This window comes from Pollicipes pollicipes, unplaced genomic scaffold (assembly GCF_011947565.3).
Source record: "Pollicipes pollicipes isolate AB1234 unplaced genomic scaffold, Ppol_2.1 Scaffold_4881;HRSCAF=5763_pilon_pilon_pilon, whole genome shotgun sequence".
NCBI classification, from domain to species: domain Eukaryota; kingdom Metazoa; phylum Arthropoda; class Thecostraca; order Pollicipedomorpha; family Pollicipedidae; genus Pollicipes; species Pollicipes pollicipes.
This window is the reverse complement of record NW_023596576.1, coordinates 9,892,353-9,953,300: the sequence shown is the minus strand read 5'-3', so window position 1 is coordinate 9,953,300 and position 60,948 is coordinate 9,892,353. Positions and strand designations below refer to the sequence as shown.

At 48.5% G+C, this 60,948-nt stretch overlaps 2 protein-coding genes across 2 annotated transcripts; both read right to left on the bottom strand.

Annotated features, from left to right (window-relative positions):
- Positions 1-4,385: 4,385 nt before the first annotated feature.
- Positions 4,386-16,464, bottom strand: LOC119101192 (uncharacterized). The gene is made up of 4 exons (XM_037224479.1): positions 16,431-16,464; positions 15,594-15,744; positions 9,115-9,197; positions 4,386-5,420 (listed from the first exon to the last, which is right to left on the bottom strand). Exons 2-4 carry the CDS (start codon positions 15,734-15,736, stop codon positions 5,227-5,229), a joined length of 420 nt encoding a protein of 139 aa, XP_037080374.1. The 5' UTR covers positions 15,737-15,744; positions 16,431-16,464; the 3' UTR covers positions 4,386-5,226.
- A 3,173-nt stretch (positions 16,465-19,637) lies between these two features.
- LOC119101369 (uncharacterized) lies at positions 19,638-22,603 on the bottom strand. The gene is made up of 4 exons (XM_037224699.1): positions 22,570-22,603; positions 21,439-21,589; positions 21,000-21,082; positions 19,638-20,404 (listed from the first exon to the last, which is right to left on the bottom strand). The coding sequence occupies exons 2-4, from the start codon at positions 21,579-21,581 to the stop codon at positions 20,220-20,222; spliced, it is 411 nt and encodes a 136-aa protein (XP_037080594.1). The 5' UTR covers positions 21,582-21,589; positions 22,570-22,603; the 3' UTR covers positions 19,638-20,219.
- Positions 22,604-60,948: the final 38,345 nt, after the last annotated feature.

Here is a 60,948-nt window from a genome sequence, read left to right as displayed (position 1 = left end):
TGGTAACTAAGAAGACAGGCACGGACCGAGCACGGCCGGCCTCGCGTGCAGATACAGGCCTTGAAGTCTCGGCACCGGTGACGTTACGCTGACGCCAAACGAAGATGAAGCGAGAATCACCGGAGGGTTTTACCTCTCTCATACGGCCTTGGCGATGAGACGTCTTACATTCATGCGATAACCTGTATTGTTTGGAGACAGCAGAGAACCAACGTGCAGGTTCACAAGCTGTTGTGGAGGTTCACGAACGCAACGACAACTGAGGCCATTTCGCTTGACTTGTGAGATGGTAGACGCAAATGGTAGCGCGTGTTCATCATGCCATATTACAGCATCGCCCTCCCCATTCACCAACTCCCCAGATCAGTGGGATGTATGGGATGTGTGCCACTCGTCGTCAAATGCAGCAAGACGAGAAGTGTTTTGCCAAAACTCTTTCAATTTTGACGAGACAGGGTGGGGTTAGGGATGCCGTGACGACCATGACGCCAACACCCAGTTTGCAGCCCGGGTGGCTTTTGGAGCCTGTGATTAAAGTCAACAGATGTTTTGATTTTGTTTCGCTGATTTGATGCTTCGAAATCTTTATGATGTTGCATGAATATAGCTCCAAGTGTGCTATTTGATCATCATGTAACACCAAAGCCTTTCAGCCTTTCACGTTTCGGGCCCGATGAGGTCAAATGATATCAATATTTTGCTTCACTCTTGACCTGACGTGGTCAAATGACACAAGCAGAGACGTGCAATTTTCCATGGTAAGCATATTTTTCCTTGCCGCACGCACGCCTTCAGACCTTTTGAACGTGGCTCATAATTCCCGATGATCAGGTTCAGGGTCAATATGACCAGCATGACCGGTTTGGTCACCATGACCCTGATATCAGTCTTGGTTAACATCCTGAATATCATCATTCAAGCAGTCCTGAAGTAGCTCTGTCTTGGATATGAATGTGTTGATTTAAACAACGCGAGACTGGTGAAGCTGAACACGGCTGTGTTTTATCCGATTTGACACGCCACTCCAACGACACTTACCTCGAGCAAGTTATGTACATGGTGTTGAGTACTGGCTCCGTTTTACAATCCTGATCCTACTACAACAATCTTATTCGCATCCAGGTTGCAAGGAATGGAATCAGCAGCTCTAAATCCGTAAATACCCGTTGGGCAAAACGCAAAGTTAAAAATGTGACCTGCGACACCTGTCATTTCAAAACGTGTGAATTTAGACAAAGTCCTTTGGCCCGGACGTTGCAAATAAAGTGATGCGTGTTACATGAAGGCTTTAAAAAACATACGAAAGCTTTCATGTTTGAAAGAGTATGGAAGTTGCCATTGGGTGATACTGGAGTTATGGAGTGAGGGCACTTCCATACGACGTAATAAACAATGCCTGAATAATCCGGAGTAACCTCGAAAGTCAGCTGGCATTAAAAATCTCTTGTACTAATTTTCCATAGGAAGCTCCACTTGAATCAAACTCGGAGACGTTGATGGCGGGACTTTATAGCTTTGACCTTAAATTGCCACTCTTATACAAGCTTGAGTCTGATGTGGAATGGCCATCAGGGACCTGCTCCGACCGACCCCAGCCAGTCGGACCGTCTAACGATTAGGCCCTCGTCTCGGTCGTACTACAGTAAGTACTACTTCAGTGACTTCTGAAACTCAGCCACCTTCCTTGTCAACTTACTGCCTCGTCTCTGCTGAAATAACCAGCGGTTACGAAAGCTGTAGTCGGACTTTGATAAGTGACATCTCTGAGGCGTACAGAACTAAGTGGGAGCAAGAAGCGTTGAAGGCGGGTACACAATGCACCAAGTTTGTCAAACAACTACTAGGCTTGCCTCTCTATACTTGTACAGTCTCCCCTCCCATCGACCGTACTCTAGTTTAAGAATAAGACCTGCCCCGAGGTTCCCGCATAAGTTTGGAATTGACGACATTGACAAAGTGACGACTTCTGTCATTTACAACATTGACGATACCTACCTTGTACTCACTATGTCGCATTCTCAAGAACGGAAGACCGTTTTGACACTGGGTGAGGCAAGTGAGCTATATTATCACCGGAAACATGCGCATTTTGTATTTGCTTCCACGGGTAGATTCGCAGTTTTCAACAGCGTATTTCAAATTTTTCCATGTGCACTTCATTGGTCTGGCCGTGCGTCTGTCAGGGTCGCATATGCTGTACGACATCGCACCAGGTGACCAACAGAAGGCATGTGATCCCAGTTCATAAGTGCCGAACGTATCGACTCATAACACGACCTGGTGAGTCGGCGAAGCGTCTCAGCATACTCAGCGGCATCTTCCGGCTTGGGCGTGGCAGGTAGCGCGCGAAACACCCATTACAGCCCGCTTCTCGCGCAGTGCAGCAAAACTGCCTCTAGAGGCGCCGCACCACAGGGAGTCCTTCTCGCCACCCAACGCCGTGATATACATCGAACGCCAACGCCCATCCACACCACGGCAGACGGGGCGTACCGGGCTGAGGCAGGAATAGTGGAGGTGGAAAAACGTCCAGAGCAATTCGAAGTGTGAGTCCCAGCTGCTCATCGCCGGATGCAGCGGTTGTCAGAACCGCGGGAGGAGCGTCGGATCAGAGACTCCATGACGCGCGGTGATCTAGGAACGAATATATTTCCGAGCATCACACGATGGCACACGAGCCCAGGGCTGTCACCTTATATATTTTCGCAGAGAGGGAACCCCCCCCCCCCAACTCTGTTGCTGCCTTGAGCCCCACCCCAATGCTTCTTTCAGCACTCTTTCCCGGTGAACCTGGACAAAACAGGAATATTGGATCAATGAAATGCAGAAACTTTCCTGAAATGCTGGTAAACTGGGTACCTCCCTGAAGGCATTACCGTCAGTTTCATGTTAATTTTGTACGATACAGTATCCAGTAGACACTACGTATGTTTTTGTCACTCTTACTCCCTTATATGCCAGGTCAGTCTGCCGTTCTTGGAAGGTTTTTCACTCAAAATCATATGGATTGCAACACAAAATCCACTGCCACATACGGCAGGTGTTAGGTAATAGGTGGCTGGCGGCGTTAAGCTCTCTCACAGCTTACCGTCGATAAACGGAGGTTTCACACGAAGACATTCTGTTTGTTTTACCTTCCAACTGCTGCTTTGTAAACCTGATATAGGTAATGTCAAACACGGATGCATGCAAGATTTTACAGTTACGATTTACACATGAAAACCCAGTGCAGCGTGCCGCGGGCCGGTGTTTCCCACAGTTTTGATCCTTGACATCGAGAACGCAAATATATGTGGCCGATATCCGAGGAGAAATCAGGTTTTTGAGGGCAGGTTAGGTCAGCCCTACCGGCTGAGCCCCCCAAACTGATTTGAAAAGGCGGCACCACCGTGAGGGCCCTGCGTTATAGCACGACATCCTTTCCCCCTCATGGCAGAAAGCTGGAGACGGCCGGGCTGAATCGTAGACGGGTGGCACGCCTCGGCTGCCCTGGTGGGGCCACGGCCAACGAAGCGAGCACCGCTACAGCTTTTCGCCCTGGTTCCTTGGCAGATTACCTGCGGGAGGTCTCTGCAGCGAACGTCAGGCCCGCGGCCAGAGCGTCGTGTCGGAGACTCCAAGTCGCGCGATGGTTTAACAGCGAATGTGTTCAGGCATCACAGTGTGTCACGCGAGCCCGCACCGGCACGTTCACCGATGCCGGCCGGCTGGCTCCTGACGACGTCACAGAGCCCCTGAGTCGCGACACAACAATCTGAGGTTGTCTGCATTAATGATAAATAATTCCGTGAAGAGAGCGCATTGCTTCAGGACAATACAAAATGTACGGTGCGCCATGATAAGCGCAAATGTAGAACGTTCCTGTTAAGTAGGCTGTCCCTCAGTCGGACTGACTTGACGTGGCTTGATCTTGACCCGTCTTGATTTTGACTTGATTTGACCCGAGTACTTTTTATATCAAAATATTTAACATTGACCTCGGCATGCATTATGGTAATGTTCTGACGCGCACCAACCGCTCTTTCGTCTCGCGTCTCTAAAAAATGTATTGTTGTTATGGGGGGAGGAGAAATACCTATGAAGGGACTTAGCATTGCTCAAAATAACTAATATCTTAAAAGCATTTTGCGTGACTTATGATACCTCAATCGTAGGATAGACGTCGGGCGCTGTTTGTGTGAGACTAGCCTGGACCATCCACAGCAGTTTGAATCATTCCGATCGGGTGATTACATCGCGGGATGGCAGCGAGATGCAGAGGAGCTCCGACAATAGCATTCGTCACAACACACGGGTGGAGCCAGTCTATTTGTCCTCTGACGTGTTATGGTTCTGGATGTTTAGCTTTGTGGAGCATGCCATTAATAAAGTCAAAGGCATTGCTATGGCCATACTGGGCGGCCACCTTTCTTATGTGGGACCTGCCGCTACAGCCGTACAAGAAGTCTTGCCAACCTTTATGGACGATGTCAAATTTTTCAACTACCACGAGCATCTGGCGAAGTCAACAAACGTTGGTTTTTTCCTTGGAAGCTTTGCGAAGTTTGGTTGTGATACAGCGCACTGTTCCGTCGCAGTCAACAAAAAATTAAGGATACTTAAGCCCATACAGGGGATGCGGTCGCCGATGAGTTCGGCCCTGAAGACGTCATGAAGCCAAATGTATACACACACACTCGAGTTGAACACCTACGAGTTTCAGAAAGTTTGGTCCGCGTTATCCGCTGTCTCTCTCAGATACAACGCACGACGGCACGAGGTCACTCGATGAATATCAACGAAACATGGCATCGGCGCATATATCAACAAAAATAAGGGCTGAGACCCGGTAGCAGCGTGTAAAGCACAGACTACCCATACTTAAAAATCAAATTTTCTATATGATGCAGTTCGAGCTGCGCACCAAAACGTAGGTATCGACAGACAAACGGCAACAAAATAGGACCTTTTTATCTACGCATGCATCATGACAACTCTGGTACATCGGAATCATGCACGCTAACATTCTAACGGAAGAAACACTAGCTCCCTGTTGTTTCTTTCCCCCATCGCAGTAGTGAACATTCATCTGAGCGCGTTGCGTATCGAAAGTTTTCACAACCAAAACCTCCGACAGTCTGTTCGGGAGCAAGAATATTACGGATAAGCGGGGTCAGGACACAGCCCTCAATCACGATGAACACACTGAACACGTATGACAAGATTCGCAAATGACGCATGCCCCAGTTACATGAGCTTATGCGTCTCCCACGAGTCTTCAAATTCCTGTTGCAGCTGGTCCATCCAGACGGAGTGGTTGATCTCCCAATCGTCAGTGCCCAGATCTCGGCCAGACGAGTTGATGTTGCTGATGACGGTGTTAAGCGCGGTCAGTCCCACTGCGACCACGATGACAACAGCGACCACGGCGATGATGGGACCTGTGGACAGCGACAGGAGCGTTGTCGACTGACTTGCACGCTCAGCCCCTGCTCTCCCTGTAATGCTGCCGGATGCGAAATACTGTCCCTGCACATCTGTGTATAGAGTAAGCTCCGCTGTGTGTACATATATATATATATACATATATATATATATATATATATATATATATATAATCTCCGCTACTATACTTTTACTATGTTCCGTCTCCTCACCTGAAGAGAATTCTGCGTGCGGCCATGTACTCAATAGCTGGCATCTACTCTCAAAATATGTAAAACGCTTTCGGTGTATTTCTGGGAGGACGCATGCTATCACATGCATCATAAATGGTTTATTTATAAGCGAACTGAATTGCAATGCTACACACTACACCTTTCTTTTATAGTATGTCAGCGACCAAAATATCTTAGTCTCATTTCAGTGCACTTGACTATCGTTTTGAGAAGGGGGAGGGGCTTAAAGCGACCCTCGCGTTAGGTTTACCGGGCGATATTTTCCTGATCCGTCGTGCAACCGTAACACTTTTTTTAACTAGCTTCTAGGGCATTAATAGCACATATTCCGATAGAAATGTGCCTGTAATGTCTTCAATCTGGGAAGCGACCTGGTTTAGGAACATCGCAGGAGATTCTACAGCCGGCACGGAAGGCGACGAGTCCGACGACTGTGCGCGGCGGAATGGCACTGCTACGATTTTACGTCAGAACTTCTGACGCGATTACTGCTAACGACCAAACTTCCACGGGATCGCTTCTGACGCAAATACCTCTCGGCCACGAAATTTAGAACAAAAAAACTTCTACGTGACGTCACTTTCAATGAAAAAACTGCTAACGCATAAACATCTACGCGGCAGAAGTTCTAATGCAAAGACTTCTACATGACGCCACTTCTAATGCAATGACTTTTAACATATAACCTGCCATGCGTAAAATTTTTGATGCAAGAGCTTCTAACCAGAATAACTTGAATGGACTCCTACTGAATTATGGTAGAGTTTTGCGAAGCCCAAACCTTTTGGCTTTCTTAGGGACAGATCTTCCTCACCGCCTCTACGAGGCTTGGGCTTCTATTTTCGTCCTGGGGCTCTGGGGACAGGATGATGTTCTCCGTTGTCTGCTCCACTACCAGGGGCCTGCGACTGGTAGCTCTACCAGTTGGTCAGAGCACCATGAACTGACCTTTAGGTCAGTCCTTCCACAGTCACAGAAGCCCCCTGAATAACACTCATATATATATATATATATATATATATATATATATATAACAATAACAGTTTGGGGACTGTAGCCTAAGTCGGGGAAGGGGGGGGGGATGGATTCCACACAACTAAATAGGAAACACCTGGCTGACACAAAAACGTCCTGGCTGGTACGGTACAACAGACCCTGTTCCGTTACCCTGGTAACCCGGGCCGAGTGGGAGGCTCCAATTTGTATCAGGCGCCCCGAGTGAAGAAAGTGCAAGACCCATCACTGTTACTCGAGGGCCATGGCTTTTTTGTTCCGTTATTGGAGCCCCTTTTCAGTATTGGTGATTCCCTGTTCGGACCCCTGATCAACAGCGGGACCCCTTCAATTCCTCGGGCCCGATTCCCAAGGGCCCATGTGCTATGCCGGTGAATGTCGTCTGACTGATAATATGGGGCCTTGACAATGTCCACGTTCGATAGATGAGGCCTCCAGTGTCGGTACCCCAACCGGAATGCGTCTCATTATCTCACGGGTTCTCCTAGTGATTCAAGAGGAGTCACTTGGACTGAAATCCGAGGGCCTTGGCTCTGCCCCTGTTCGGCTAATAAAGGTCCTGGTCGGAGCCCCTGTTCAATGTCTTGGATCTACGGAGGCACTGTTCCATGCGTGGATCCCTTGTTCATTATCGGGGATCAAGCGCAACTGCACAGATCCCGTGTTCAGTTTTCTGCTCAGTACCGGGGCTCCTTGGCCGATAGAGAGAGCCCTCAGTAAGTCAGAAGCCCCCTGAGCGACGCCGGGGAGGCTCTCTCATATAGTAGGGTCTTGATACTGGTCCTGATCGGCATATGGGTAGTTGCTCAGCACCGGACCGCTGCTAGGTATCGGGGTCATTGCCTCAGTTCTGGGACTTCTGGTCGACGGGCGGGCCCCCACAATGCTTCAGAGACCCCAGGACCCTGGTGGGCCCTTAGAACCCTGCGGGCCTGAAGGGTCGAATCCGGAGCTTCCGGGCCGCGAACGAAGCTTTAGCCCCAGAGCCATAGTCACTTTAACTGTTTCGGGCTGGGACGATGCATCCCGATTCAGCGGCTCATGTGGTCTTGTCATACGCCACCTACGCCGGTTGACTAGGCACGTGGCAATATTTTAAAACCATGGGTTTCAAATCGCGCACAGTAATTTAAGCAGAAGGCGGTTTGGGAATAGAAGCCAGTATGGAGCTGGGAGGGCAGTCCTTAGCGGCGACCACCACGGCTGACACACCCAGCCCAAGGCATACAATCAGCTGCACGCGGTAATCTGAGACAACAGGGGATCCAGTTCCAGTAATACCACGATCGACCTCCTGTGAGGGCCTGCAACAGTGGTGGCAGACTGCTTCGCTGTCAAAGCTACGTTGACGCCAAGATCGCGAAATGCAGTGGCTCTGAGCAGAGCACAGTGGCGCCCAAGCTCTTATGGACACAGGCGTTTTGACAAGACGGACACCGAACGTTTGGATGCAACTAACCTCTGTCACAATATTAAGAGAGGACACTGTCGGGCTATGGAAACACTTCTAGCTCGAAATCTACGGTGGTTCCGTAGATCCAACATTGCCACGTTCAAGCTCATGTTATGACCTAGACCTGCACTACACTCAGCTGCATCAGCACGTCAATTCCAATCCAAGGTCAAACCATCTAGGTGTAATTTCTTCCACTTATGCCGTGGTAACTCTCAAGCTCCCAACGGAGCATGGAGCCGTGATGACTGCGGTTACAGCAGTTCCGCCGCCTGTCAAGCTTCCGAAGAGGCACCAGCATGGATGCGGAGTGGACTGTGGGGGTGTCCAAACTACGGCAGGTGGGGTGATACAAAAACATGCAGTGGGGAGACACGCAATCACCAACAGGCAAGTAACCTACACTGCACTTATTGGTGTTGTATCATCATATGACCAGACCACACAATAGGTGAAATGCTTCGTAAAGTGGACTAGTCGAGACGGATTCGTGACGCGCTTCAGATAAAACGCTCCCACAATTTGAGGATGAAGCGGATGACTGCCAACATCCTAGTTACACAATAATGTGGTACAGTTTTGTAGAGTCGGTGTAGACCATAGCGTGTCGGTGCAACATAAAAATGTGGGGTATGTGCGTAAAATGTACGTATGTAAAAGCGACTTGGCCTTCTTATCTACGCTCCCATATATGTGACAGCGAAAGCCTGAGAAGTATTTATGGCATCTACGGCTTCAAGTCCTGCTAGCAGGTGGCACAAATAACATGGCAGGCCCAGCTTTGATATCTATCGGTTCCTTTTCACCGCAACATATAAAGAAATTGGAACGAACTATTAACATAATCGATGTGCATAAAATGCCTACAGGCCATTTCCTCAAAGTTTTCAGTCGTATCGAGCCGGTAAACCATCCTTACGAAGCTGATCCACGCCATGCAGTCTCCAAGAACACTAAGTTTCCATGTGAGAGAATGCAAAAGTCTCTCACCGGCGGCACCGATTCCACCCAGTCCTCCGAGAAGACCTGCCAGTCCCTGGCGCCGATTAGAGCCAAATAGACGATCCAGCCAGCTGAAACAAACCAGATAAGACATCGTGTTATCGTGTGGGAGATACCGACCTGTGCTAGGGCCGCTGCTCGTGGAGTGACTGTCCGTGATATATTTGGCTATGCGAGGCTGGGCAAACGTAGATTCCATTATATTGTTTTAGACGTGTGGAGGAAGGTTACTAAGGCGCACGTGCGTGTGATAGATGTACCTAAAATGACGCAAACGATCCTCAAGTTCAAGCTCACGGTGGCTCTCAGCACCTAAATTTTGTTGGCGTGACTCGCCATCGTGAAAACATTGGAGCTTCGCATTAGCCTGATTGTCTAACGGACAACTAGGATACCCTGGTTGTCTCACGGATATCCCGCTGAGGACCCACGCACCTGTTCCGCTTGGGCAGTTCTGGCTCGTAATTGTAGTATGTATAGGAGTCGGGAGCCGACTGGGCAGGCTGCGGGTAGAAGCCCTCATCAGCAGCCACGACCGCTGCCACAGCCAGCACAATACAGATGATGAGCTTCATGGCGAAATCTGAAACAGCAGCCAACCCAGTTACGGCAATGGCACCATCAGTCTAACGTGGAGAAATGTTGCGGTGGCTGCAGTTTTTGTTCGCCTTGGCCTATGCCCTAACGTTGCAAGTTGCCGCTGCCAAGCTATGCAAACGTCCGTAACTCGAGGCGGCATCGACCCCGTAGTGGGAACATTACCACGTTCAACCTCACGTGACCAATTACGACGTTTGACCCAGTTGTAACGGCACACCGATTTCGGACCAACGTCGCACCTTGGAGCTATAATGACCTCCCAGCTAAAGCACGATCACTGCGACACTTTGATGAAGACCCAAAATTGCTTGACTCTTTTTTGTCCTAAGATACTTCCCCTTCAACCCCAGGGCATTTAACTAATTGCACTGGCGCCCAAACTACTGAAGGTGCGATGGATAAAATGGCGCATTTTTTAGTGAAGACGCCAGGATGCCGCGGTCAAAAGCTACAGACACTGGTAGGTAGTTAACCTAAAATGCGTTCGTTACGTTATAAGACTGAGATGCAGAGGACACACTTAATCACGTATTTTGTTGACTGACTGCGATCAAAGGACATTAGTCATATACTGCAAGAAACAACTTGCCCCATTTTTAAAGAATTGTGCAGATAACTCTACTGTTTCGGTGACACACGGATGCGATGCGTCCTTCTACAGCCGTTTCAGATACCAGCGTGTCAGTACTCGTGACACTGACACGGCGCGTCGGCTCAGGAGTCTGCGGTCCAGGACGCCTCAGTATCAGAGCAGCGGTCAGCGTGCCGGGCGTTATGCTAGTCCAGGCCACACACAGCGACCGGCTCCAGCTCGGCGCCATCGGCCCGGCCACTCCCACCAGCCGGCAGTCCCAGCGGCGCACCGGGTCACTCGCACCACTGTCGACCGGTCCGTCCCTGCAGACCTGGGCCACCGCCCGGCAGGTCACCAGTCGCAGGGACGGCCTGCAACTAATGACGCCAAAAGACCTTATCGCCAGTAATGAGCGCACCACGACCGCACTGTCGGCGCCGTACACCACACTGTTGACGCCGTCTCCGAAATAGTGTCGAACGCTGCACTAGCGCCGCCCGCGGACGCCGCCCCACCTCCTCACCAGCGTCCTTCCCTGGCCAGAGCGTGGCACTGATCGATAACGGGTGTGCAAGGGACCGAGCACGTCTTCCTTTATGTGGCTGACTTTTGACGTGACACCGTTATGGATCGGCGGCCGTGGTTTCGGTTTCTGGCTTACAATTGGTGGATGGAATAGGCACATGAGGCCGAAAACAGTGACGGACATAACATAATCCAGTATGCATGTACGTATGAGGTGGATGCTGTTGGAAATTCTGAGAACATTGGTGGGAAAAACACGTCCGACAGTCCTTGAAAATCAGATGCGAAGCTTAAGTGATAACTTGATGTAGTAGTGGTGGACCTGGGATTTCGTCAAGGGCGTGACCGCGCAACATTGTGGCCCTTGGAGCTCGGTACCCCCTCCAAAAATGATCACATTTGGTCCATTAAATTCTCAAATTGTTGCGTATGCTATTTCCATGTTGCGTTTGCTAATACCTTGCTGTGCGCATGCTTAGAAAGCTGGACGTGGTACGCATCTGCATATATGAACGTCATTCATTTTGTTCAGATCATGGTGTATCCTGCTATTTTTCGGCTAAGTATCTCGGAGGAGATAGGACAAGGTGAGTTAAAGTTGGCTACTAAACGTCATTAAAAACAAGCGCGACACTTTATCCCAAGAGTAGTTGCGGCTAGTCGGTTTTCGGCTAGTTGTTCCAGCAAAAACCTGGCTAGTTGATGTGATTAGCGGATGGCTAGTGACAAGTACGGAATTTTTGTTTGGACTGTAGTGAGAAGTGTGAAACATGCCAGCATTGAAAAGGTCTTAGGAATGTGATCCACAAGCGTAATGAGCGTCACAAATTCAACAACTTAATCACAAATGGGAAATGACTTATGGGACGTTGGCAGCGCGTAAAGTTACCTTACGAAATTGCGCGTAAAAATCAATAAAAACCATCTCTGACTGCTGCTCCCTGCTGCCAAAACTGCTGCTCTCTGCTGCTGAGGCGCCAATGGGACTCGTCGTCTAGCAGATCTCGGACTTGTGTTCATGAGTTTATTTAGCCAGACCCGTACACACGAGAATGCGAAACATCATGAGCGACGGGGCTGCTTAAGCTCGGAAGCACGTGTGGGACGGTTCGTGGCAGAGAAAGATCCCTCTGACTTCATCGGAGGAGCCAAAGATTAATGTGGAGGGCCCGGAGCTATCAAGAGGGCCCCGAGCAATCAGGAATGGCCCGACCGATTAACACTGAGAGCCCCGTCCACGGTGAAGGCGCTCCGGTAAAATGGATAAACCGAAGGTCGATAGTGATGACACCTGAGCGTTCGAGCGACCGGGTGCCGCGGCAGCTCAACCGAAGGCCGATAGTGATGACACCTAAGCGTTCGAGCGGCCGGGTGCCGCGGCAGCTCAACCGAAGGCCGATAGTGATGACACCTAAGCGTTCGAGCGGCCGGGTGCCGCGGCAGGTCAACAAACAGGCTCCCGTCAATAGCGCAGGGTTCTCCGAGCAAACGAGAAGAACCCGAGGCCAACGCGTTTGGGTCATGAACGATCTGGAGTGTTCCGGAAGGTGAGCACACAGGGCCCCGGTCAGAGCGCAGTTCCCGCCAAGCAAACGGGAAGACCAAGGTGCACGTCCCTCAGCGATCGAAAGTGGCTTGACAGATGAACGTATATGGCCCCCGACGACAGGGTAGGATCGTCAGAACAAATGCAAAGAGATCACGTTCGACGTGAAATGCTCCTTAACGATCGGATTGACCTGGTTAGTGGATATTCAGGGCCCCCAGCAACAGGGTAGAGTACCTGAACAACGTAGTGAACCTTAAAGGCTTTCCAATTACCGCCCTCCCAATTGGCGAGAAATTGGCTTTGTCACCTCACGGGCCCTTCAGCTTTGCTTGCGACTGTTCTTGGTCGCCGTGAGGCACAAAGACGTCCAATGTTCAGCGTTTGTTGTTAAAAACCTGCGTCCGCTCGGATGCCCATCAAGCCGTTTGGAGCTTATGGCCGACTTCAGGGCCCAAAGAGGTGAAAAGAGGGGAATGGCGCCGCTCCCCCCCCCCCCTGTCCCTCTAGTTCCGCCACTGAATGACAATGGTATCAACCAAGTTGACTTTTTAGATAAGGCAAATTCTTTTGAAGTTAATGTTGTCCTATTCGATTTTGTGCGATCTTGAAAATTGTTAGACAAAGTATTACATATTTCTTTCGGAGCAAAACAAAACTTATCTTTTTTACAACGTGCAAAACTTTAATTATGCACCTAAGAGCGTATGATGCTGCCTATTTGAACAGTTTTCTTGATCGACATCGCTCATATAAACATTGCACCTTAAGCTCATTTCTGATTAGGAGACTATGGTGAACCAAACGGCAGACAGGCAAGCTATTCCTTTCTTAATCCGAGGGAAGATCCGAAAATTGACGTAAGAAAGAAAGGAAGTTGAGAGTGCTTATTCTGACATTTATCGACCATCGATATATAAGGCGTTGTTAATATGACACTCTCAATGAATATTTGGTAAGCAAGCTCTGAACTTACGCTTGCAGGTGCAGACCCCGGTATTCAGAGATTGAATGTATGAAATTTCCTAATGGGTAATCGCCTACATAAATCTCAATCTACTGCCACAACCGCGCAAGCAATCTTCCCGGCGTTTGTTGATGACGTCAATCCATCGTGTTATGGCCTATCATGAACACGTGTTGACGTCAACGCGAGGCGGTTTGCCAAGTGACGGGTTTACAAAATTTGGTGGCGATGACACATGCCACTCTGCAGCGATTTATACGAGTCGGAAAGTAAAGGAGCCAAGAACGGGCCGACCGTTCCTGATTTGTTCGTTCCTGTAGCCGCCATGAAGAAACATATACATATATACATTCCTATTTGTTCTCAAACCGTCCCTTTTCATAACAAGTGCATAACAAATACAAACGCACAATGTCGCACAACAAGTAACAATGACAATGGCGCACAATTCAGCAAAAACACGTATTCTTAGTGAAGTAACAGCGCTCGAAACATAATTGGCATGTTAACACAAATCAAAACATCATTCATGAGCATTTGCGAACATTACCTCGAAATAAAGGCATCAACCTGTCGAATATAATTGAACAGCATCATTTATCACAAGTTATTGAAGTGCCTGGAAAACGTATTGATAAATAGATGAACATGAATGACAACCATTATGTGTCATGATTTGGTTAAATTGATATCATAAGCACTCTGGCACCTTAGAAAGGCATATCGGGGCTGGTCGTTTACTCTAAATGAACACTACCCCAATCGTATGTCGCAGAAAAGTGATGAGACATCACCAGGACACGTTGGGAAAAGTGTTCGTATTTACGCACAGACTCTGACTGACCCGAGCGCGGGAATAGTGCGAATATGCGAGGCGAAGACGCACTGCAGAGTCCATAGATCACAGAGGATACCGCGTGCACGTATGGGAAAGGACGGGCGCGGCACAAATGGCGCACGGTCCGAGAAGACGACCTATTGCGTCGTCCACGAGTCCTCGAAGTCCTGTTGCAGCTGATTCATCCAGACCGAGTGGTTGACCTCCCATTCGTCCGTGTCCAGGCCTCGGCCGGATGAGTTGATGGTGCTGATGGCGAAGCTGAGTGCGGTCAGCCCCACGGCCACCAGGATGACGATAAAGATCCCAGCAATAAGGGGACCTGCGGGCAGCGACAGCAGCGTCACTGACATGGCCCACTGCCGTCGGAGCAGACGTGCGCCGCTGCTGCCCCTCAGTTCCGGGTCTCCGTAGTGCTGCCGTGCGCGAGAGACTGACATTTCACTTTCGTGTATGGTGCAAGTGCTGGGGAAGACTGCTCTTCTAGTTCTAACTCAGCCGGAGTTCGCATGTTCGCAAGAAGCCTGCCGTGCAAAGCTTCCAGCGTGGATATGCGTTGTTATCATACTGACACTTCAGCTGCACCCAGGGTCGGGGTTAAAGCGATCTGGCCTTCTTATCTACGTCTCCGTCCAGGGATGTGACCGCGGGGAGCTTGAGAGTTATCTATGGTACCTATGGCATTCAGTACCGGAGTCGAGCAGCATAGCCACTCGGCTATGACAGACACAGATTTGATATCCATCCATTCTTTTCTACTATAGCACGCTCCGCCCTCTGAATTAAGACACAGTTAACGTAACTAACGCGCATAAAACATTGGCAAGCCTTTCCGCGAAGTTTTGAGTCGTACTGTAATGGTAGCCCTTGCTCATGTAGTTTGTCCACGCCGTTCAAAGACTCTATGGTCATTGATTTTCCCTTTGGGGAATGCAAAAGTGTCTCACCGGCGCCACCGATTCCTCCTAGTCCTCCGAAAAGATCTGTAAGTCCCTGGCGCCGAGTAGATCCAAACAGACGATCCAGCCAACTGAAACAAGCCAATTAAGACATTGCCTTGCCGTGTAGGAGATAACCACTTATACTGGTGCCGCTGGTCAGGGAGTAACCGTTGGTAGTGTGCTTGGGTAGCGAGGCTGAACAAAGGTAGCTTTCACGCTATCGGCTTTGGTATGGAGGAAGGTTACTTAGGCATTCGTGGCAAGTTCACGTCAAAGAAAGTGTGGTAGACACCTCAGAGGACATGAAATATTACCAGCGATCCACACATTACGGGTCACGGAGTCTTCAGCACATCAATGTGATTGACGCGGCTTGCCGTCGTGAAAACATTGGAGCTTTGCATTGGCCTGGTTATCCAACGGATAACTAGAATACCCTGGTTATCCAACGGATATCCCGTTCAGACGCCACGTACCCGTTGCGTTTGGGCAATTCTGGCTCGTAATTGTTGTAGTATGCGTGGGAGTCGGGGGCCGACTGGGCAGACTGCGGGTAGAAGCCCTCATCGGCAGCCACGACCGCTGCCACAGCCAGCACAATACAGATGATGAGCTTCATGGCGAAATCTGAAACAGCAGCCAACCCAGTTACGGCAATGGCAGCACAAGTCTAATGCGGGGAAATGTGACGGTGGCAGCAGTTTTGGCTCGAATCGATCTATGCCATAACGCTGCAAGTTGGCACTGCCAAGCTATGCAAACATCTGTAACTCGAGGCGGTATCGGCCCCGAAGTGGGAACTTGTCACATTCAACCTCACGAGACCAAGTGCGACATTTGTCTCGGTTGTAACGGCACACCAATGTCCGACCAACATCACAGCTTGGAGCCATAATGACCCTCCAGCTATAGCACGATCACTGCGACGCTTTGATGAAGACCCAAAATTGCTTCAGTGACATCGGTAACATATGGATGTAGTGGATCTTTCGATAGTCATTTCAGACACCAGCGTGTCAGTATTGGTGACACTGACACCGGCGTGTCAGCCCAAGGGCCTGCGGTCCAGGACGCCTCTGTATCAGAGCAGCGGTCGGCGTGCCGGGCGGTGTGCAAGTCCAGGCCACACACAGCGACCGGCGCCAACTCGGCGCCCCATGGCCCGGCCATTCTCCCACCAGCCGGTGGTCCCAGCGGCGCACCGGATCACTTGCACAGCTGTCGACCGGTCCGTCCTGGCAGACCCGGGTCACCGGCCGGCAGGTCACCAGTCGCAGGGACGGCCTGCAGCCGGTGACGCCGATAGACCCCACCTCCAGTGACGAGCGCACCACGACCGCACAGACGGCGCCGTACACCACACTGTCGACGCCGTCTCCGAAATAGTGTCGAACGCTGCACTAGCGCCGCCCGCGGACGCCGCCGCATCTCCTCACCAGCGTGCTGATCTGGCCGGAGTTTGGCGCTGGTCGGTAACGAATGAAACAGGGGCTCCACATCTCCGCTTTTATAAGCCTCACTTTTCCACTGACATGGTTCAGTCTGGAGAGTTGCCCAGACGCCGGTTGTCCCCAGACGCCCATGGCCGAGATAAGGAAGCAAGATGGGCAAGAAAGCGACTGACGCACCGAATAGATTAAAAGCTCAGAGTGTTGAGATATATCATTTGATGCACTGATTATTGTGGCAGTTTGAAGTAACTCAGGGCTTGGATTTGTTTCGATAGCGACATTTTTGGCGGACGTCATAAAATTAGTCTTAAAGCCGAAGAGGGTACGTGTCAGTGCAAACAACTACGCTTTTTACCGTTTTTCTTTCGGTGAATTTCGTTTAAAATCTACGCAGTGCGGATTTCGAAGTTATAAGATTTTGTTGTGTTTGTGACGAGCTGTGACGGGCGCGCCTAAACCCTTTTCTCGTAAAACGTGCAAAGCAGACCAGCGGTGCAATCGGAAGTGAAGCATTGAATTGGAACACTGCGCTTCAGTTAAAGGTGCTCCAAATGTGTGGAGTTTTGAACTAAAGTATCCACGTCAAAAGATAGCCATATCCACGAATATATATCCACACCCACGTCGAATATTCACGAATATAACTTGGTGCATTTCACAGCCCTGCTTTTCTTGAGACCAAAAATCCTTTAGTTTTTGAGCTGCACACTTTGGAGATGTTCAGACTATTTCGTGCAGACTATGTCAAGGTTCATTTCAGGCTTGCGTGACGGCATAGCAACGTCATTCAAATCTTGCTATCCCCATCATGTGATGTTCAAGACCAAGAACAATATAATGGTGCGGCTGTTCATATCTTGCGTTCGTGGACACGATTTCCAGACATGACGGCCGTCAATTGACTCAAAGTCAATGCTGTGCAAGGTACGACGAGGTAATCAAGCAATGACGTATTAAAGAACATTTGTACTAAGCAGATAAATCGCGCTGTCTAGAACATTATTTTCCACTTAAAAATATACTTATAGTTATATGCAATGTTTTGCTTCAATGTCTTCAAATGTGGAAATCCCCTGTAAGTTACACCGGCTTTCGGTGCTAGTAAGCATCCAATAAAAATTTCATTAGCAGAACACCTTCTAAAAAACGTTGCGAAGCGGCCCGCAGTGATCGCCACAAACGGCCATCGCAGCTATAAAATGCCAAAGAATGGTCAGGGAAGAACAGAAGGTGATGATATTGATTGGCCGCTTCGGTGACAAACCCACTAAAACGATGAGTGGGATAAATCGTCCCGTATGAAATGGGGTAAAATTTCCGCACTACGACGCATCGCCCGCAAGCATTTGGTATCATGGCTTTGTTGATTAAACATCTCTAGCGAACGATAAACGATATTCATACAAGTCAGTACTTTCCTTCAACGCTACAACTTTTGCGAAAGGATTCAAACAAGGTACTGCTGTCACGGATGGGACGATTGTTCAGACTATCGTCCTGGTTTAGTGTGTTAGTATGTACACAACGTTTCGGCAATTTATTCTCGTTCGTCGTCAGGTGTTATTGAGCCCTATGTACGAGCCTTAACCCCAAAATTATCCGCTCGCAATTGTTGAGATTCGAACCGGAGTCCTCTGATACGGTCTACCGCTCTTCCACCTGATGCAACCGGGGAGGTCCGCCGTCTTCTCGGGTAGCTAATGCAGGCGTACAGTTAACACGGCTCCAAACCAACGATCGTTCCTCACTGCATTGCAACCCTTGCTCACCCTCTACATCTGCACATGGAAATACAACTATCACATTGACATGCCGGAACTAAGTTATTGTGAACATGGTATGTGACCTAATTTCAGTAAAACATCAGCGTTCAGTAGCAGCGAGCGGCCTCGAAATATTGGCGCGTGAAAGGATTGCGATTTCTCTTGACACAATTCCCACAAATCGATCTTGGGACCGACCCAGTGTCATGAAGCGAGACAACACCTAGAAAACACAGAAAATTAATGTTAAAGATATATCAGAAGAAGACGCTCTAGTCTGAATGTTTCGGCAACGAAACCGTAAGCACAATGGCGGGGTCTAGCATGAAAATGAGGCGAAGTTCATGCATGACCAGGTATCATGTCGCGAAATTTTCTTGCTGTGAATTCACTCATCAAACATCTTTATCGACAAAACGCTATCCACGTTAACCAATGAATTTGTTTTCGCTGCTCTTGTGGATTGGTAGGTGTCGCTGAACCAAAACAATCGGCGACGCGGATGTTTTGAGTGCTAATTCACAAAAATAGTGCAGCGTGCAAGTCCGAATAGATCAAAGAGATAAACCACATCACTAATGCCACCCGGGATATATCCTTCGTAAGGGTGGGTGTGTGAGTGCACAGCACCACTAATAATAAGTAAGTACGACCCTGCTACTAATTACTTTTCGGATTGTTCCGATTGGACGATTACGCTCCCAGATCACCAATGATTTGAGCGAACCTGAGGTGGTCGCCGAAGCGTGCGTCTGGTGGCGGGAAATGTACCCATGGAAACGTCGAAAATCTGAATGTTCAGCTCTTTTTAGCATCCTGTATATGAAGTCAAAGCCTTTATATCGGTATTCATATCAGGCAAACAGCCACCGAAATATAAAAATACTGCTACAAACGCGCGGGCTATCGTACCGACGGTTCCTGATGAACGTCAAGCCATCGTGTTCTGACATATTATGAACATCTACTGGCGTCAGCACGAGTTGGCCTGCCTAGTTATGGGTATGCGCAATTTAGTTGCGATGACGGAAGCCGCTCGGTAAAGATCAACACGAGTCGAAAAGTGATGGAGCCCATTGAGGCACCGGTGGTTCCTGAGTAGTTCGCCGCTGTGTGCAACTTTTCGTGTAGGCATTGCTCTTCCCTCCTGTTCCTTGGAGAAATAATGAATCCGCATGCCAGTTCTCTCTTTCTCTCTCTCTCTCTCTCTCTCTCTCTCTCTCTCTCTCTCTCTCTCTCTCTCTCTCTCTCTCTCTCTCTCTCTCTCTCTCTCTCTAATGCTGTCCCGAAAGATCCGAGTCGGTTGTCCAACGCTTCCTTTTATAACAAAAACATAACAAATACAAACGCACAATGCCACACAACAAACAACGATGACAATGGCGCACAACTCAGCAAAACGCGCATGCATTCTAAACCAAGTAACTTGTCAAAGATCACTCATAATCCTTCTTGAACACAACACTTGGAAGGCATCAACCTGTCGAAACACTGGAGCAGCATCATAGTAATTGTCAGAGTAAAATAAACATCACTAGTAATTGGAATGCATGCCAAGGAGTTGGTATTTCAATGTAGTATGAATAGGAACAACTACATGCCATGATTTGCTTGAAGTTGTATCATAAACACTCTGGCACCTTAGAAAAGCACATGATAACTTGCCATTTGCTCTGAATTAACACTTTGACTCAATTACGTGGTGCAGGAGAGTGATGGAAACTATATAAGCATGGTGGGAAGTCACTATTTTTTCCCTAAAAGCCCAGGCTGTCGCAAATTTACAGGTAGTCAAGGTGAAGACGCATTGCAGGGTCCATGGACTACAAGGGATGTCGTGCGCAAGTATGACGAAGAGCACAAATGACGCAAGCTCTAAGGAGACGACCTAATGCGTCGTCCACGAGTCCTCGAAATCCTGCTGCAGCTGGTTCATCCAGACGGAGTGGTTGACCTCCCATTCGTCCGTGTCCAGGCCTCGGCCGGATGAGTTGATGGTGCTGATGACGTAGTTGAGTGCGGTCAGCCCCACGGCCACCAGGAGGACGACGACGACTAGAGCGATAAGAGGACCTGCGGACAGCGACAGCAGCGTTACTGACTCGGCCCACTGTCGTCGGAGCAGACGTGCGCCGCTGCTGCCCCTCAGTTCCGGCTCTCCGCAGTGCTGCCGGGCGCGAGACTGTCACTGCACCTTTGTGCTTGGTGTAAGTGTTAGGGGTAAGCTGCCCTCACACAGCACCCGGAGCTGACACTCGGAGGCAAGAAGCCTCATCTGCCAAGCATCCAAGTGGCTCGCGCTAGAGTTCAACTAACACTTCATCTACATCCAGGGTCAACATAAATTAAAAGATGCAAGATATATACGTAACACGCATGTATGCACGAGCGACCTGGCCTTATCTACGTCTCCAATTCGAAATGTAGCCGAAAGAAATTTGAAATTATCTATGACATCTATAGCTATCAATGATATCTATCAACTGCTTTCCAACGGAGCATGCATAATAATTGGAACAGAGGTGTTATTAGCATAATCGACGCCATTTCTTCGAAGTTTTGAGCCGTATCGTAGCGGTAAATCATACTTATGTAGTTTTTCCACGTCATTTTTCCAAGTCTCCAAAATCACTAGGTTTCCTTCCGAGAGAACGCAAATGTCGCTCACCGGCGAAGCCGATTCCTCCCAGTCCTCCGAAAAGACCTGCCAGTCCCTGACGCCGAGTAGATCCAAATAGGCGATCCAGCCAGCTGAAACAAACCAGGTAAGACATCGTGTTATCTTGTGGGAGATACCGATCTACGCTGGGGCCGCTGCTCATGGAGTGATTGTCCGTGGTATGCCTGGCTATGCGAGGCCGGGAAAACGTAGGTTTCACTACATAAGTTTAAATATGGAGGTTACTTAGGCATGTGGGGCAAGTTTATGTCATAACACGTGTGGTAGACATCCTAGAGGACCTGAGATATCACCAGCGATCTACATGTTCTGTGACACGGGGGTTCTCAGCACATAAACTTCATTGACGCGGCCTGCCATCGTGAAAACCTTGGAGCTCCATATAACACTGGCTGTCTAACAGATATCCCGTTTAGGACCCACGCACCCGCTCTGTTTGGGCAGTTCTGGCTCGTAATTGTTGTAGTATGCGTAGGAGTCGGGAGCCGACTGGGCAGGCTGCGGGTATAGGCCTTCATCGGCAGCCACGACCGCTGCCACAGCCAGCACAATACAGATGATCAGCTTCATGGCAGTATCTGAAACCGCAGCGAACTCAGTTAAGGCAATGACAATCAGTCCAATGTGGGGAAATGTAGTGGCGGCAGCAGGTTTTGTTCGCTTTGGCCTATGCCATAACGTTGCAAGTTGCCATTGCCAAGCTATGCAAACATTTGTAATCCGAGACGGTTTAGACCCCGTAGTGGGGACATTATCACATTCAATCTCACGTGACCAAGTACGACATTTGACTCGGCTGCAACGACACACCAATTTCCGACCAACGCCACACATCGGAGTTTTAATGACCCTCCAGCTATAGCATGATCACGGCGATGCTCTCATGAAGACCTGAAATTGCTTCACTCAGTTGTGCTTCCTAAGCTGCCACCCCAGGACACTGAAGGAATTACACTGCCGCCAAAATGGCTGAAAGTGTGATGAATTAAATGACTCCTGTTTTGTTGTAAGGGTGCCATGATGCCGTGGGCGAAACCCGCAGTCACAGGCAGCTAGTTAGCCTTAAATGATTTTTATAATGCTATCTATTTATGCGCAAGTTGGTAGCATATTTTATAGACCGACCTCCGTGAGGACAGCCATGATACAGTGCACGAAACAAAGTGCACCATGTTTTCAGAATAATTCAGATGATCCCACTACACTTTAGTAACACATGGCTGCGGTGTATCTTTCAACAGCCATTTCAGGCACCAGCGTGTCAGCATTGGTGACATTGACACCGGCGTGTCAGTCCAGGGGCCTGCGGTCCAGGACGCCTCTGCACCAGACCAGCGATCAGCGTGCCGGGCGGTGTGCAAGTCCAGGCCACACCGCAACAACCGGCGCCAGCTCGGCGCCGTCGGCCCGGTCACTCTCCCACCAGCCGGCAGTCCCAGTGGCACACGAGGTCACTCGCATCGCTGTCGACCGGTCCGTTTCGGCAGACCTGGGTCACCGGCCGGCAGGTCACCAGTCGCGGGGACGGCCTGCAGCCGGTGACGCCAGTCGACCCCACCTCCAGCGACGAGCACACCAGGACCGCACAGACGGCGCCGTACACCACACTGTCGACGCCGTCTCTGAAATAGTGTCGAACGCTGCACTAGCGCCGCCCGCGGACGCCGCCCCACCTCCTCACCAGCGTGCCGATCTGGCCGTAGCTTGGCGCTGGTCGGTTACGAATGTGAGAGGGTCTCGGCATGTCTGCTTTTATATGCCTCGCTTTTCTACTGACTTGTTAAGCCTGGAGAGCTGCGGTCTGTCTCTTGACGCCCATGGCCGAAATGAGGTATGATGCGCAGGGAAAGGACTGGCGCACCGAACATACCGAACGTTCGGAGTCATGGTACGCATCCTGGATACATTATTTGAGCAATTGTAAGAATGATTGTGGTAGCAATTCTTCCGACGGTCGCCACGAAGCTAACTTTGAAAGCTGGAAAGTAAGTTGGCGTTAGAAAGACCTAATCACTGAACATCTTTACGCAGGGAATTCTGTTCGAAACTACGCGGATAAAAATCGGGACGATATGTTTGCCTGGGTATGTAAAACACTGCGATGCGATTCACCACGTGACATTTCCAGTTCGCGACTGCGATGAGCTAAGTTGGGCCTGCAAGTTTTCGGAATCCGTAGCGAGAGCGGCTTCCCGGATTCGTTGTTGTTATTATCATTGCGGCTCTACGACACAGCTACTGAGGCTATATGGCGCTTGCCTGCCTCTCACCCTGGCAAGAAAGGCGTGCACCGCGGAAAATCGAACTCTGCACATCTGCTTTCCCAGACGCCCAGTTCAACCATGCACTTAGGGTTCACCAGGTTCTCGAACTTTCGGGATAATTTTTTTTTACAAAGATTCGGTTTTCGCGAGAAATCAACTGTCGCCATAAGACATGGCCAGGCTGCTAAGTTATTTTGGTCATATCAAGTGTTTCCATAGATTTCATGTGATTCTAAAATGCTTGTAGTGGGTTCCTTCGATGATCCTAGCTGCTTGTAGCCAAGTTCCTGGGTGATACTGACGAGTACATCAAAAGCAAGCACAACCCAAGTAACGAGAAAAATGCCGATTTCTACATAAAGCTTACCTCGAAGAACAGCTTATGGTATGCACCTGAAGCATCGAAAGATCATACTCCTCATTCCAAGGGTGGAAAAGTGCCTTTTCTGTCACCCACGAGATTTGGAATCCTGTGAATTGTCACCCGGAGTTAGATCTTCCATAAATCGGTGCGATATATCTCTAGATGCAATAAACTGCAAAAACAAAGACAAATTAGATGCAGCTAAAGCACAACCATCACGCATTTTTTGTTTCGGGAGCTCATTTGCACTAAAGCTTGATTTGCTGACCATCAAACACTGAATGATAGCTTCTGGTGGAATCGTGCTTCCTAACCAGGGGAGCAGTTTCGTATTTTTAATTACCATTATTTCTGTCCATTATTTTCCCGTTATCATAGTTTGGGGGTTCAGCCCCCAAGAACGTATTTTGAGAACGTAACCTCTGCTGCCAGCTGCGACCAATTGCGTCAAATCTGGGGATAAAATGGTTTTAAATGTATTTGGGAGGAAGGCTCAGCCATTTGTTTTTGCCCCCCCCCCCTTCCATCGCTCAGCCCTACTCATTTTGCAAAACTGCATCCCTGTAGCCCTACACTAAACGATAACATGGTTCTACAAGCACCTGAAACCATATCACTTTTGTTTTGGTGACGTCATCGTATAATCAGCTGAAAGCGTTGGCGACTTTCGTTATCTTCACATAATCATTGCCGGTACACAACTCGAATTTCCTAACATGAGCCCGATGATTTACAGTAAAACCCATGCAGTATTGCTATGAACAGATGCAAACGATGTTTTTGAACACCTCTGACACCATCATTTAGCTCTATATGCTAATACGATGACAACTAAAAACGTTTTATTTTACGCCTGTCCACCGACCAGTGCGCTAAGTCTGAGGTACCACAGACAATGTGAGAAGCCTACACCAGTGACGCTCGGCCCCTCACTTCAAAGTCGTTGTTCCTCTCAGAAGCAAGAGGCCCCGGATGAATCCTTGATATGTGTTGCTCCAACGACCTCCGTCTACCTATGAAGCTACAGCTCAGGTATCCACAAACAACAATCCGCATAGGCAGGGCTTTTTAACGCTTTTACCTTAAAGAAAACTGACGATTAGCTAGGTCCTTTTAGTCAGTCAGCTTCTCACCACATGGACATAACTAACGGCAGCCCACAGCCTTGCACTGAATTCAACGTATTACCGCGTGGCAAGCAATCAGGCCCATCTGTCTCAAATGTCACGACGCTTTAAGACGCTGCGTAGCCAACTGATCACGTTCGCCGCAGGCTGCTGTGGCCAGCCACGATTCTTACAACTAGCAATAAGCCTGGTTACTTGGTATTTTATGCTGTTTAGTGTGTGAAGTGAATCTTGGCTGAACAATCTGTGAAAAGCACTGATCTGAGGGGCATTGGAAAAACACTATCTCACCAATGATCTCTGACGTCAGCACTGATATAGTATAGCTTGCAGTATGCTTCTGTCACCTGCTAAAAGCTCTCCTAATTAAAGCTACTATTTTTGGCAGTGTCTGATGGCTCAACTTGCTTGTACGGCGAAACGACAATGTTTCAACACGTACTCACACTGCAAGCGTTCGCGAGTACAGACCAATACTAAGCTTCGAGTTTCGTCGGGCTGGAATAACCTGTTGTAATACGGTCTTGTCCTTTTAATTTTTTTATTCATTTTCGCAATTTTGTCACCAATTAATTCCAAAAGTGTCGGTTTTTTGTCACTGATCATACCTGGTGAATCAGACGTTTTTCACCGCTGAAACATTCATTGAATATCACGGAAAAGAGTGGTCATACGCGCACGTCATCACTCCTGACCTAAGGCGATACCATCTTATTACTGACGAAAGACAGAGGCAAATGGCCGCGATTCTCATGAAGAACTCTGCTTCGTGACGTGGCCATGATCAGCCCCAGTGTAGTCCTGGATCAGAACGCCATACGTTTCCTCAGCATCAGCACTGGAAACCAGCGTCGCTTGTCACATATATTGCCATAGTCAGATTCGGCGGCAGATCGTTAATCTTCGCAGATCTTCGGCGGCAGATCGTAAATATTTCCCATCCGAGACCAGCCGCATGGTTTTAACGAGTTATTAACTTGTTTTCCGCCGTGTTGAGCGCCCAGGTGATGGAGGAATGACAACAAATGGCGGCCATCTATGATTGATGCAACCATAATGTCTCGATCAATCTGCTGCATTTTTGTTGGCCGTGTTCTTCCTGCAGATACATTTGCGTTACCTACTTGGCATGCATATTGCTTTTTGAAGATTTGTTCGCAAAGATGCCTATCAGTAAACCTCAAAACGGAACATGCATATTTTCATAACCTTTTTGTGCGAGAGGGGGGAATCTTTTACGCGTATGCTTCTTACAAACTCGTTCCTTTGTCGCCTGGTTTTTGGTCACCCACCCTTAATTGTCCTCCGAGCCATGACAATTCCTTTGTCTTCGCCTCCGTCAAAATAACGTTGGATGCAGGTACATATATCGCCGAAGAAAAACATGTTTTCTGCAACGTTGACACTTAACCAAAAGCTAAAAAAGGCTCGCAGCACAAGGCTTTCAGGCTTTGCCGTGCGTGATTTATTGTTGAATATCCGAATAACTAAAAAGCGTCATGAGGTGTACCAAATCCAAATATCAAGATTAGAAGCAGCTTTATTTAGTTGTGATCATTCACCGGTTATCTTCTCTTACAAGGCATTTTCTTGATGCGAGCAAAACAGCGGCATTTGAAAGGTCAACAGCGGTCTCGGTACCCTTAGAGGCAATGACACGGAAACCAGGGAACTGTAGTACAGCGGCCCTCTGGCTTTGACGAAGTCAAGGATGCACCCTCCACGTCTAAATGAAGTGCCCAAATGCGTAATGGTTCGCATCTTTTTGTAAGTTCTTGTCTCATTGCATAGAACAGGACATAGCATGCGTTATTATGCGACATCCCAGCATGTGATAAGTGCGGCAATTGTATACCCGTGTTAACTAGCTCGGAGATGTAATAATAGCACATCCGTCGTCAATAGTTGACGGCAGCGGATTTAGGAATGCTTCATTAGGGGCTCTTAGATTATGGGTACAATCTACTGACAGGTTTGACTAAGTTAATGGGCAGAAGATTTAGAGATGTGGACCTTAGATCACCCGAGGTCTCTGGTCACAACACATCTTACCGAAAAAGGTACCGCAGTTGCCGCATTAGAATATGACAATGCCTTTTATTTAACCTGGTTCCGTTCCGGCCACATTTTTGTCGACAGTGCGTCAGAAACGTCTAAATGGTTACCGACCACATTAAAATCGAAGCAATCTAGAGCCTTGGGATAAACAAATGTCCCCCACCCATATTCCCCGGTTCAGCGTTGCTAACGCTGCGGATGCATCTGGAATATTGCTATTGGCAATGTGCATATTGCGAGGAATCATAAATACGGAAATCTAGCCATACTGAGTTGAGATGCAATGCAAAGCAAGCCTCCCTTGCAATTCTCGTACTTTTCCTGCCTGCCGTCACATTTGTTCACATATCATGTGTATATTGTTTTTTACTGATAGCTCATAATCCAGGTGCCAATTGGCCTGCCATATGTGGCGGGCACGTACCCGTCATTCTCTCCTTACTCTTCTGCCCTTTCCTGCCCAGACACGCCCTTGGCGGTTGACATGCGCTCTGCATTATCTCAACCCACTGAAACACTGGCAGATTTTCGCACCAGGTAGCTTGCTCCGGCACCTTGATCTTAAGGAAACGAGGGACCTCGCAGCGACTTCGCTACGGTCTAGCCGCTGCCGTAAGGCGAAAGCACACGAAGCGGCGCAAGCAGCGCAGCGTTTCTGGTCGACGAGAATGGATGACAACTGTGAACTGTGAGATTGGAGATTGTTACGGGATAAAACCTATCTGTGCGCGTGACAGTAGCTTCATTTTACGCCAACTGGCAGTGTGCGTGATCTGAAGGATTGTGTGTGATCTGAGGACAGTGTGTGTGATCTGAGGACAGTGTGTGTGATCTGATGAGCACATTCCTCCCATGTTTCCCTGCGTCAGCCGCTACCTTCAGTAGCTGTTACGCGCTCGTCCGAGCGCATGCTGAATGCAACTCGTGCATTCCCGTGTGACGAAATTCTTTTTTAAGCTCTTTCTTTCCAAGGACGGCCTGATTTGCTGCTAGGCTGGCATAACATCTGACAGTTTTATGTACATTGATTCGACACAGCTTTGCCCAGCTGTTGACCGCTGGCTGTTTCGGGCGGCATTTCAGACAAATCCGTTCCTGGAGCAACTCCCAGAGTTTCTCTGTGTGCTTTGCAGCGCGTACGTCGTGTTGCAAAAGTGTCTACGTGGTTGCAGCAAAGCGAGAGTCTTAGGAAGAAAATAGAATCGATCTAAGCCAATCTTAGGAAGACGAGATGAAAGCCCCGACTGGACACAAATATTGCGAAACAAGCAATTCGATTCTCCTGATTGTCATTTGCCGCAAGTTGGCTTTTGTTAGTGAAGCTTCGGTCCGCTCAAACCATACATTAATGCTTTAAATCCTTCATCATCTCATCCGTGGCACCAGGTCCGCTTAACCTAGGCCATGAAGGCTGGTGAGTCAGAGCTGCAGAACCCTCACCCACTCATATCCTAAAGCTTTCTACCCAGCCCACGCAACATTCCCCTGTTCTGGATACCCACCTGTCGTATGAGGAAATTGTATCGGTGCATACCGCATCTTAGCTTTACAGATCCATCTTACCCTCCTACTCGTCCTCCCTACCCTATGGCTTCTGCTTTTCATCTATCATTATGACGCGCGCGGCGGCAGCTATCATAATGTGTGCCGTGCACACGTTAGCAGATCAGATAAACGGATAATTGATACGTAAACATGTGTTCACATGCGCTAAAAGCAGTTCGCCCCAAAAACCACTACTGGACATGACCTTTGGACGCTGGAGCAAGCTAAAATTCAGACATTTGCGTAAAAATTGAGTTAACAAATCAATTTCTGCGATGGCAGTTATCAGGCAACTATTTCTGTTTTACTTTTGCTGTGGCTGTCTTCAGTCGTCAGCGAAATGATTTGATATGGTCCTAACGATGGCCTAGTCTTCTTCACAAGCTTCTTTTAACTCTCGCCCTGATCGCCGTCTTTCACAACGCGGTCTGATAGCGGATCGATGTGAACCCTGCCATTTCCCTACTAAGAAAGATAGAGCTTAACAAATGACATCAGAATATTGGTATAAACTAGTGTTCGCGATTGGTAAAAAGTTGTGTATTGCTATGCCAATATTTGACCCCCTCATATCAGGTCAAAGGTCAAATTTTCAAGTAAAGCGAACTTTTCCATGTTCACATGTTCGTATCTACGAGACCATAGTTTGTAGCGACACGAAACCTAACCAGGCATGTTACTTGTTTAATTCAAGGTAGAATGGTGCACAGTTTTACGTGTTTTGTGCATGCATTTATGATGTGTAGCTTCGTTAATGTAACAATGTCGGTCCGCCGCGCGCGTTCTGCAGCACCGTCGGGTGCCGCCCGCCGCCCGCGCCGCCCGTAAGTCGCCGTGTAACGTTTCTCAAAAGCCGGCACTGCTCCGTAACCAGAAAAGTTAGGAGCACGTTTCTGGTGTCAAAACATGCGCAATGGATACCCCATGGACTACTGAGAAGGTGGATGCGATTGCACGGTATGCCGGAGAGAAGTTCTTAGAAAACCGAAAGGCGAGGCAAAAATATTTTAGGGCAAGGGTTAATATGGTTTTATGCGACGCTGGAAAAGGGGATTACCAGGGTGCCGACTCATGAGTGACGGCTAAAAAATAATGAAAATATATGACTGAGAAAAAACGCGGGATAAGTCAACTTTGGTGTCATAGTAACCCCGCTATCATAATATATAATAACTCCATATATTAGTTGAATCCGCGTTCCTACATTAATCCGCATTAAAACAACCCAGTGCATGGCTCAGCGCGGCAAAACATCTGCCAAACCTTCCGCATCTCCCCGTCACCGCAGTAGTGCGGCCGTGTGCGGCGAATGGCGACACGTGCCAGACAAATGACTTTGAAAGCGCCCCAATTTCTGTTCAGACTCTAACATTTCCACGGGACATACGCCAGTCGTGCGCCTATTGGACATCCTGATCGAAACGATGGCAGTGGCCTGCTTCCTCCCGTTAGAGGACGGTTTGGAGAGTGCCGCACCCGGCGTCACAGACGATTCACCCAGCCATTGCTGCCAGGTGGCCCAGCTGTCCGCAATACGCTGGCGGCTGCCGCTGGCTCACAGCGACACACGAGCGTCAGTACTGGGCGCGCCGGGCCGCGTTATAGCACCGCTCAGCGGCGCGCTGACAGGCGGATATCTGGCGCTGACCGTAACTGTCCGTGCAAAGCCGGGAGTCACCTGACCTTGTCGGCTGGGGCTCACGGCACGTCACGCGCCGGCGGAAGCTGACACAGTGAAATGACCACTGAAACACTCAGCTGCTGTTCGTAGATGCCGAACTGCTGGTCGCAGAAGACGCCACACAGACCGGCGCTCAGTGGCGTTTCGGCAGTTCAAACAGCAGTCTATTTTGTAGCTGATCCAGGGATGCTGAAACTGGTGCCGTTTTAATTATGCACGGTATGGGCTTCCAGGTCACGCTCTTCTTAGGTACATCGCATCTTTGCATCCGCCGTTAAGACACTTTACGCTGCGCGAGACAAACGAGGTGACAACAGGCGCGTTTTATTTAGCGCTTGGCATCATCTGATCGTGATCAGTTGGCATCGCCTGGATGGCACCTGATCGGGATCAGTTGGCACCGCCTGGATAGCACCTGATCGGGATCAGTTGGCATCGCCTGGATGGCGCCTGATCGTGATCAGTTGGCATCGCCTGGATGGCACCAAAACACGAGGTAATGGTGTCGCAGACATTTGGAAATCTACGCCGGCGGCTCGCATGGCGCGATTTCGTTGGAAAGCTAGCCGTTCGTGGAAATTACGCAAGCAGATGTGCGCTAACGAAACGTTCCCATGCTAATTTCGGTGAGCCACATCGTTGGAAAATTGGCGCCTGTGTTCCGGCAAAGCCTGCCAACTTCAGCCGACGACATCAATCAGAGAGTTATGATTGACGGCGCTGGCGTTTCCGGCCAAGACGTTGCAGGAACATACGCGCTTTGGATGGATATTGGAGACAATGAGCTGGCATAAACGCCGACCTATTTTGCATGTGCCGATGCCTCACGGTTCACGCCACAACCTGCTGTATTCAAGACCGGCCACGGTGACAGGCGACAGGGGTGGCTTCCCGGGTGACTACTGGTGATTCTATGAGCGGGATTTTGATATCTATTTCATTTTTTGGTCAAGTTTTGTTGCATACTCCTACTGCTATGATCCTTCATCACACCCATGACCTTGGACTCGCCGTCGTCGCAACATCAGCAATATTAGGTGAATGTTTTTGAGCCAATGCTTATCGTCTCCGTTCCCTTGTCGACCTTCTACTCGGCTGCCACCCCCCCAACCCCCCACATGCACACAGTTTGGTAGCGTTCTCAGTCAGCTTTCATCCGCGCCTGTATCAGTCGCGACTTCAGTGTTTTCATGTCAGGTACTGTCTCACATCTGGTGTCCCAGCTTCCGTCTTGGGTCCCGTCTCAGCCTTCGAAGCAGCTCCCACGTCAGCGTTTATTACTCCCATTACTTTGGACTCGCGTTATCGCAATATTGGCAATTATTTGAAGGCCTTGGTACACACATTGGTATCCCTCTCCAGGCATCCACCCTGTCAGCGAACGTCTCCAGGTATCTATCTCGCCTCTCGTCGGATCGGGTCTGGTTTCTCATCTGATTTGTGAAAATTGTCATAGTTCGACTTCGTTGTCATTCTATCAATCCGTCATTGTCCAAAAGTTCAATATTACAGATACCACCTTACTAGCTATATGCAATGCCGTAATTTGTTCCCACGCTAGAAAAAAAAAACAACAAAGAAAGTGACGTTACCATTTATGGCAGCCAGAAAATTGAATGCCCGGTTGATTGATTATAAATGAGCATCGACTTAACGAGAGGCCCTAAATCAAAATCCAGGAAAGTGAAGGTCACTCTGGTGCATGCCATTCTCATAGCATGCATGGTATTCTCATTTAATAACTCGCCACCGCCAAGCCTCACCACATCATCCGTCCTGAACGAAATGTGGTGACAATCGGCTTATGTTTAGGGAGAAAGTGCGGTATCTGATTATGGCCGCTAATTGACTATTCGTCTAGTCGATTAACGATAACCGACAAAAATTCAAGCAATCAAAAAATGAAAGATTCAAGGAACTGCAAATGGTGCTGGTGTTACCAAAACATAAGTGCACATTTTGGCGGCTCCAAACCCTACCGTAGTGCTGTATGCATGTTGTTAACGATTCGGGCGCAGGGATATGAGGGTTGCGAATGCGCGACGACCCGAGGGACGCACCTCTCGGCCGCCTTGGGTGTGCTCCCTCGGACGGGACGCACCATGACTGCGCCGATCTGGTAATCCGAAAGTGACGTTTCCATTGATGGCAGCCAGAAAACTGAATGTCTGGCTGATTGATTATAATATATGGTCAGAGAGCTGACGCGCGAGCCGGAGCCGCCGATGGACAGGGTCTGGCTCGGATATCCGGCGGAGAGCTACCGGCCCGGGTATCCGGCGGACAGCTGCCCGGCCCGGGTATCCGGCGGAGAGCTACCGGCTCGGGTAACCGGCGGAGAGCTACCGGCCCGGGTATCCGGCGGACAGCTGCCGGCCCGGGTATCCGGCGGAGAGCTACCGGCTCGGGTAACCGGCGGAGAGCTACCGGCTCGGGTAACCGGCGGAGAGCTACCGGCTCGGGTAACCGGCGGGGAGCTACCAGCTCGGGTATACGGCGGAGAGCTGCCGGCTCGGGTAACCGGCGGACAGCTACCGGCCCGGGCAACCGGCGGACAGCTACCGGCCCGGGTATCCGGTGGAAGATGCGGGAGGATGGCTGGGCCGGACCCAATACGGTGGCCCAGCCGTGGAGGACCAGGCGGAGAGGCCCAGGCGGAGAGGCCCAGCCTGAATGCCCAGGCGGAGAGGTCCAACCGGGGAGGCCTATCCGCGGTCAGGAACTCCAGCTGCGTCGGTAGGGGAGACCGGAGTTCAACTAAAGAGGGGGTGAGGGGGGGGGGGGTGGGGGGAGGGGAAGAGAAACGAATGATAATACGATGCTGCGCTGCTGATATGATGATGAAAGGCAAGCCAACGCGTTGTGAAGTGTGACCATGACTTATGAATATGGAGCTTAGGTATAAATGTAAATGCTATTGAAAAATATGTTATGTTGTGTTACTTAACCATGCTCATTTTAGTTCCGCGGGTATTGCCTCTAATGTATTATTCTCACCTAGTTGCAATCCTCGTTTTATCAAAGCCTTTTGACTTTCATTCCAACGCTCTACCGTCAGCATTCGCACCTCACTTTCCAGCCCATCTGCTTCGGGGCCTCTGCCGCGATAATGCTCAAGGAAAGTGCCCCATATCTGAAATCTGGCACAACGATGCCAAGTGGTGTCTTGTCCTGGCGTAGACATTAGGGATAGCGGCTTGAAACGACGTAGATATTTTAGATATAAGGCATCACTATTTCTAGTGCGCTGATGACACGTCTGCATGCAAGGATGCGCACACCGAGTACGGCTCTGTGCTTGTGTTTGTCAAAGTCAAACGTCATGGACTGAAAAAGGAAGAAAAAATTGGCACAATGGACGCTTGGAGCATGTCTCTATTGGCGTTTATAATTGTCAAGAGCCATCCGCGGGGTGACTTCGAAACGTGACAACGTTCGGTGCGCTTGGCTCGGAACACCAGAACGTCAAATACTATAATGCGCACGAAATGGAAAGATTCACACATGTCGACTGGTTTCATTCACATATAGTTGATTGAGGGCACATCCACATGATGGTTCTTCAGTGCATGCCCGCTGCGGAAGGGCGCGGACGGCCGCGGCGGGCAGCCGGCTCCACGCGGCGGCGGCGGCGCGGTACGACACTATCGCTGGGTGGCGGTCAGTCGGACGCGCGGCAGATGTACAGAGCGGACACCGTCCCAAACAGCCCGGCGCAGACTAACGCCCGTCACAAATAGGGCACGCGCTGCACTCGCGGAGATGAAGCTTAGCAACTGGCGATTTGAATCAAAAGGCATGAGTGCACACAGACAGCACACGTGGACAGTACAGACAGCACACATGCAAAGATGAATGAACACAAATTGCATCCACTTGGGGACCGCGTCAACATGCAGGATCAAACGCATATGGGCGTACAATAACACTGATCGCTAGTACATAGTCAGAACCGAGGCACACGACTTCACATTTGCGTTTTGAAATGATGGGTTTAAATCTCCTTATAGCTGAGGACAAGGTGGTAGTCCGGGGTAGGCGGTGCCGAGTTGCCGCGGAACGGTAAGACAAATCCTGCTTGGTTGGCCTCAGTCGGCACCTGTGCAGAGATATTGACGTAAAGAAGCACGCTGCTCGAATGGGTGTTTGTGTTTGTAGAGGGTCAGTATAAGGACAGCATTTCACAGATTGGGTAAACCCGTGAACATGCACATAACATGGGTAACAGTTAAAGCTATAGGCGAGGGAGAGTTGGGAGAGGTGGGACATCATTTCAGTCCAAAAAGGCGTAACATCGACGGTAGGCAATATCTGGCAGAAACTGCTTTTATATCATAGAACAGCCATTTCGCTTTCGGTTTCTGTGGCTTTCTTTACTCAAATGGTGTTAGGGTTTCGCTTATTTGCATCAGATGAAAACTTCGTACTAAGGTGACTAGACACGAGCCCAAGAGAAATTGAACAGGTTGAACGGAGAAGGGATACAGGGCAATCAGTATGCTGCAGCTTTTCAGGATGGGAAAATTATGAGTGCTACTGATATGGGAATATTTCCAGGTGTGAGCATGTTCTGCGCCTCTCAGCCAATGCTCCTGCTGTCAGCGGCGTCACCACGCTGGTGGAGTCTCGAGCGGACTTCTGCCGTCTCCGAAACTCGGTCAGTGATCCGCTGGTGCAGACTCACAGAGGTTCTCTCAGCCGCCAACTCCTGGCTGCTAATGACTGAGACTTCTGGTCTAACCTGAATAGGTTCTTCTTGACGCCTTTTGACTCAGCACCTACAGCCCAAGCCACCAACGAGGCAAAGCACCGCACCACGGCCGACCGTTTCAACGAGTTCTTCTCGTCGGTAGGTTCTCGGATCGCAGCCGACCTAAGCGGTGACGTCACAGCCGGCCCGGACCCGCGGCCGCCTGTCATCGTCTCGGCGGGGCTTCAGCTCCAACCAGGCTCCCCGCCGCGGCTGGCGGAATCTGTGAGACACATGAAGTTGTCTGGAGAGGTTGGCTTCGGCGTCGTGCCACTGGGGGCAGATAAGCTCCCCAACTGTTGCGCGTTGTGGACGGGTTTGTGACGAAGGGACGGAGATTTTCCGAGGCGTGGAAAATTGCCCAGTTGGTACCCATTTACTAAGTGAAAGGTGACGTGCACAAGCCATCTAACTATCGCCTAATCTCCCATCCGTCTCACTTGTCTGAAATTAATGAAAAAATTACGCCAGTACCAGTACCAGCATACCATCTCGGTACCAATGTGATACTCGGTACCAGTACCGGCATACTCGGTACCATCTCGGTACCAGTGGTACCATTTTATTTCATGACCAGCGTACGTGCGAGCCTTGCCACCTCACCGAAGACAGTGTATCCGGCGCTGTTGATTGGTTTAACCAAAACTCAGGACGCGGTGGGATTTCCTCAGTTACCGCCGCCGCCCTCAGCAAAGCATTCGACGGCGCCGACCATGGTGTCCTCTTCAACAATCTGGGATCGTACGGGATCGACCAACATGGTTCCGCAGCTACCTGGGCGCCCGGAGGAAGCTGGTGAGAAGTTCGTTTCGGGTTACCCCAGCGGTCTATTGTCGGGCGGATGCTCTTCGGCCTTTTTAAGAATGACCTTCATTGTCGCTGGACCTGTCGTGTAACAGCATACGCTGATGACATCCAGCTGTTCGATCACTCGCTCCCCGATCCCCAAACTCTAAAACCTATAAAAAGTCGCCTTGAAAACTCCCTGCACTCATTACAAAGCTGGTTCAGATCAAAATAAAAAAGACAAGCCCAGAAAAAGGTAAAAATCGGAACGCGTCAAAACGTCAACAAGGCTAAAGGCTCCCACCTGAGCATAGCTGGGTCGTTGACCGAACCCACGTCTCGTCTATGCGACTGTTGAGTGTGACCATTGACCCATGCATATGCTGGGACATTCACATCAACCACATCGTCAGAAGGCGCGACGCACTTCTGATATCGCTCTTTCGGCTCCGCCACTTTATGAACCAGGAAATGTCAAATTGCTGATCGAAGCACACCTGTTTCCCACATTTCTACAGCATACCCGTGTGGGGAGGAACGGCCAAAAGCCATCTAGCCGGATCAAAAAGATTACAAAGCGCAGCGCTCAAATCGCGACTGGCGTGCGGCGTCGGGAGGGGGTCGGCCCGGCGATGACGTCCGTCGGCTGGACCCAGGCGGAGCAGATGGTGCGAGAGAGGGACCCCCTTAAAGTGTGTTGAGCCCTTACAGCCAGCTCAGTCCGCTGACAGTTCATCGCGTATTTGCCCCTTGTCAGGCCAACCGCACATCCGAGGCCGGAGCTCTGGAGCTGTCGGGGTACCGACTCTCGACCACTCGGAGACGGTTTCGCTACCGTGCTGCCACCTCGTGGAACCAGCTGGCTCCGGCCGTCTCCGAGCGTCCGACACTGTTCGCGTTTCGTCCGTCGCTGGGAGCACTGAGGGGCTAAGAGTCGCTCGCTCTGTGCTTGCTGCGTTGACTTTTCGGAAGCTCTTCGGTGACCAGCGTCTTTTGCTTGCTCTGTGTGTATGTACTTGTGTATTGTTCCCACGACTATTGCTGCCATTTTATCCTGATGCGTGTTTTCATTGCTTTGTAATTTTGCGCTCTGTACCTTGTACATGTTCATGAGTGTTGGTTTTTTCAAAATGATTGCGGACCGGAGTCTTAGAAGCCGTCATGGGGAACATAGACACGAACAACTTTTTTAATGTGGTCTACTTATGTTCTGCTTTTGTGGCTATCTATCACACACACACACACACACACACACACACACACACACACACATATATATATATATATATATATATATATATATATATATATATATATATATATATATATATAAAGAGCTAGACAATTCTATTTTTTTGGCTTTGATCCCTGCATGGGTTATGGATGGTGGGATTTGAAGAAAAAACGTTATGATGACGTCATGGATGTCTGGGTGACCTTGAAGTACTCTCCCCGGAACATTCTGCACATATTCCGGGGCGTACAGCTCAGAAACTAGAAGGGTTTAGGGGCTTAAGAAGAGCAGGGCTGCGAACTGCACCATATAATCTTCAAGATGGCTATTTCATTTCAGAACCTCTTACAAATTAGAATACTCTAACGATAGCACCATAACCGTATGTAAATACACGTAAAGTTCTTAAATGGAATGTTTCACCTTTGAAGATATTAAGGTGAGCATGAGATATAAAATATAAGCTCCCTTGTGATAAGCATCAGATGATAAGCTCCCTTATAACTTATTGCATGCCTTGGGTAGAAAAGGCTGATCTAGACAACATAATTTATGTGCTTAGTAAATATTCTTCTCGAAACGTCATCGTTTGATGGTGTCGTCTTATCTTACGCATTCTTAATTGAGATCCAGATAACGGCCGTTTTATCTGAAAATCGAGCTCACGAACACCAAATACGAACCATTCGACCATTATATTCTTATTTACCTTAATCGCCGCAAAACTTATGGAGTGGCACTGGATTTGAATAACGTTATTATGACATCATAGATGCCGAGGTGATCTAAAAATATTTCTCAGGAAAATCCTGCTCATCTTCGCGGGCGTTTAGCTCAGAAACTAGAAGGCTTTAGATATTGTTAACTGCACGGGACAATCCTCAAGATGTCTATAAATGTGAAGCACTTCTTTAAGTTCACGGATAACTGCGCAAGAACACCACTTAAAAGGGTCAAAACACGAACAAATAACAAGCGAACACTTCCAGCTCAGCGAATGCTTCCAGCAACGCACCCGGAAAACGCATAAAGTTACACCCCTGGAGGGACGTACCCGCTTGTGTTGGCCATCTTCTCAGTCATGACTTCATTTTGATCGCTAAAGTGACGCTAATTTTACTACGCTATTTAACACTAAGGCAGCCCTTACCGCTTTACGGGGAGGGAGCCCGAAGGATAGAACACTAGGGGCACGTCATATTTCCCGGTCAGAGGCTGAAGGGCCGTTGCGTTCTAACCCGGCGGGCTTATCGGCTGCCTTTCTGGCCACACAGGGGCGCGGTCCCCTGGTCGGTTCGGAAGTTCTTAGGTCATACATTGGTCCTCCGTCTGACGACGGAGGCCCCCTGACCTGCGCATTTGGACCCGGATCGACGCGGTGGGTTCTCATTTGCGCAAAACAGATCCCTTTTCGGTACATACGTCCAATCATTGGCACAGAGACTCCAGTTCAGCATAAAGGGCCCCTGGATTAAGTTTAATGGAGAGCTCCCCGTGCTGTGACGGATTACCTAACTGACACATGGGCTTCCACCGCCTCATTTTGGACTCTCATCATAAATCATCCAATCGACATTCATTGTCAGAGGTCCTCCATCAACGCCAGAGGCCCTCTAACATTCGGGATCTATTATCTGTCCCTGTTCAGCAAGTGTTACCCTGGCCGACTCGGGCCCCTTGCCGACACAGGACCCTCCGTTAGGCACTGTGGGGCACTGACCGACACAGACGCTCTCTGTTTTAGGAGTCCCAACGAATGCAAATCGCGGGTGCCGGCCCTGCCCCTGCTTGGGAAATGAGCTTCCGGGGCTTAGACCGACACGAAGCCGACTGTTCGTTATTGCTGGTCTCTGACCGAAACAGAGGCTGGCGTTATCATAGGGTGTCCAAAATCGATACAAGGGGCTCTCTCACTGACATTTAAGGGCCCGGCCCTGCAGTCCGGGCTCCGTAATGTGAGCTACTGCCCAGCCCCTCGTACCTTCCAATCAGGCTCACTGGCATTTGAGGGCCCGGCCCCGCAGTCCGGGGTCCGTAATGTGAGTTACAGCCCAGCCCCAGCCCCAGCCCATTTCATTTCGTATTTTTTTGTACATTCCAATCAGGCACTTGATCCTCAGTCCCAAGGACCCTCAGGCTCCTCCGCGCGTCCCCCGAACGCTGCCCCAAGCCCATTCTAGGCTCCTTGCCATATAGGATCCTTGTTATGCATTGTGATCCCCAAATCGACGCAGGGGCCCATTCATTATCTCAGGGGCCCGACCGATGTACATTGCAGACCCCGCCTCTGTGCCTGTGGGGAAACGGGCCCCGAGTATCAGATCCGATGCTGGAGTAATCTGGTGGCCAATCCGTCACGTGTCACGGTCGTTAAACCTACAACACAGGGGCGTAATTTTGCGAAGTACGCTGTTGGGCTGAGCGCGAAGACCCTAGCTCTAAATACGCGAAAAATAGATTTCTTTCCAAAGTTCGCCTACTTTCCTTTTAACGCAATGGAGCTGAATGCCCACCCAATTGAATAGGGAGCTGCAGCGTTGCTTTGACACGTTTCCTCTCTATACCTTGGCGGAAGATGTTGTCGTTGGGCATAATTATCATTCTGTTTAGCGTCGACTGTCGAAACCAGGTTTCGGTAATTGACACATGGCGATGGATATGTGGCTTCAGAAGTTGTTGGATGGGTGCGGCTTTGAGAGTGAAGAGTGTGAGTTGATGTGCACAAATATTAAAGGGAGTGTTCCACATTTGCATGAGGTTTTGAGCTGAAATAGCTATCGTGGAGATCATTCGGTGCAGCTCACAGCGCTGCCTTTCTTTTGATCTAAGTCCTTCTGATTTTTTAGGAGACGCCCGGAAAGATGTGCAGCCCATTTCGGGGAACTATTTCAGGGTCACCCAACATCCATGACACAAGAATAACGTGATTCAAATCCCGCTATTCGATTAGCCACAAGGCGATCACGTCAAGACAACTATTATTTGGCGACTCGTTCACGTCTGGCGCTCCTGAGCACGACTTCCAGATATAACGACAGTCAACTGGGTCTCAATCAATGTCGTGCAAGGAATGATGACGTAATCAAATAATGACGCATTGAGTGCCATATTTATCAACTGATAAATTATTCTGTCTAAAGCAGTCTTTTCCACCTAAAAGCGTACCAATAGTCATCTGTAAATGTAGTACGCTGCACCGGAGCACTCGCGTTGGGCATATTTAACACGGCAAGTGTTTTGGCGGCCAATGTCGAACGACTGCGGCTGTCGATTTTGTCCGCTGGTGTCGATTGTCAAGTTTTCGTAGCTGTTCCATCGAAAATTCACGACGAATTAGAGGCAGGCGCATTTCAAGGGTTCTTTTGAACCTTGTCGCCCAACGATTTGCTCGCGTTTCTTTTTTGGTGTCAGTATTTGACCGGTTTGTTTTCATTTTCCGATAAGACATCGTTCCTATTATGGCAAAATAACGCAACTTGCTGCAGTCTGTGGAACTTTGAATATCGCTGAACAGTGCCAAAACAATCAGGCAATAGCACACAACTACATCAGATCCAAGAAAACAAATTGACCATGTAGTGAAAGCATTCGTCATGCGAGAAAAATGTCCAAGTTAGCACGGTACGAACGCAGAGCTTTTATGGGGTGACCAGCTCACTTAGCTACATTCAACTGAATACGACACTGCAGTTTTTTTTCTTCGTTCCTTTTGCCTGTAAGACAATCGGTAAAAAACTTTTTTTAATTGATATAGTTGTGATCCCCATTTGTCACGCCTTGTTTGTACTTCAGCTCCAGACGGTAAGCGGGGGGGGGGGGGGGAGGGGGGCGCAAACTCACAGTTGGGGAGGGGCGAATCCGACATTGGGTGGGCCAGCGGTCCACCCAACAGAAGACGAATCGACACCTGTCTACATGATGACGCCAATTCTGGAAAGCCATACCCAGTGCTACAACTGGCAGCAGTGTGGTCCGGACCCTATGTATTTAGTTTTAAAGAAAACACTACCAACATACAAAACCGTCTAAAACTGTTACATTAAAAAACAGACAACTCAGATCTCAGAACTAACTGATCCGATTGCTGAAAAACATTCACCATTGGATGCGCTATGCCTGATTCCTTCTTCAGGTGAAAATTTGCTCATCCTAGATCAGCTCAAAAGTCGTCGAATTTCCATTCCAAGATTCTTGTTTGCAGACGACTCAGTTCTCAGAACCTACCGAGCCGATCGCTACCAAAACTTCACTACCGATTGCGCCATACCTGATTATCTTTGGGGTAGAATATTTGATGACCCTAGGTCACATCAAACGTCCTCGATTCAGCGGACTTCTGAACAACTTGGAGCTATTAACAAACAAAGGCTGCTAAAGAGGCATGTACATAATCACGACAGAGCAATATACGCGCAACACACACGCTAGCCAGCCGCAAGGCCCTAGAACTACTACACAGCCTTGCCGAAAACTAAGCCCAGCCTCGGACCGCCACGGGCACGGCTCTTTGATCACTTCCAGAGCTATAGAAACATTAAGGCAGAACGCTTCGATCTCCGTAAATTAGAGCCTATGGCTTTAGGAGAAGCCATGAATTCAGACACCATACTCGTCTTTTAATTGGTCAGAAGTCATGTCACAAAATCAAACCCCCGTTGCCATGACAATAAACCTCCGATTCCACATTATGGTAGCGTGCTAGGCTACTGTTGTGCGTTCAGGTTCGAGGGGTTGTGGCTTAAGTCTTTCAATTGGCTCTGGACGCAAGATAATTTTTGAGGGTGTGAGAAAATGTGAGAACAGGCGATATCACAGGGAAGATTTGACAATGGTTAAAATCTCGCGCACAATTCACATTTTTTCCCGGCGATACTTGGCATAAACAGCGTTTTAGCAAACTACCAGGGAATGTGTGTGGAGCGTTGGCATCTTTATCGCAGCCAAATTGCTGAAGCGCTCACCAATAATGACTAACGAGGTAGCCAGATAGTAATCAACTGCTCTTGAATTGTATCAGGGAACTTTTGACTCATGACTGTTATGACTCTGCCACATACTCTGCATCAAAGGGTAGGCTTTTAAATCATCCAATTTAAATCATCAGACGCTCAGATTCAATACAGATCATCAGATTCAATACAGCGTTCTGCAACCACTTCCGAACTTGTTACTAGGACAAGTGTTTACATTTAAAGGTGTGATTTCGAGCGTTTCCATTTAAACGTGCGATTTTACGATGCATCATCATCTCAAGATAAACTTGATGTCATGTGATCTTAGCTGAAGGTTAATATCACATGAAATCAAGATTAATACTACATGAAAATTGCATGAAAGTTAAAAAAAAATTTGATCCGAACGTTTTGAGTGGATGGATTTCTGAGATCGCAGCTCACGCTAAACATGTGTAAGCGCTGACCCTTTCCATCCGCTTGCGCAACTCCATGTCACCGGCAGAATTTGATGGTAGAAAGTTTAATGCGCCACAATACTCGGCACGGTCGGCCCTACTCTTTAACGTCACCTAACCTTTTATGTGGCCGCTGCCACCAGCTTTAGGCCATACCCACCAAGGACAAATAGCGAGCGCCAAAACCGACTCGAACCCAACCCGCCACGGGTGGGTGGATCAGAAGACAGAGGCACTATAACCAACTGGGCCATTGAGATGGAGCAAGCGATTCCTTCAATTTACGTTCTTGAGGGGGGGGGGGGGGGTGAAGCATACTCTTGCCTCCCCCGCCTGCCAGCAGGGGTGACAACTGGGCCCTCTGGGCCCCCCTGCTCCTGCTGAGCCGCCCCAGACAGCACCTACTTTTTCACGCATGTCACATCTATGTTTAATGCACATATACATACTATGCGAGCCAGTTTTTCGTGTATAGTAATAATTGCCTAGGGGCGCAGTAAAAATACTTCTCTATTTCTTTTACAAGATTTAATCCGAACCTTTTGAATGGGTTGATTTCTGGGATTGGAGCTCACGGTAAGCAGTGCTGCTATGTAAGCCCTGACCACTATCACCCCATCGCGCAATTTCATGTCAACAGCAGAATTCGGGAGCGAAAGCTTAATGTGCCACAATGCTCGGCACGGTCCGTCCCGCCCTCTGGCGTCATCTGACCCTCCTCGTAGCCGCTGCCACCGGCCGCAGGCCATACCTGTCAAGGATAAATAGCGAGCAATTAAAGCGACTCGATCTCACCCCGCCACGGGTGGCCAAATCGGAGGACAGGCGTTCTAAACAACAGAGCTATCGGAAAGGACACATTTTGATTTGGTAGCTTTGCAGCACATTGTTGCCAGGAATGACGTTTTCGTATTTGCGTGAACGAATACGCGTCACGACGGAGAAATCTACGGTCGCTGAATCCTGTCAACATTCATTTACGTCATCGTCACCAGGACGGGCGCCGGCCTCACAATGAGCGTTGGCGAAACTGCGCCTGGCTTGTAACAAAGGAGACCACGCGCGGTCAAATACCCGCAGTTCGCCGCCGGGTGAGAAACCGAATAACAAGTTGATGGCCTGAGAGACGCGGGAAGCGTATCGCTGTCCTCCAACGTCACACCTCGCCAGGTTTCCGTGTAACTTCGGCTGGGAGGAGGCTCGCTAGCTAACTCACGGTCCCCTCACTCACGTACGAGATCCGATACGGTCCCGTAAAAAAGGTCTGGACCGGATGTATGAGGACACGCATCTTTCGCATTAGCTGCATAGATGTAGAAACACTGAGAGGGGGGGGGGGGGGGCAAGGGGCAAGCCCCCGCACGCTTTTCGAGTTGTGAGTGCATCAATAATGACCGGCCCCCACCTTTCAGATTTAAGCTGCGTTTAAGTTACTTTTGTACCACCTGGAGCATGCATGCCGGTTTACATAGCTCACCAGCCATCTTCCTCAAACTGCACTGGACACAATTGCTTCATGTGGTAAATCACACCATGTAATTCTATCATGTACGGCGAACGGATATACTTAGGAGCAAACCCGGGCTTCTTTTAGTACCAAAGGCTCTAATCTGCCTTTTTACACAGTCCTGGTGCTTCTTCATGGCTGCTTACAATCCACTCAGCATATGCTCATGGGTTTCAAGATGGTAAGGGTCTCTGAGGGCCTCCAGATCAACCAGGGGACCCCGACCTCGTGTCGCCAGGATGGCAACAGGGGTGCACTCGCGCTGGGACGGAATGGCCGTGCACCCCTGGACCAGTAATGACAATGTCCCCTCTCCTCAGGGGGCCCTTTGCCCGGAAAACATAGGGTGTTTTAGAAGTGGTGAGTGAAGTGGATCGAAATGATCTCAACATTGAAAAAGGCCAACCCGTGTTTGCCTTTATTCTCCAGAACCAGCTAGTGACACAAAGATAAACCGACCGCCGTTGTCCGCTGTAGGTAACAGCAGGCAGCATGCGCCGTGTGCGCGAGAACAACCGTCGTGAAAGCACACTTCCAAAATTCGTTCAAAATAAACATAAATCAATACAAAGATTCGGCTGGGGTGCATTTCCACAATTTTAAGGATGCCTTCTGGTCAAATTAGCAGTTATAGATCACGAGAACTATTTGACCTTTAATCTCCTAGTTCCTTCAGCAGATTTCACCACCAGTTCGCGCTGCTATAAAGACTGATCCGTAACTAACGAACTCATCTTCTACAGTGTTTCTGTTTCTGCTCTGGTTACAAAGCAAAAATAACAATAAAACAAAGAAAACTATGCCCTCATTAAAATATACGCTATAACAGGCGATTTTCTTTGGGGGGGGGGGGACTTTTCAGCATCAGGTGGGCTCTATTGTCAACCCTGTGCCCTCCCTTGGCAAGATTCTGGCCACGCCCCTGCCCACACACAAAAACAGATCAACTCGGCTACGTTGAATGAGGGGCAAGGCAAGCACCATCAGGGGCGGGGGGGGGGGGGACGCGTTCTCCTCTGTCGTCGGAAAGGGAATGCAACAGTGCCTCCTTCCTAACAACCTTCTTGCAGGAAAAATTACATATTTCATATATTTTCACTAAGGGGCCATAACTCCAGTTTTTTATCACAATAAAACACATTGTATCGGTAGGATTGCATCACTGCAAAGCCAGCGCGGTGCTACTAAGGCTCCAAAAGGCCGCTCGGGGATATTCTCCCTATAGTGACCGAGCGCATTCATTGCCTTCCGCGCCTGGATTTCAAGCTAGATTAGGAGATGATTGGATCATTATGTGCCTGCAGCTTACATGATACATATGTGAGGCCTGGGCGTGATACGTTTTGAGAGAGAAGCCAAAACTAGTATTGAATTGCATTGAACGTCCTGCAAAGTAATATCCTTAATTCCCCAGGTATGACTGGTATGTGTGTGCGCTCTAGCTCGATGACCATTACGGGATCTTCCGACTTCAACCGTCATGTTTTTTAGAGGCTTTAAAACGCGCGCAGATAAGTCTTGCAATTTAGTGTATGTTTTCTGTTCATCGCGCACCTTGAAGCATGTTGCACAGTAACTGCCTTTCATGATAGGACGAAGATATGTTTTTTTTATTTCCACATTACCGTGCTTCAGGATTCACAATTTGCGACAATTTTGATAGATTCGGATGTTAAAAGTAGAATGTATTTCAATATCATCATATCTTTGCGTAATAGTTTTTCAAAACGGCATTGTTACGATCAAGTTTCGATTTGACATGAAGACAAGGTCTCAGCCAGGTAAAAAAATTATTTTATTGTATCTATTTATTTTATTATTTTATTTTATATCCTAATTTAATTTATTTCTTCATTCTGTTCAGGCCATTTCACTTTTATTCCACGCCGCGCTGCTCCTGCGTATACCAACCCAACTGTACAGGAGACGCCCAGGGACAGCGCCACCAGAGGAGCGAGAAAAACCGCCCCTCCCCATTTGCCAAGAAAGCAAAGTAACCCCCCTGGTGACTATGTTTGCCTCTCTTCCGCTGTCCGTTTTCCGCAATGCGAGATACAGCGCGCGGGAACATACCCCTGAAGTCGCCAAACTTGGCCACCTTCCCACAACCCTGCTCGTCAGGTCACCCGTAGGTGAATACAGCTTCAGCGTGCGATAGCGATTGGAAACTTGCTTTGCTTAACGGTGGCACGAAGGATGATCAACCCAGCAGAGGGTTGTTACGTGCTCGCCTTCGCCTGGATCCAGTTGATCCAGTTTATGCCACAGTCGCTTTTGCTGGCATCAAGGCATAAAATAGAAAAGGTTTGATAGTGCTTGAAACTTCACTTTAAATAGTGGCGGTGCAGATCTGGGGGAAGTATGTGAACTGTGTGTTAACCAAGCAGCGTATCATTGCTATGTTACATCGACGCCGCCATGAACGGCCAGATTTACCGTCTGTTATTGTTTTTCCGTAAGCAGGCATAGCTTTGGAGAGCACAGCTTCCCGTCTCGGCAAATAATTTCGGAATCAACTCGTTTCAAATGATGCAACTTGCCCCACCAAGGAGCAGATTTCATCACCTGGTAGAGAGGCTGTGCTTGTTTTGTGTGGCATAAAAGGAGTTGCGTCGCAGGCAGGCTGAGTGCGTGATGACAAATAGACCAAATACGCTTGCCTGTGATTCTTCGCAATTTGTTGTGAATTCAGCATGACGAATTTTTGCCCTTTTACCAATCGGTCCTTGTGTTACGATTACTGCTACTTCGGCTTCCGTCGCTCAGGTAAAAATGATGAAATTGCACAGGTACTGTAACGTGGATTTGTGTGGATGAAAATAAGCCATGGCAATCATGTCCATCAATGAAAGTAAGTCAGTTAATGCCATACTGTATCAACTATACGACGTACCACATGCACTGCTGATGCCTGTGTCACCCAACATCTTACAAAAAGTTCACGCCACCCCGAAATACTTGGCCAGCAGATACCAAATGCTCTGCTGTTTCTACACCACATGACTTCCTCACCACTCAGTATAGCATTCACACCGGTCTAGTTATTTCCTAACCCCTGAACCGCAAATTTAAGCCGATCAATAAAATCGTCAGCGATTTGCCAGACACAGCTATGCCGAGCTCACCCCAAGACGCGTGCACGTTCGCGACCAGAAGTACAGCGAATGGTAGAGGGAGCTGCCGTGCGTCAGCTGAGGGGCTCAATATCGTCATCCATCACATAGGCTGGGAATACATTACCCTGATACTACTTGGACGAGGTATAGCTCACTCCACTCTCCTATATGCAGGTGCCGAACGAGTGTGAATGCAAATTTAGGTACGACAAGATATTTTACATAAATGACGTTCCAAACCTGTAACATGCGTGCAATGGTGCAACGCCTCACTTCACTAGCGGAATCTCAACACTGCCAACGCCATTTCCGCAGTATATATGTATGGATATATTATATATATATATATATATATATATATATATATATATATATATATATATATATATGTGTGTGTGTGTGTGTGTGTGTGTGTGTGTGTGTGTGTGTGTGTGTGTGTGTGTGTGCGTGTGTGTTTGTTCTTTGTGTGTGTATACATATTCCAAGCTTTCCCAAACGAAATCCCACATGACGTGTGCATTGCATGAGTACTTACACAACCTTTATTCACAACGTGCCACACCCAAAACCGGTTGAACATCAAGGCTGCGTACATAACTCGACTTCGCGTGATTAGGTCCGCCCGGAACTAAGGCGCACTTTCGCAATATGGAGCCGAATCTTTCGTTGCCGAATAATATTTGTGATATGCAGCACAGATGTTGTCCATCTCCTTTCCCTTTCGCGCTGAAATGCCTCATCCGATTATCCGATTACCCGAATTCCATGGCTGGGCAGAGGCACGCGACGTAAATATGCGAGAACCACTGGGCTAAATATTCCCTACCCGGCAAGCGTGCAAACTAAGCTTGATTGTGCAAAATTCACTATCGTTTGTGCAAATCGTCATGCGCATTATTTGACCACCAGGCAGCCGTTACTATCGCCATCAAGCCAATGACCGCGGCAGGCGCGAAATGAGTTTGTCCCATTGACCTTGGCGGTCCCGTTGTCAGTGGAGCATAGTTGAAACCAACCGTGAACAAAACGCGTGCGTGGTCGGTGCATCGGTCATGGACGAACGTAGTTGTGGTGGTGGGCCGGGTCACAACCTGTTGTTAAAATGTGACCGGATGACCGGCAGTGAGAGTGAGAGTGAGAGTGGTCAGACGGGAAGTGTCGTCTGTCGCGACCGGCGTGACGTCACGCGGAATGAAGATATGTGGTAGTGACGGCGAGCAGCATCGCGGCTGGGCAGATAAGACAATTATGTGAAGACTGATTCGACTTCACATCAGATGTGTATCCCTTATCTTTCATATCCAAGAAAGGCTCATTCAACGTGTAAGCAAATGCGTGTTCTGGTATGCGATCGCATCCGCTGGGCGACTTACGCCATGGGCTGTCCGTGGACGCCAGAGAAAGGCGCGGTCGCGAGATGACGGTGGGTACATGCGGAATGGCTGAGACGGGCAGCGCCACACTATGCTGGTGCGTCCCCGGGTGGGCAGGTGGGTCTGGGATGGTTCTCGGGCGCGGGGTGGACAGGTGGATCTGGGTTGGCTCCCAGGCGCGGGGAAGGCAGGTAGGATCTGGGTTGGCTCCCGGGCGCGGGGTGGACAGGTGGCGTCTGGGTTGGTTCTCGGGCGCGGGGTGGACGGGTGGGATCTGGGTTGGTTCTCGGGCGCGGGGTGGACAGGTGGGTCTGGGTTGGTTCTCGGGCGCGGGGTGGACAGGTGGATCTGGGTTGGCTCCCAGGCGCGGGGAAGGCAGGTAGGATCTGGGTTGGCTCCCGGGCGCGGGGTGGACAGGTGGCGTCTGGGTTGGTTCTCGGGCGCGGGGTGGACAGGTGGGTCTGGGTTGGTTCTCGGGCGCGGAGTGGACGGGTGGGATCTGGGTTGGCTCCCGGGCGCGGGGTGGACAGGTGGCGTCTGGATTGGCTCTCAGACGCGGGGTGGACAGGTGGCGTCTGGGTTGGTTCTCGGGCGCGGGGTGGACAGGTGGATCTGGGTTGGCTCCCGGGCGCGGGGAAGGCAGGTGGGATCTGGGATGGTTCTCGGGCGCGGGGTGGACAGGTGGCGTCTGGGTTGGTTCTCGCTCGGGCGCGGGGTGGACGGGTGGCGTCTGGGTTGGTTCTCGGGCGCGGGGTGGACAGGTGGCGTCTGGGTTGGTTCTCGGGCGCGGGGTGGACAGGTGGGTCTGGGTTGGTTCTCGGGCGCGGGGTGGCCAGGGCTCATCCAAGCAATACACAAACAGGCTACATAGGAACTTCAGCACATGCTCCACAAATGAATTTTAATACGAGCAGATCACATTTACAAACTGAAATGACTGAATGGCATTCATGCATGCTGCTAAAAACATTTCTCATTTATTCCAAGGCATTAGCAATGCCAACTAATTTACCGACCCATCCTGTCCTAATATAGCTGCCATGTTGATCTTGCCAGCCATCCCATTGTACCCCAGTGGGTGAAATAGCATTTCAGAGCTGAAAAAACTAGACAGGAGCATGTTCTGTTGGTAGAAGGCACATCACAGAGTTTTCAAACCCATTCTCTAGAAAATGTTTTTAAACAAATATTGACTGCATAGTAACACTGCAGTTTTTGTTTTTCTGACCAGCCAGTCAAATTTATGAGTTTGACACCAGCGTAAAATTAAGTATGCTGCCTTAATTGGTCTATTTTCAGTCATCTGTCACAACAAAGATGGTTGCATCTTCACATCTTAGTTGTTCACCCACTGCCCCCCCCCCCCCAAATTGGTGTACCTCAAAGGACGAGCACATCCTCTACAACCAGAGACCACAGATAACCTTTTCATTGGACGCCAACCATGCAGAACCTCACACAGAAGGCCAAAAGTTAACCCGGGTGAACACGCCACTCAAGACCGTACATTCATACCTCAAATGAGATTGAGATTTGGAGTAGCTTGTGCGATCGCCACAGCTCTAGTAAGTCGCAAAAATGCATACAAGATGCCAAAGCCCAAGCAGCCGTGGTAGATGTTGGATAACGGGCGACATGTGCCTAACTCTCGCGACAACTTCTTGTGAGCATGGAAGGATTCTGCGCTTGTATCTGAGACACTTGTCAGGCATGCAACCTTTCACTGTATGAATAAGATGCCGTCCCATCTAAAAAAGTTTTATGGTATCTCTGCCAGCGAGCTGAGTAAAAATGGACACAAGGTGACCTATCATTATATATATATATATATATATATATATATATATATATATATATATATGCATCCATGCGTATTACTTTCTAAATGTGTAAATGTGACTATGTAGCTGTGCGATGCGTGATTACACCCAAAAATAGCCTACGTCCTTTTAAGAATTAGCAAAAAAGATGAGTCTGGCAGCATCTGACATGTTAGCAGGTGGGACTCAAAAATGACGCGAACGCTTTATCTCTCTGGATGAAAGAGTAGGTGCCGCAGCCACCCACCTTTCGACATTCGCTCGCATTGACTACAAAAAGTGATAGCAGCTGAGGTTGTTTCACCGCTTGGAGTGTCCGAGAACGGATGCACACGTAAAGTATCATATATGAGGTGAAATGGTCGTTTTATTTATTCAGAATGCGTCATAGATGAGCGTCGTCCAGGGCTTATAAGCTGGGTACCGCTGGAGCTGTTGAGTGACATTTAGATACGTTGCACTGAGCAAGGAGTCTGAAAAATGTTACGATATATCTTCAAATCATAAGGCCATTGCAGTCAGAGGGGGCTTTTGCGCGTGCTATGTGCTGGTACTCATGAATAATTAGCCAAGATAGTTGTGCTCTGATAAATAGTGTGATGAGCCTTGTTTGTTCTGATATTCATGCAAAACTGTCTTCTCAGCAGGTAACAAACTGTATTAAGCATCTTAGCAACAGTGACGCATCCAGAAGAAGGAGGCACATGACCATACCCCCTTGCGACAAAGGGGTACCGAAACCCAGTGGTGAAGAGGCGCTAGCATCATCATTTCGGATCCACCACAACCTTTATTTTCAGGACGCACCAAGGTGAGGAGCACTACAAACGGCCCCAAATATTCACGTTCAACATAACCCGAAGAATATTTGCCCCTAAAAATGGAGTGGACTTAATCTGGCAGATCACTTCCATGACATATATTTTACTGATAACAAAATACAAATTTGGAAAATAAAGTGGCCGAAGTCCGGAAATTCTTTATGAGGGAGGACAACAATTTACAGGGGGCACCATAACGAGGCGTGGCCGGCCCCTGAAGAAATCCTTGATCCGTCCCTGCTTAGCACTCACTGGTTCATGGCAATATATTCCACTTTTTGTCCGGAGAAAGTAGCAAGCAACTTGAATTTAAGATACACAAGTAAGCCAAATTTTCTGTTAGAATTCTTTAAGCCCTTGATGTGGAGGCAGGTTGGGACGGATTTATTTGATTAATGTTTATGGTAAGTCGGACCGGATCGGACTGGATTGGGAAGTCTGGGAAAACGGATTGGTAAATGGATTGCATCAGGACTAGACGGATTGGACCTGACCGAATCCTGACAATGCAATCCGGTGAGTGCTCTAGCTTGGGCTGACTGAAACCTGTGTCAAATGGCAGTGCGTGTCCTGACACACCCCGTGCGCCGAACAGACAATCATCGGCTTCCACTGACACTGAAACATGTGAAAGTCAAAGCGGACGCTGTTGGTGTAGCGAGCGTCACGTTTGTGACGTTATCTTGGCGGAGAGCTACTTAGAACATTTTCCCTGACTCAGAGCTTGTTACGTTATTATTATGGCCAGCCCTCAAAAACTGGACGAGCACCATTCACGCTCGGCCCCATGCCACATACTTACATGCCACATGGGGTACATCGGATACCTACACCTTGTACCTTATCCACTTACAGCTTTTCACCGACTTAGCGCAAATGCACTGGTTGTCCCCCTTTTCTATGTGAAGACATGAGATTACAGAAAAGTATGTAAGAATGTGGTAGCAGCCTGAATGACTGACCTGTTTGGAAACAACACAAAGCACTCATTACGGTTTTATGCGGGTTAAGCCGTCCACTGTGGCTAATCTAGTTTCAAACCGCAACGTTGTGCTTTGCACCAGATGAGTGAGCTGTCAGTTGTGTGCAATATCGTTGAACATAAATGCATGTTGTTAGAGACCTTGTAATGTGCTGGGGTCGGTTAATGATCTGGTGGCGATGCCTTTGTTAACGTTTGGCAAAAAAAAAAAAAAAAACACGAGGCGTTGGCATTACGGGGTGAATAATAACGAGTGAGGCCGCAGGCCGAATGAGCATTTCCAACTATGGTACAATTTACTACTTCAGCGACATGGCTAATTGCATTTTTTCAAAGAAGTGTCCAACCTTTGAGATATATTTTACAAAAATGTACTGAATTGAAACCTCAAGACCAGTCGCGTCTAATAATAGCACTCGGTAGCTCCATTGCAGAACCATCAAGACGTCATTAGGATATCAATTTTAACTATTTTCGAGTCCAAATTATGCTGTCAGCGCTTTGTAGTAGCATTCCTCTTCTTCCCAGCAGTCGCGACTGCCGTCTTCATGACGTCAGAATCTGCTGTGGACCACTGTTAGCTGTCATGAATGACGTCAGTGCAACGAACATCTGCTATTGGCACAGCGGGCGTCAAGGGCCAGTTACTGAAAAACGCAAGTACGCTTCGAAAAGAGCCACTGCATTAAACGCGACAGGGGGAAATCAAAGCTATAATATAACGTTTCGCTAATTTCGCGGGAAAATAGTTTCATGTTCCCATAGCCTTTCATCTAAATAGTGTTTGAAGCTCTTCTAACATTTAGTACGCAAACGTTTTGACAAATTAGTATGTTGCAAACATTACCAGAGCACGCGTGCTGTAAAAAGCAAGGTAAACGAAATGCTTTTCTGTTAAGTGGTGAGTAGGGAGTTCAATGCGATTTTTCCCTAAAAATTGGCTACTTTAAATAGAAATTCTGAGCTACTCAGAAGATTTTCGAGGAAATTTATATTAATGTTTACCGATTTTTATCCTGGGGATGAGCGCTCGCATAGGTAATTCTTGGCAAAAAACGATGCAGTGGGATGTGGAGTTGTATCGAGTGCATGTTCAGTCAGCGCATTAAATTCACTCAGAAGCTGGCTGTGTTCTCACGCATTTCGATACTTGAATGCCCATCCAGTGCCAAACTGAAGGACATATGCCAACATTTATGAAATATGATGAAACATGAACCCATGCCGAACATTTTCTGTTGTGTTGGCTTTCAGCCATCGCTAACTGCTGCGTCTGAGCTGTACCTATCTGCCTTTTGCCAGTGGTGTGTAGTATATGCTAGCATTGACAGTGTACGATGATCGCACTGGAAGCCTGCATAACTTATTCACACCTGGTTCTGCGTGAGTGGTTTTAAGAAACGGCAATAAGAAACGACAGGAGCTATAAACGACTGATCTTAAACGCGAATCCCGAGCCCATTTGAATTCTAAATCGAATCGAGCGTAATGCTGTTTCTGACTTCGCCTGTTTATGATCTATGGCATCTTTCTCGAGGTCATGTCGGTAGCATTTTGGCACAGAGTGCCAAGATCGTTCCTTACTCGCAGGAAATGCACGGCAAAATCGTTTTGAAGACACATTATTTTATCAACGTCGCTCTGAAGTGCGTTACTATCGTTCTGGTGCCTTTTAAAGGCCAGGCCGTCCAATGTCAAGCTGGATCTTTGTTCAATGCCAAGCAAGATCTTTGTCCAATGTCAAGCTAGACCTTTGTCCAACATCAAGCTAGATCTTTATCAGCGTCCTTTGTGACGAAATTTGACCATCTAACCGACTCAAGCCTTAATGGTACACATCTTGCAGCATTGGAAGGTTTTCAAAAACTTTTTTGCCCCACTGCATTGACGTGACTTGTGTAGTTTTTAATCTAGTCGGACAGGGCAATTCAACAATCGCCTTCACCCTTTTGACCTGATGTGACATTGCACTGGTTACATTTGTCGTCCGCTACTGCCTATCCGATAAGCATTGCAAGAGCTTTTCCACGTCGTCGTCCACATTTTCGTAGAAGCTGAGTTCTTACGATAATAGGAGGGGTCTTGTACGCGGTAGTTTGACCCATTTCGCCTCGTTTGACCCCTTAAATGCTACGTTCACCAGCTTAGATAAGGCATATATCTGATGCAATTTGCCAAGAAGTTTCTAAAGCCGTTTGTTGCGTGGCCCTACCTTGCTTAGTTTCAATACTTAGTGTCCCTCGAGGCCCCCCTTGTAGAGCGAAGGTAAAGAAAGCTTTCATACGGCGAGGATTAACATTTCCTTCCATCAAAAATAGTATCGCTGCACTGCTTGGCAAAAATATGTGTTCTTTCAAATAATCCACAGCATGTCAAACAGGTGCATAGTGCCTGCTAAACCAGGTTGTTGCACTGAAATCGTGTCATGCACACTTACACAGTGACTGCAGTAATATTTCCGTGCTGATGATTTGCTGTCTCTTCTAACCCACTTTCAAATTGTTCGAGATTGTGTTTGGATTTAAGTTACAGCCCATATTATGATGAATCGATCTCCAGTTTCCGGAGGAAGCCCGACCAGTGATGTTCAATATATCATGGGGATAAAATCTGCACCACTCCCGCGCGCTACCGTGACATATGCAGACCGTGTGTGGATAATGGTTGAATTGGCATGAAAGGCAGTTTGATGCGCATCAATTATATCCATTGGTGTAGGCTGCCGGAGCTGTCTGACTCCATTCAGACTGGCTGAAAGGAGCCAGAATGGAGTCAGAAGTGAAGCGAAAATGAATGGGTTTCGCTCCATTCAGCCTCAATTACATCACAACAGCTAAAAGCTTTCACAATCATTATCTACTTGGTCGTCTCCCACACCACATAAGGCATGCTACTTTTAATAATCAGTCGGGTCAATGTAAGGAACTCATTTGCAAAGGAACACATTGATGAACCAGTTTTCCCGAAGCGCTGTGAGCCGGCCATGGCCACGTGTTCACTACTTCTGCGCACGGCACATCCCAGGCTATTTAGCCTGGGGCGCGAGCACGCAGAGACATTTGAACGCTGCGGTGAGGTGACCATGGCTTGCACAGCAGGCAGAGCTGGCTGGGGCAGACAACACGGTTGAAAAGTCTGAGCACATGGCTGTAAGGTTGGCTCTAATAGCTTCATGCACTGCCGTCACGAGTATGCAAGCAGCGTCAGAGTGGCCCGTTCAAAACAAGTCATGTGCTTAACAGGGTAGTTTTAAATGAAGCATCCCACCTTTTGATCACTGTTCGCAGTAGAAAGATCACACGGGTCCGATTTAATCAGTGATACCAGTTTCGTCGAAATCCTTCCGGAAAAATTGGAAACTTGATCTGAAGTAGTCGCTTTGACGATCGCTTCACAAATTAGTTGCTTCGGCAGAAATCTCATTGGACTCCCACCATACGACTATTAAATAAAGAATCCCTTTTGGCTTGAATTTTTCAAACGTGTGTAATGTGACATCCTCATTATACTAATTCACCAAAATCCTGGCATAATGAAGAGTATGAGAGCTTTGAACCCTCTATTTATGTAAATAGATATGGAAATAGGAGGCCATTCTCGCGCGAGTTCAACGGAGCGTTGCATTACGGCTTTGATTTCTCCCCTATGGCGTTTAGCATAGGGACTCTGTTCGAAGCGTACTTTGAGTGAGGGAAGCGCTGTTTACTTGGATGCTTGTTTCGTCCAAGGTTGCGATTATAAGGCAGCTTAACCAGATGATGTGCACTAGCGACATACCCGCTGGCTTAGCGGCGCACACGTTTTCCAACACACAGGTCGCCAGATGCTTACGCCGCGCTCTGATAACTACAACCGTTCATTTCTTTTGACAACAGTCCTACCTAATAAACACGCAAATGCAACATATATCCATCACTGCAATCGTGGTGGGTAGGAGCATCATGCAATCTACATGGGTATATTTGGATCCACTTCAGCCACGGCTTTGACTCATATTAACTAACTCACTACGCACTATCACCATCATGATCGTTACATAAATAACCCGCTCTCTTATACTCACGTCAGCCTACAAATGGTTTACTGAATTGAGTGGACACGACTTTTGCTGTTGTTTACTTTGCTTTGCCAGTATTTAATGCCAGCATGATATATTTCATAAACAATTGTACTGGATGATTATCTGCAACTCAGTCACATGTGTGGGGATTGAAAATGATGTAAATGTTTACTAAGATGTTCAGAATGCTCCACTTGACACGCGAAAGCTGGCTTACCCAAAATATTGCACAATTTTGCAGAGCAACACTGAAAAATATGAAAATGACTGGCTGCAACGCTTTGCGACTTTGATGCAATGACTAGTTGATATTCATGTCAACCTCTGATGTAAACATTGCCATTATGACAACCTATGATTGTTATTTTTGACAAGCTGTTCCAGCACGGGGTGCAGATACTCCGTGATTTTAAAGTTCCATGCAGTCTTAAAAACAAAGATATTGATAGATATTGCACGATTAGATATAGAATGCTTAAAATAGATATAGAATGCCATTGCAAAGATATTGCACGATTACCTTACATATTCTTTGTTTGCAGTACTTACCACGCCTGTGCGTACAAGCTGTAGGATCTTACAAATTGTCATGCAACAATGAAGTGACACAACAGCGAGAGTGGTCTGTTCCTCTCTCATTATGAAGGCAAGTGGAAGCTTCTTATATGCTCCGTTGAAGAACCACATTTCAGGCCACACTGTATCTTTCATAATCTGGATATCCTCATGGTGGTATTTCACCTATCAATATGAATGCTTCTGACCCATTGCGTGACTAATTTGCATGTGGTTGTCTTATGTACATAGTTGAGTGTTGTCACAACGGAGCAAAACAAGCTATCTCAATCGTGTCACGATGATAGAAAATAATTTGTTATCGCCACCATTACTAGGTGCGTCAGGTCAACATCGCTTTGAAATGAATATGTTATTGTGAGGCGCTGAATCAAGTCAAAATGCTTTGTGGTATCAGTCGTTGCCAAAATATTGTGTAAAAAATGCAACGACAATAAAAGCTACAATCAAGTAATTATTCGAATAGTGTTATGGCCAAGCCGCGTCGGGTTGGGCGAGGTTGGGTTGGAAATGTCATTAATCATGTTTTTCCACTGTCCAAGATTATTCCAGCCTGTTATCTCATGCGGGTAGCAATGTGTGTTGCCATGCCTTTTTATGCAGCCGTAACATTCACATAGTTAATATTTATTCGACGTTTGGGTGGTGTTGGTGGTAAGAGATTCAATAATGTTTCTCTTCTGCCCTGCCAAAGTGGGTAACCTTTGATATATTTTATTCATGCATATTGATACAAAGCATGCAACCACTGAGCGTCCTTACAATCATGACATATTCTCAACTAGCTGCATTCATTCACTATTAGTCCGCGATTAAGTGCACAACTGCGTGCTGAGTTCAAACACGTATGCCTGAAGCAGCTCCACCCGCCAGTCACAGTCATGGCCATCCCAGAGCGCCAGCATAATGCCATTGTCTTTTCATATCTTCGGGCTATTCAGTGCCAGGTGCAGACGTTGTTATCACGTGACCACGCCGCCGGCCGGGAGGGTGGTATTGACAGAGGCGATGCCAAGATACGACTAGCCAGCTTCGCCACGGGGTGACAGAAACAGAAACTAATATCGATATTGCAGACGTTTAAAAGATTCAGGCATTGCATGATGGATTGACGCGCACCCGGTGGCCGGTTGGATACCCGTCGCTCGGGTGGGGGTGGGGGTGAGGGGAGCAGGGGGTCAATTGGACCCCCATGAGATCTCAGGAACTAAAAGAGCTAGATACACAAAATTTACAGGATGTGTTGGTCTGTACCTGAACTCAATTGGCTCAAAGTTTGAGGCTCCTAGGTTTTGACCTTCGGGGAAAATATGGTAAAACAAGGTCAATCTCCAGGTTGGTTTTCAAAGTGTCCCCCAGAACCTACATACCCGTTCTAAGCAAAATGTCATATGATCATTTAAGTTCAGTGACTGTTTGGCCTTTCGAAGGTGATGTCGACCAAAATCATACAAGACTGATAAGTTTTGCATTTGAATAAGCGACAGAGATCACGCTAGACAGAATGTTCCAAAAACAAAATGTTGCCCCGAGTCATTTAGGTCAGTGACTTATTCTGACCTTTGAGAAACGCATGGAAAATGTATAATGCGGCTCCTGTCATCAATAAATTGGAAATGAACACCAGAAATTACTCCACACAGCAAGCCTTAGAGTAATAAAACAGGTCGACATTGACCTTGATCTGACCTTCAAGACTGACCTTAGGTGAATGCAATGTATTCATTCAATTGTTGCGTTGTCTAGGAAAACATCTCAGAGATTATGGTCTCGTCTAACACCCCTTTGTTGCATCAGATTGAACGATTTCCTTGAAATTGACTTCGCAGAATCCATGGTCTGACTTAGACCTGTCGTAGCTCAGTCACCTTAAAAAATACATCTAATTTTTAAAAAACCCAAATCATCCGCTATTCAATTGTCTACAGCTCTGCAAAATTTGGCCCGGCTGCGACGCGCCATTCCGAAACCATTCCGGAAATACCTTCGAGGGGTGGACAAGTTGACCCCCGAGCGCGTGTTTAACTGACGCTTTCACTGATACGGTTCGACTTGTTGGATTGTAGTCCAATTCGCAGTTAAATGTGTGCCGGAAGGCCAAAATTTTCCGGGCCCTGGTCATAACGATTTCAGTTGCAGCCCCCTGTACATCCGTACGGTTTGCGTTTGCGCCTAGGGCGGCACGACACGTTCTGTCACTAGCTCGTCCGGAGAGGTAGCGCTTTTCCTGGAGCCAACCTTAAAAAAGCCTGCTGTAAAGAACCCAGATGGAAGTTTTCTCGCTGGGCTGCTCGGTCCGCGAAAAAATAAGCGTAAGCAACATATACCGCTATGGGTGGCAGCCAAAGTCAAGGCTCGACGAAGTGGATTCAAGGGGTAAGAGTGCGGCGGCAGCGTAGGCGTTCGAGTTCTCGAAGTCAACTCGATGATCAGAAGGCAGGGATGCTGAGCAGGGTGGACGAATTGCACATAGTCCAAGCTTCAAGTGCTTCCATGTGTACGGCTCTGATCAGATTACCACCACCGGATCTGCTCGGTGTTTGTGCTTCGAGGTTGACATGAAAAAGCAATTTCGCCCGTTCACGATCAATGATGCCGAGCAACAGTGACAAGGGTCGCGACAACCTAGCACGTAGTGTCTTAAATGACTTATCAAAACAAACATGCACTGACTGCGCAGTCAAGGTGAAGTTTCACCAAGTTAGCGGAGGGGAATCAAACAATGAGGAATGACTACAATCACCATGAAATTACAAAACAAATAGCGGATTTAGCCAGTTCCCATCACAAGGTGTTCGGGTGAGGGTGAATAAACCCGACGTGTTGGACCTTCGCGTTTGTACATGACTGTATTTAGTGCGCGCCACAGGACGTGCGGCGGGTGGCATTCGGGATGTCACTCAACGCAGATAACGTGACAGGGACGTGTTTTACATATTGAGTTGGCGGGAGGTCTGAACAGTTAAAATCTATAAAACGCACCGCAAAAATATGTCACCAAAGGGTTTTTCGTGGATTTGCTCACATTCCTTGGAAAGTTGTGAATACTGGAGTCTACGTGTGGGGAGACTTCAACTGAATACTATGTTACACCCTTGCAGCCTGAGGTTGTTAGTTAAGTGCGCGCGTACTCAGTGCACATGAGCATGGCCGGTGACTTGAAAGGGAGAACGCAAGTGATTAATAACTCTCGCCCTGATTCGCTGTTTTTCGTGAAGTGGGCTGAGCTAAGTTAAAAGCTAAGTTTAGCAAAAGACAGCCGTGGATTGCTCTCAACGATATCTCGCGATAAGTAATCTTTTTAGCTGTCAGGCTGATATTTGACCCCATTACGTCCGCTTAAAAACGTAAATTTTCCTGAATATGGAAATTTTCAGTTTTACATGCTAACATTTACTAGATTGTGTCCTGCAGCGACACGAAGCTTCAAAAGGGTTGGTCCTTGTGCAGTTCTGAGTATAAAAGTGCATAGCTTTTTGTGTTTTTTTTTGGCGTATCTGTATGATGTGCCGCGTGCGTTCTTGGAATCGTCGATTGCCGTCCACCGCGTGCGCCGGCCGTAGATCGCCTTTGAGTGTTTCACATTCAGGGGAACACAGAGGTGTTTCACGCGGAGCGATGACGATGACGCTGGCCAGTACTGGGTGGAAAGCGGAGGCAAGGGGGGGGGGGGGGGGACGACAAGAGCCGAGCTTTATATAGCAATTGGGGTAAGGAAGGAAAGAAACATCTTTTCTTTATGTCAGTGATTGCGGGTCCCCTTCGGAAAAGAAATGGAAAACGTGATTTTTACCTCTATCATTACATGTACCGCATGTTCATGTGTGTGTTTCCCGCCCCCCATTTTGTATACAAAATTATTTCTTTGAAATATTCCTAATTCAAAATGTCATTTTCAGTGCAGGCCGTCTCGTCTGGATCACAGTCTCATCCCTATAATTCGGATTGTCCCCGCGATATAATAGTCATGAATTCGCCCATGCACAAGAAAGCCAACAATTTTTCCACAGTACGTTATCTTAAACACGTTTCTCAATATCTTATAGCTTTTTAATTTGCCTTCTCTTGACTCGTTCTTATCCTGTTCCGTTTCGCTGATATGTCGACAACTTTTTCATGCGTGCCACTTCTGCGTTTAATGCATATTTACGGTGTGCAGCGAGAAAACTTATGGAATTTGTTACCTCTGAAGCGCATTCTTGCCAGGAGTGGCGTTTTCATGTCTACCGAAATAAATACGCCGGCACGCGCATCACTACGCAACAGCTGACACTGACAAACGTGCAACAATGAAGCGTGCCTCGCCCCACCAGCACGTCAGCCAATCAGTGGCCAGCGCTGGTCGGCGGGTCCCGCCCTGGGGGCGCGGCGAGCTCGCGTCTGAGCAGACGTCCGTCAGCACTGGGCGGACGGACAGGCGCGGTGGTGGGCGCCGGGCCGCGCGGGTCTCGGTCCCGGTCCGA

What these genes read in the sequence shown, in the direction of transcription:
- LOC119101192 (XM_037224479.1), bottom strand. Translation starts at nt 15,736, where the DNA reads ATGAAGCTCATCATCTGTATTGTGCTGGCTGTGGCAGCGGTCGTGGCT. An exon ending in GAATTGCCCAAACGCAACGG is followed by an intron (nt 9,198 to 15,593) that starts GTACGTGGCGTC and finishes GGTTTGTTTCAG; the next exon opens with CTGGCTGGATCGTCTATTTG. An exon ending in GGGTGGAATCGGTGCCGCCG is followed by an intron (nt 5,421 to 9,114) that starts GTGAGAGACTTT and finishes CGCTGTCCACAG; the next exon opens with GTCCCATCATCGCCGTGGTC.
- LOC119101369 (XM_037224699.1), bottom strand. Translation starts at nt 21,581, where the DNA reads ATGAAGCTGATCATCTGTATTGTGCTGGCTGTGGCAGCGGTCGTGGCT. An exon ending in GAACTGCCCAAACAGAGCGG is followed by an intron (nt 21,083 to 21,438) that starts GTGCGTGGGTCC and finishes GGTTTGTTTCAG; the next exon opens with CTGGCTGGATCGCCTATTTG. An exon ending in GGGAGGAATCGGCTTCGCCG is followed by an intron (nt 20,405 to 20,999) that starts GTGAGCGACATT and finishes CGCTGTCCGCAG; the next exon opens with GTCCTCTTATCGCTCTAGTC.